General features: G+C 35.5%; 8 protein-coding genes across 10 annotated transcripts in view; 5 read left to right on the top strand and 3 right to left on the bottom strand.

Annotated features, from left to right (window-relative positions):
* The window catches only part of LOC145587778 (enolase 1, chloroplastic-like), a 5,137-nt gene extending 4,010 nt beyond the window's left edge, over positions 1 to 1,127 (top strand). The window contains exons 6-7 of the mRNA XM_081644458.1: positions 47 to 97; positions 679 to 1,127. Of these exons, the coding sequence (XP_081500584.1) occupies positions 47 to 97; positions 679 to 744 (117 nt within the window). The 3' untranslated portion in view covers positions 745 to 1,127. The remainder of the gene's footprint in view (positions 1 to 46; positions 98 to 678) is intronic.
* Positions 1,128 to 2,798: 1,671 nt separating this feature from the next.
* LOC145587766 (protein MIS12 homolog) lies at positions 2,799 to 11,537 on the top strand. The gene is made up of 7 exons (XM_081644448.1): positions 2,799 to 2,998; positions 3,088 to 3,145; positions 3,896 to 4,015; positions 9,297 to 9,392; positions 9,515 to 9,653; positions 10,911 to 11,048; positions 11,140 to 11,537. The coding sequence occupies exons 1-7, from the start codon at positions 2,877 to 2,879 to the stop codon at positions 11,202 to 11,204; spliced, it is 738 nt and encodes a 245-aa protein (XP_081500574.1). The 5' UTR covers positions 2,799 to 2,876; the 3' UTR covers positions 11,205 to 11,537.
* Positions 11,538 to 15,865: 4,328 nt separating this feature from the next.
* Positions 15,866 to 21,083, top strand: LOC145575685 (uncharacterized). The gene is made up of 5 exons (XM_081633509.1): positions 15,866 to 16,249; positions 19,117 to 19,188; positions 19,280 to 19,339; positions 19,433 to 19,549; positions 20,368 to 21,083. The coding sequence occupies exons 1-5, from the start codon at positions 15,866 to 15,868 to the stop codon at positions 20,863 to 20,865; spliced, it is 1,131 nt and encodes a 376-aa protein (XP_081489635.1). The 3' UTR covers positions 20,866 to 21,083.
* Positions 21,084 to 23,015: 1,932 nt separating this feature from the next.
* On the top strand, positions 23,016 to 30,275 carry LOC145600902 (uncharacterized). 2 transcript variants are annotated; one of them, XM_081656769.1, is made up of 13 exons: positions 23,016 to 23,217; positions 24,152 to 24,316; positions 25,128 to 25,242; positions 25,359 to 25,415; positions 25,511 to 25,573; positions 25,655 to 25,723; positions 25,870 to 25,962; positions 26,054 to 26,158; positions 26,233 to 26,310; positions 27,091 to 27,219; positions 29,132 to 29,234; positions 29,695 to 29,850; positions 29,967 to 30,275. In XM_081656769.1, the coding sequence occupies exons 3-13, from the start codon at positions 25,135 to 25,137 to the stop codon at positions 30,011 to 30,013; spliced, it is 1,008 nt and encodes a 335-aa protein (XP_081512895.1). In that variant the 5' UTR covers positions 23,016 to 23,217; positions 24,152 to 24,316; positions 25,128 to 25,134; the 3' UTR covers positions 30,014 to 30,275. The 2 variants fall into 2 exon arrangements, with proteins under 2 accessions (XP_081512895.1, XP_081512903.1); XM_081656777.1 differs by lacking the exons at positions 23,016 to 23,217; positions 24,152 to 24,316 and having other exon boundaries at positions 25,162 to 25,242; positions 25,511 to 25,562.
* A 5,404-nt stretch (positions 30,276 to 35,679) lies between these two features.
* LOC145600918 (protein CHAPERONE-LIKE PROTEIN OF POR1, chloroplastic-like) lies at positions 35,680 to 39,631 on the bottom strand. 2 transcript variants are annotated; one of them, XM_081656789.1, is made up of 4 exons: positions 39,423 to 39,631; positions 39,253 to 39,338; positions 38,255 to 38,637; positions 35,680 to 35,948 (listed from the first exon to the last, which is right to left on the bottom strand). In XM_081656789.1, exons 1-4 carry the CDS (start codon positions 39,479 to 39,481, stop codon positions 35,802 to 35,804), a joined length of 675 nt encoding a protein of 224 aa, XP_081512915.1. In that variant the 5' UTR covers positions 39,482 to 39,631; the 3' UTR covers positions 35,680 to 35,801. The 2 variants fall into 2 exon arrangements, with proteins under 2 accessions (XP_081512915.1, XP_081512923.1); XM_081656797.1 differs by lacking the exon at positions 35,680 to 35,948 and adding an exon at positions 37,062 to 37,121 and having other exon boundaries at positions 39,423 to 39,630.
* A 2,139-nt stretch (positions 39,632 to 41,770) lies between these two features.
* LOC145600894 (phosphatase IMPL1, chloroplastic-like) lies at positions 41,771 to 50,489 on the top strand. The gene is made up of 10 exons (XM_081656758.1): positions 41,771 to 42,162; positions 42,934 to 43,001; positions 43,760 to 43,893; positions 46,482 to 46,570; positions 46,970 to 47,027; positions 47,106 to 47,158; positions 47,509 to 47,607; positions 47,697 to 47,810; positions 50,003 to 50,104; positions 50,237 to 50,489. Exons 1-10 carry the CDS (start codon positions 41,827 to 41,829, stop codon positions 50,333 to 50,335), a joined length of 1,152 nt encoding a protein of 383 aa, XP_081512884.1. The 5' UTR covers positions 41,771 to 41,826; the 3' UTR covers positions 50,336 to 50,489.
* Positions 50,490 to 50,658: 169 nt separating this feature from the next.
* Positions 50,659 to 62,263, bottom strand: LOC145600885 (putative acyl-activating enzyme 17, peroxisomal). Its single transcript, XM_081656746.1, has 14 exons — positions 61,842 to 62,263; positions 60,705 to 60,834; positions 60,370 to 60,620; positions 59,085 to 59,289; positions 58,060 to 58,100; positions 57,857 to 57,976; positions 57,440 to 57,513; positions 56,576 to 56,796; positions 53,072 to 53,166; positions 52,561 to 52,777; positions 52,015 to 52,140; positions 51,663 to 51,761; positions 50,995 to 51,207; positions 50,659 to 50,908 (listed from the first exon to the last, which is right to left on the bottom strand). Exons 1-14 carry the CDS (start codon positions 62,093 to 62,095, stop codon positions 50,798 to 50,800), a joined length of 2,157 nt encoding a protein of 718 aa, XP_081512872.1. The 5' UTR covers positions 62,096 to 62,263; the 3' UTR covers positions 50,659 to 50,797.
* A 3,098-nt stretch (positions 62,264 to 65,361) lies between these two features.
* LOC145600877 (calcium sensing receptor, chloroplastic-like) lies at positions 65,362 to 69,131 on the bottom strand. Its single transcript, XM_081656737.1, has 6 exons — positions 68,798 to 69,131; positions 68,128 to 68,373; positions 67,097 to 67,289; positions 66,521 to 66,662; positions 65,976 to 66,107; positions 65,362 to 65,881 (listed from the first exon to the last, which is right to left on the bottom strand). The coding sequence occupies exons 1-6, from the start codon at positions 69,029 to 69,031 to the stop codon at positions 65,638 to 65,640; spliced, it is 1,191 nt and encodes a 396-aa protein (XP_081512863.1). The 5' UTR covers positions 69,032 to 69,131; the 3' UTR covers positions 65,362 to 65,637.
* Between the last annotated feature and the right edge of the window lie 333 nt (positions 69,132 to 69,464).

The following is a 69,464-nucleotide window of genomic DNA, read 5'->3' as shown; positions in this document are numbered from 1 at the left end:
CCTGTCCATAAAGTTAGAAATTAATTCTTTGTATTGTGATTTTCAGATCAAGACAGGTGCTCCTTGCCGCAGTGAGAGGTTAGCCAAATACAACCAGGTACTACCTCATTCTGTTGGGACCCCTGCTTTTCTTCTTCTGTTTTTCTGTATGGTTGACATAATAACCAATTAACCACCAGGTTTTCTGAAATGACTTGTTATTTGTAATTGTTACCAAGGTCTTCACATGTGTCATTCACTCATTCTGGGTTATGTTTGGCTTAAAGGAAACCATATTTTTAAGGATACAATTCCCCTTTTGTCTGCTGGGTTTGTAAAAGTAGTGATATTAAATTCTTTGGTTGAATTTATTTTTCACGAGGGTGGAAAAGATTTTCCTTGTTAATGTAAGGAATGCCACAGTTTCTTTTCTATCCCTCACTTCCCTTCCACCTCCCCTTTTCTCGTCTCCATTTTTCTTTTCCCATTTTCTTTTCTCTATATTTTGGTAAGCTAGTGAACAAAGGAAACTGTAGTTTGAAATCTGAAATCTTCAAAATGTTTTCCCTTTGTCCCAACTTTACATTAGCTCAGCGATTTAGTACAACACCCTGTACCTTTAAAATGTTATGAGGAGTATGCTAGCTTAATGTTTGAAATTTTACTATTGTTTGTTGATTGTATTGCATTTGTATGCAGCTTCTGCGCATTGAAGAGGAGCTTGGAAATGTACGCTATGCTGGTGAAGCTTTTAGGGCACCATAGAGATGGAGATTTCCGGCATTTCCACCCAAGAATTCTTTATTGAATAACCAGGTGTTCAACATGAAAACAAGAAGCTGTAGACTCGAGAATCCAATTGTATAATTCCGTATCAAGGATGTAAACTGCAAAGTCCAGAGCGGGCAAGCCAAGTATTACAGGATAGAGTTTACGATCTACAGTGTGTTACCAATTACCATGCTTCATGGTTACTCTACCACTGTAATATTTCCACTTTGGTAGAGTTTGATTTCAGTTGCGGAGACATTTATCCTATTGCATACAATTTTGTCTCACAAAGAGAGCAATGTTGCTGAGTATTGCATGTACTGTTATTGGCAAGATGGAGTTTATAATGCATCCTGGTTGATAAATTTCTAGATCTCCGACGCAGATGATTTCATTTTTTTTTTTTTTTTGGAAACCAGATGATTTCATTTTATGGTTGCTATTTTAATTCCTCACCTGAATTAAGGAGAAACTATTAAAAAACTTGAAACCTTGCATCCTATAAAATACTTTGTACTTGGTATGATTTTGATAAAAGACCTACTTACTCTGTTCTTTTTTACTAGACTTGTTTCTTTTATCACGCTTGCCAATGCAAAACTTTAACGATCAATAACTTTAATTCTTTATAAGTAAAAATTATAAAAGTTGTATTACGATAATACTTAGTGATACGAATTAAAAAAGATATCATATGAATATATTTTTCCTTACATATCATTCACAAAACACGGTCAAAGGAGAGGTGGTGAATAGTGTAAAAGTCAAAGCGGGTCAAGTAAAAAAGAACGGAGGAAGTATAAACTATTACGATTTGATGTAGAGTTGAGATTAATAAAAGGTAGAGTTGAGATAAATAAAAGATTAAAAAAAGATTAAAATGATGAGCTACAATTCTCTTTGATCTAGCTCGCAATTTAAAGAGATGAATCTAGCTTGTGACACTAATCATGAAAGGAGTACATACATTATTGAATAAATAAAATGTTAATTTATATTGAGTTTTAATCGAGGAAATACCTGGCTGTAAATGGTAAATCAGGTGGCATAGAAGACATTTCCTTTATTTATTTGGGGGCAAGGTTGTACTTTCTTCCTCCTCCATTAGTCCATCATAGCAACACCATCACCACGGCACCACCTAAGGTGGTAAAAATGCTTCCATGAAGATGCTACCCCTAAGAGGCCAAGGGGTTGATATGACCCTAATTTACACCCTTTTGCTACTAGGGTATCTTTTTTATTACTGCCGTGAAGTGGCGTTGGAGTGGTTGTTGAGGAAGGAAGAGGAAGAAGGGAAGAAGAAGAAGAGGGCGTGTGAAGAGGATGGTTGTGGTGGTTCGTGGTTGACCGGCGAGACGACAAGGGTAGACAGAGATGGTGGTGGTTCGTCATTTCTGAATCGTGATGCTAGATCTAAGTTTTTTTTTTTTTTTTTTTTTTTTTTTTTATTTTTTTTTTAAACTTTAAATTTACTATATTGCAAAGCTAGTCCACAATAGGAGTTGAATTATAATAATTTGTCAATCAGCATGATTTAAGTGAGGTACAGAGAAAGTATGGTTGTTTTATTAATAAAAAAAAAAAGGTCACTATAATTAAAAAAGAGGTCACTATGTTGAAATAAAAATCATTTTGGTAATATATAGGCCTAAGTGGTTATTTTTGTAATGAAATATTTTATATACCGATCAATATGAATCATAAAGGCCACTATGTTAAAATTAGGATAATAGCGTCGTATTTCAAGTTCACAATATTATTAAACGTTGTAGTAGTTTTAATAAAGGTTGTTGTGTTAAAAATAAGGTTACTATGTTAAAAATAATGGTCACTATGTTCAATATAATGTCAGTTGCGTGTGTATAGACCTCGGGTCCACAATAATATTATTGTGGACCAGGTCCACGCAAGTCTTTTTATAAGTGAGGTGGTCTCCCTTTAATCTACTATCTAGTTCTATTACAACAACATTTAATTTGGAACGTAAGAAATATAAAGTTTAATCTACCATGTAATTTGTTATTGTAATGACATTGGCGGGAAAAACATGAATATGCGAAGTTCAAACTCCATAACCATAACAGGTTTACAACTTCATTCAAATTTCAATACAGGTAGTATCAATGGAAGGTAGCGAAAGCGAGGCGATTTTCGAGTCATTCAACCTTAAACCTCAGCTTTTCATCAACGAATCCCTAAATATCGTCGATGAATTAGTTGATGGCGCTTTTCATCACTTTCATTTGTACCTCTTTCTCTCTCCTTCTAACCCTAATTTCGACGCATTTTTTTTTTAAAATTTTTCACTTTTTAATTCGTTTTTTTTTTTTTCAGGGAAGCATCGAGATTATTGAAGACTGGTGGCACTGACAGATCTGAAGATCTTCAAAAGGTACTCTCAATTTGAACTGTTTCCCCACTAATTTTGTCGTTTTTTCTGAATTTTTTTTATACATTTATGCATAAATTTATGGCAATTTTTACTGTAATTCGGTATTCTGGAACATATAGTTTGTTTGGGAGTTAGTTTGCAAGTAATTTGTAATTGTATATTGGGATTTTTAGTTTTATTTTTGTGATGGGAGAATTTAGGTTTTGGGTTATGGTACTTGGGGTAAATTATTGGAGTTTCGATGATGTGGATGGATTGATTGTGTGAAGATTGAGCAATTAGATGTGAATTGGGTTGGATATGGACAATGGCTGAATCGGGTTTGATTATATGACCTGAACCTGATTACCTCCTTGTTTTGTGGCTCTGAATACGGTGGGGCGTATTGGGTACTGAGAGATGATGTTATGAATTCTTATCGTTTGGAAAATAATTCTGAAAACAATTCCGGGATTTTTACTAGTATGCTGAAATTAAACTTTTCTTGGGTAACTTTGTGGACTACAAAGTAATTTATAGGGTAGCTTAGGAAATGAGATGAGTTATCATCCATTCTTATTGTTGTATTTGCTCAATTTTGCATCTCATAGTAATTGCTGACTTGCTGAGACCATGATAGATGGAAACGAAGGTTGTCTTGAAGGGATTCTTTGCTGACTCTTTGCTTCTCGTGTATTTCATGTGTATTTTTCATACATTCTGTTATCATGGGTTGCAATTTTGTTTATTTTTATTTCTTTGAAATCATAGGGTATTGATTATATTCAAAATACAATTCAAGCATCTTTGGACAAGAGGCTAGTTATGTGGGAGCAATACTGCCTTCGCCATTGTTTTACTGTTCCTTCTGGGTTTTCATTACCTTCTGGGGTAGGTTTCTTACTCAGAATTCTTTTATTGATGTTTTTAGTTTTTTATACAGTTTTATGGATTCCTCCCTCTTTTCATGCTTGATGCTAAAAGTATGTATTTGTTGTGATTTAGTTTATAGTTGATATTGCCAATTACTATCTTTCTTGTGTGACATGAATAATTATCAAACCATTATCGTTTTTTGGAGAACCAATGCATTAGCAAATCGCGTTATCTTCTCCCTTTCACTTGCCAATAACCTTTAAATTGTGAAATGAAATGCTTTTTAAGTAAGCCCATATTACATGGAGTGAAGAAGAGATACAACATGTGATGAGGAAAATACAAAGACACCACTTAGGCACTTACCTACCCACACCCCCCAAAAAAAAAAAAAAAAATCGTATTTAAAAAATTTAAACAGAACAAAAAGAAAGTGTTAATGAAATTGCAAACTGAGCAAGTTTTGATTATAACGGTACCACTTACACCCTTTGTATTATGTACCACTAATAATGTCACCTTTTCTTATTTCTTGTATTGTATCTTCCTCTCAGAAAATAAATCATTTGCATAACTGTCTAGGATAAGAGCATAAGAGACTGTGTTTCTAATACTGTACCAATGTAAATTCATTGAAGGCTCTTATTAATATCTAGTCTGAAGTATGCACATAATGTGATGATGGTGTTTTTCTTAGATTGCCTTAGCATTTGAATATAAGCATATGTATTATATTACAAGATTTTTAGAGTATAGACACACATCCGGACCAACCTGGATGAACTTTTGTGTTTTGACTGAAATTCTTTAGGTGCATCTTGGCACGTGGTGCTAATGTAGTAGTGTGAGATCTGTATTCTGTAGTCTCGAAAGGTCAAAACATCAAAGCATCGCTGTTATAGATTAACTCCGGCAACCGGTAATGATGACACTAATTATACTAATTTATAGAAGGAAGCTTGATAATTGATTAATAATGTTAGAGAGGGATTACAAGGACAATAGCTTTAGGCTATTACTCTTACCAAGTAGCTTGAGGCTGCAAATCTCACAAATGTGTTTTCACTCAATTTTTTGGATACCCTTCAAGTTTTACATACTACATTACTTATACTAAGATAGCTAATGGTCAAGGCTGACCTTAAGGGAGTACATGCGACTAATTAGCTAAAATAGAAAAACCATGAGCAAACATTGTTGAAGGCTTGAAGCTGGTTGCTTTCTTTCCTTACTTCCTTCTTAATTGACTTTGTCTTCTTGCATAGAAATGCTCCTTGGTTGCTAATCTTGCTGTTGACCTTTCTCAAGATGTTGTTGACCCATGTGCCTCCCTTTTCTACGTCTAGAGTACACCAACAAAGGTGTTTGACCTCACTGCCTTGGAACCCAGTCCATAACAATCACCCTAGAAGCAATTGCCTCATCCTCCTGTTAGCATTCTGTGAGGCAAAAACCATTATCCCAAACACTAAGGTTTCTGTGTTTTTGCTCTATTAGGTTAGCCTTTTTTCACATCCTATATGCCCCATTGCACAATTTTTGTAAATATAGAGTGGTGCAGATCTGAATGCATTTACTTTATTCCTTGGCATTCTGAAAGTGGACAAATTGGACTGAAGTTGAGGTGAAGATTTAGGAATAACAAGGGCTTACTCATGTGAATAACTTTGGTTTTAAGAGCCATTTTGAATTGGTTGCTTCTTATTGTTTAGGAAGTTTCAATCATATTAGGAAGTTGAGTCAATACTTTTTCTCTAAATGCGCCAAGGTTGAGAAATGTAGGCTCTCTTTAATTGTTTAGGTAGTAGTGAAGACTATAGAGAACTTTATTTTGATTGCAAGCGGGACACAATTGTGCTTATACACCTCTTACTCATTACTAATATTATTAAAGTCACTATAGTTGGAGATAGTGTATAAAAAGGCTTGTCTGAGGTGAAAGGCAACCTGGGTTATGTGCCTTTTTTTGTTCAAGCGAGGCTTTTTTGATGAGGCACACCGAATCGTACATTAGTTTCCAGATTTTGCTCCTCTCTTCAATAAGACGGCAAGGCGCATATAAAACACAGGGACATCCTATACATTTGTCGGATGGTGCTTGATAGTCAGTAGTAGGATAAGGTCAAAAGCTGTTAAAAGGAGATACTTCTGTCATACAGCAATAAAATTGCTTGTGATGTGGGTGGGTGTTGTGGAGCTTTTATTTTTGCGTACTCGTGTAGAATGAAACATGGTGGAATTCAGATAGCACTAGGACAAATTCTTATAACACTAATGAATTTTATTAAAATTAGGGTAGATAATGGGACTACTCCTTGTATAATGGTCATTCTCATACAGGGACCATCTGTGTTTTGTCAAAAATTGAAGTTGTAGTCTGACCAACATATCCTTTGTTTTATTAGGAATCTTTTCTATTAATGACTTATTGTTTTACCCTACTTCATGTATATAACAGAGTTAAACAAAGGGAACCATTGTGTATTCTGTCCAATCCCCTTGACTTTTGAGTGAGCACTGTGGCAAAATTTTGTTATTTGATTGTACTTTGTTAATAGTGCTCCAGTGCTACCCTTTAGTTTATGCTATGTACTTTAGCTGTTTGGATGACTTTTTAATTCATGTCATGAACAAGGAAACAACATAATTTATTCAAATTTAAAGGATCTTTGAGGATGAGGCATGGCTGGATCATTTTGGGGATGTGGTTACTTTTTGTCTTAGCTTCTCTCCTTTTGATCCTCACCTAGTTTTCTTTGCTCACATAGTAGTCTTAAGCAACTTCCTATGCTTCCTATCTTATGCATCGGGATTTTCTAAACATAAATTCTTCTAGGTTTAGGGTATGGATAGAGTTGTATAAGTGTGAATTGCCCGACCATATTTGATCAAAGTTCCTATCCAAGAAATTGGGTGATATCATGATTATTCTTCTTTCTTCCACAAGTCTTTCCGTTTACGCTATCAATATATCATTAGCAGGGTGTTTGGATATAAAATAAGAAAGGGAAGGGAGGGAAAGAGAGGGGAGAGGAAGGAGGAAGAAACTTAATTCCATTGTTTGGATAATGGAGAAGAGGAGAGATGGGGAGGGGAATCTAATAACAATACTCGAATGGATATAAAATAAGAAAGGGAAGGGAGGGAAAGAGAGGGGAGAGGAAGGAGGAAGAAACTTAATTTCATTGTTTGGATAATGGAGAAGAGGAGAGATGTGGAGGAGAATCTAATAACAATACTCGAATTTGGTGCAACCAATTACGAATAATAGGATATAGAAGCAAAGTAAATGAGGGTAGGAGGAGAGAGAAAGTAAAGAGTGGTGGACAAAGAAGTAGGGAGAAGGATGTGAGAGAAAGTAATGAGAGTGGGACAAAGAAGCAAAGGAAAGAGCAAAGAGGGAAGGTAGAAGCCGGAGAACATATGTGACTGGATTGTTACCATTTTCCAATTCTTTTCAATTTTTGAGATACTAATTTCTTAAATATTTAAGGAAACAATATCTTTCCATTCCTCTCCCCTCCTTTTCCCTCACCCTCACAAAGAACTAACCAAACAATAAGAAATTCCTCCCTCATTTCCTCTTCTCTTCTCTCCAATTCCTTCAATCCAAACACATTATAAGGGTGATTTAGACAAGCTTTAAGTTTTTAAAACTTGGACAATCCACAATTCAACATAAGATGTGGCTTATTATTAAGAATGGAGGGAGTACTACTTAAAGTAAGATTCATCGTTTGGCTTAAAAGGGAAATTGGATGAGATTTTGGACTTGTTATAGCTAGCTTATTTTAGCCAAAGCTTTGGTATGAACTAACCTTCACAAATGGTTTTATATTGACCTCAATAGGAATCAGTAGGTTGTGCCATACTAGGAAAGGTTACCTTTGGGACAACAATCTACCCTTGACAATGTAGGGTTCAAGGCTTCAAGCACATTAGTACTATATACAGGCTCAAGCTTTTAGTAGAAAACATTAGTGAATTGTGATAATCCTAACAAAATACCGAAGGTTAAGAAATATGTAATGATAAAAGGTCTTGATGTTCTATTTTTTTCTTCTTCTTGATGGTTAGCAGTAGGATTTAGTGTATGTTAACTAAATTGTTTTTGGTTGAAATAAGGAGAATTCACAGTTCTTGCATAATGCTTACATAATTGTTATTGGTCTCAACAAGATGATTTTCTTTGGGATAAGGTGATTTTCCTAGCTCTACTTTTGGGCTTGAGCTTCGATTAGGGAATTTGAGGATGTTTCTGTTTTTAAGAAATATGATGACGCTTGGGAACTTTGTCATAAATGAATGTAAAAGCTTTCTGGTGGTTGCTTACCCATTTTAAGCTGCACTTCATTATCAGTTGCTGGTGTATTTTATACCATAGAAAAAGAGGATATCCATTTTCCTAAGGATGGGACCTCAGTGAACTACTGTCTTAGCTTTGTTGACAGCTGTCTCGTACACTGAATGATGGTTACCCTTTCCAGTGGCGTGGATGTTGTACAAATTGTGTATTGGGTATCTGATGTCATCTGATGGCTTTTATTGAGAACCCATGACCTGAGTGCATCCAGGTCCTCAATGTCTGAAGTTGCTAATTTCTTTTCATCTTTCACACTATGGATATAGGCAGTAAGTCCGTGTTAGTCATAAAATGACTGAAGCTATCAACTTGACTACTATGATTATGAACCAGAGGCTAGCTATTAAGCTCAAAGTGAGTTTGCAGTTGGAGCATTAAAACTTTAAATGGTCAAAATTGGACACAATTCTTTTTTTACTGTTGTCCACTAGGAATGACACTGGAATGTCTGATAGTGGAGTTCAATTGATGACTTCTTGTTGGAATGGGTGTATCGGCACTATGCTATTATTTTGTGATCTTCTCTACAATGAAAATAGTCGCATAATGCCATTACTTCATGTATTTTGATGCCTAGATGCAATAATGCCGATCAATTGGAGCTATAGTTTTCGCACTGCTTCAGCCAATAGCTCACGATATTTGCAATAAAGCTTTGTAGGATGATGCCTATACCATTCAGTGAAGAACTATTTTTTTTTTGTATAATATGATGTGTGCTACTGAAATTTTTGTATCTGTGCGCACTACTTTCTCAGAGTCATAGTTGAACAATGATATTGACCAATTATTTATAGATGCTATCAAATAGTGTGGTTGATTTTAGCAAGTTAGCTACCGTGGTGTGGCAGATCTTGGAAGTGTTTAGTCCAATTTCTACTGCTTTTGATGTGATTGTCTTCTTCTGGAATGTTTACTGATATTCTTCTTCAGGATGAAGCTTCTGGTGATGATCTAATGGACCAAGATGATCCTAATGATGAGCAGGTAGTAGCACAACTTGATAATTTAAGGAATAAGCTTGCAGAGGTAAGTAAATGTTCTACAAATTGTTATACAGGAAAGCCTTTCATGGCCTGATATTTGTATATCTACTCTGTATGTATTGATGCCTAGTCTTATGTTTCTTTTATTTAAATATGTGATCCAAGGCTGGAAAAGAGTGCTCTGAGTTGAAACAAGAATCGCGAGAATTAGAAAGAAAATCTACCATGAGCAACCAGTATATCTCATCTGTGAATGAAGCATTACAGTTGTATGAGAAAAGTTCTGCACATGACATGTTCCAAGGTAATAAACCAAGCGTCTAGCTTTCAGGTCATTATGCATGTATTGGTTATCTTAAATTGAAGATGGACTCCTTTTCCTCTGTTTGACTGGAAATGTGGAGGTTGTTGTTCTGCTGTGTTCAGATGGTGGTGCTGTGCAAAAAAAAATGTTAGGCGGCTACAAATTGCCGAATTGTTCATACTTTGTTAAGCTGGACTTAAAAATTTAATGTCTTGATAGTTGAGAAGGGGCAAGGGTGGCATTTGCTCTACAAAGCAAAAGGATAGTTTCATCAACAGAGAAAAATGGAGGGGGGGGGGGGTGTTGACAGGTGAAACAAGATAGAGCATCTTTTTAGCTAGAAATAAAAACATATTGAACCTAATCACTAGTTGTATCAGAGAAAAAGGTATTTTTCAATGAAAGTACAAGAAATAAAGCCATTCATGTTTGACAACTGAAATTAGATATAGGAAAAGAATTTAAACAAACCATTCAATCCCTTGGCACCAATCCATTAGTCTTATTACGAAAGATACGGTCATTAAGCTTGAAGCAAAGCACTTTTGATGGTTTGTCCTATCAAAATCAGTATGGAATACATTTTATTTGTATATTACGACGCCACAAAGAACTAGGACATGTCCACTTTTCCAGACGCTTGTGGCTTGTTAAGCTTTCAGAACTAAAACATGGTCTGTCTTGATCATATTTTCCGTCCAGTGTTTATTGTGACCTATTGACGCTTTAATACTCTTATTGACTATAATTGTTGTGCTTTTGTTATGGGAGTGGTCTTCTAGTGGTGACTTGCGACTTTGCGAGCCTTCTGACTCCGAACTGCTGTATTATATTGCTGAATATTGAGACTGATATTTTTAAGATTGTTTTAGTTGGCCTGAAATAATAGTCCTGTCGGTTTTCAGATTCTACGTGAGGTCATTAATGAACTTGGGAGTCATCATGATGAGACTGTTACATTTTCCATGTTCTTTAGTAACGCTCCAATTTCTTTTAGGGAGAGGTTTTGCTTTTGTGGGTAACTATCCTCCTGTATATTCTTGTTGAGGGACCTCCTTGATGACGCCTTTATTAACCTAGCTCAGATAACATTTTGTGTTATATTAGAAGTCCAAAACTCTGTATCTGGTCTGTCTAAAGTCTATAAATACTATACAATAAAAGGCTCAGACAATGAAACTGAACACTGCTCTTTCTCCATATCTCTTTTCTCTTGCCAAGTAGAATGAAATATAAGAGAATAATTACTTTCTGCAGATCTGATGAACGTTGCATCTGAACTCCGTCACAAAATGGAGCAGCTAAAGAGCAAAGAGATGAAAGAGATTGAGCGCAGTAGGAAAGAGAGGGCAAATGATGCAAATGGAGATATTCCCGAACTCAGATACAGCAAGGGTACATTTACTTTACTTTTATAAATGAGGAATTGCAAATTTTTCAGTTCTATGTTCATATTGCCAAAGTGGATAATTCATCTCTATTGCAGGTCTTTCCAAGTTGGGGTTGGATGATCTTCAGGAGTTCATGACCAAGATGAACTCGATGACGTAGGCTCTTCTTTGTTGTTCTCCATGCCCCCTTTCCCCCCTCTTACTCTGAAATTACCAGGTGAAGTGATTTTAAATTTGTAATCTCTGTACATATGTGAAGATTAAGTCGTAGTAGCAGTTGTTTACCCTTGTTAAAATTAATACATCACAAACTTTATGGTGTATATTACTAGATAAGGGATGAGATCCAGAATTCTAATAGAGATTATAGCTTAGTTATTGTATTTGTATAACCTAATGAGAACTTAGATGACGACAAATTTCGTGCAACTTATGTGCTTTCTTGGTTCTGATTGTCTGTTTTTGGAATCTTAAAAACATCTTTAGCTGATCATGGGAAGTTTTTGCAGTAGTTAAATTGCACAGGTTGCATTGCACAATGCACGTATATATTGCCTACGATAGTATGCGTGTGACTGTTATTTGATAAGCCATGTCCTCTGGTCTTATAAGTTGGAATAGGCCTTAAAACACAGGGTCGAATGCTAGTTCCTTACGTAGTAATTCTCACCTGACACGATGTTAATCACAGTACTTTAGTTATAGAATTTTATTGTAGATTCGGTCTGCAGGATTATCATTGTACAAGAATGTTTTTTTATAATCCCACATGAAGCTTCTTGAAGAAAACGTGATGAAAACTACTTACTAATGACTCGACCAGGACTCTAATTTCTTTTTGCAGCAACAAGCAGCTTCACTAAGCTGAATTTCTTGGCATCAAAATCACAGGATAAACCGATAGAGAAAAGATGAGTTTCTCGGTTCAAATTAACATCAGGTTGGTATTAATAGCATCATATCACAGCAACACGGCATGCAATTCAATATGCAGCCCCTTCAACTACTCCATATTAGCTAATAATGAAATATTATACGAAAAGTAACAGTCTAGTATTCAGGAAAAAAAAAAGGTACTCTGTATAATCTAGCGAAAAGGGAAGAATGCATTTCAACTAACTATATGAGGGATTATGGTTAAACCACCTAGCTAAAATGGATGAATCTTGTTCCATATCCATCAGTGTCGCGGCTCAGATGTCAATTGTCAAATCTCCCCCATTGGTGTTGTTTGTGCAGTACTAAGGTCTCCACATAAGTATCAACAGATTTAGGTCTGCAATTATAAAAATCCAAATGCTGTATCTGATGACTTTTAAAATTATAAGAACACATTTCATAAAAGTAATCATTGACAGAATGCTGTACCAGAAGTGTATTATTTTCTTCATTGACAATCCCTGTAAGACCAATACTATAATTACTACCTGTAAGAAACTGAAGAGCTTCGAAATTTACATCTCCGGTATACCATAGCCGCCATGATTTATCCCCACCATCCTCGACCAAAACCCATATGCAGGTACGATCAGAAGACATACCGAAAACTGCTATAGACTCACCAAGGACAAAACACATTTTGGTGAGACCTGTTTGTTTAAGAGCACCAGGCAAATCCACTAAGTTGAATTCCTCGGAATCAAAATCAAACCATATAAGATGAGTTGCTGAGCCCTGATCAAATCCAAACCAGTACATAGCACCCTTAAAATAAATTTCACCGTCATCTTTATATAATAAAAGCCCTCGAATGTGGTCATCGAACCTACCTTTGATCCTCCAAAGGTTATCATTTAACGAATAAACTGCAATCGAAAACTCGGGAAACTTAAAACACCCTATAGTAAGCAACTTATAATCATTACTAGACGGAGCAAAACCTAGCCGATAAAGTATGGTTTGTTCATGAGAAAAAGGACTAGGGGGAATCACGAACGACTTTCGAATACAAGGATTATACAATGATACGAAAATATCATGAAATACATTTTTCAACAAATATAATCCGTAAGAGCTCCCTAATATAGCGTGTTCACCAAGAGCTTCGAAAAGTACATCGATTTTTGTGAATGTGTCGATGCTACGAATGTTAGATTCATAGCGTTCCACTTCTATCAAATACTTGCGTTTTTTGTTGTAAATGTGAAGATGTGTAACAAAGAAATCAGAGGAATCAATTAAAGAACACTAGCTTTTACAAACACATCTCAATCTCATTAGGCTTTTCGCCGGTAGCCTCGCTAAGATCTCCGTCCACGAATCCGTTGGTAAATCAGCCATTAATTTAGAATTTGAGGTACGAGGAAATCCGAAGGCTCATATATGTATTAGGTTTTTTTGTCAAATAACGATAAGTCAATATATTTAGTAGGGTTTTGCTGACGAGTGCTCAGGGCGTTATTAATAAAGTAACTAATCTAATCTAATCATATCATATAACTAATATATAAAGCAAACCTTTTAGTCAGGTCACGAAATAGCGACACTTGGCATTCCAACTTTTCGCCAACTGTCGCGCCACTTTGGATAGATTTAAATAGATTTCATAAGATAAAAAATAAAAAAAATAAAAAAGTTAGTTAAAAATTTTATTTTCAATCAAATTAGGATAGAATTTTAGAATAAGAGGGTTAGTTTAGAGTTTTATTTTCGATAAAATACCAAATAATAAATTTATAATTAGGCCACAAGGCATAATCATATAACGTTTTATCTTTTCACCAAGTGTCGTACCACGTTGGATAAATATAGATAGACTTTGTAGCAAAAAAAATTAATTTAGAATTCTATTTTCAATCCAATTAAATTACAATATCATTTTACCTTAAAAGTGCATAAACAACCCAGACATCGCACGGGGCACAAAACTAGTATATATATAAAGGGGAGTTTTTTCCCGAGTTTTTAGAGAGCCACATATGATCTAATTTTCTCAGCGCGCCATGTAGTTATTTTTTGTATCATAATATTTTTTTGGAGCGAAGGAATTAGTTCAAAATATACCACATCCATGGTTTATAATATATTCTAATCAATTAAAATAATATGCTTCACAATCTAATATAATTTTATTACTATGTGTAGACCTGTCAATCAGGTCGGGTCACGAGTCATTTCAGACAATGTAAAAAAAAAAAATTTCACCAATATTATTATTATTTGTCATTACATGTCTACAAGTTTAAATCGTCACAAAAACACGTCAATTCCTAACTAATTTTGTATCAATGATATGTTTTAAAATTTGACATATAGATTAAAATATATCTTTAAATTTAATAAACAACCCGGGCATCGCACGGGCACAAAACTAGTATATATATAAAGGGGAGTTTTTTCCCGAGTTTTTAGAGAGCCACATAAGATCTAATTTTCTCAGCGCGCCATGTAAGATTATACATCTTAATAGTAGCCAATTAAATAAGGGATTATTAATTTATTTTAGAATTAAATAATTCAAATGTCATGTAAGCAAAATTGGTGAATGAGATTTTTAAGTTTAAATTAATTAAATATTATATATTATCTTTTAATATTAGGAATTTTATCTAAATATACAAGTTAAGAGATACACGCTACGCGTGTACAATATAAGAAATTAGATGAAAAAAAATAATAAAGTGGTTTTATATTTTATGGGGAGTGAAAACAGTTAATATGTAAATTTATGTGGAAGAAAGAGAGCGGTTATTATTGGGTAGTTATGATAGGATTTGTTTTTTTTTTTTTGGTAATTTTGCAACTTGAGAAGGGTAATTTGGGAATAGTGAAATTTATCACCCAAAAGGCCCTTTCACTTTATTGATAGGATAACACATTTTAGGCTCATAAATACCAAAAAAAAAAAAAAAAAAAAAAAAAAAAAAAAAAAAAACATTATTTAAAAAAAATCAAACAAACCGTGTATCGCACGGTATATATATATTGGTGTTCCATTCAGTTCACCTTTTAGGCTAATTCAGATTCGGGGATTTGGGTGGTTAGGTTCCAATCCCCTTCCGATTGTTGTTGAGGGGATGGATCGAACACGAAGTAACTAATTATTTAATATATTATCTAAATTTTTTTTTTTTGATTCAAGAGAGGAAAAATTCCAAGCAAAGAGAAAAAATAAACATAAAGAAAATCAAACCAACGAAATAAACATAACCTACTACCTATGGAGGGACAAGGCGTGGAAAGGCCACGCTCCTAGATTATTATACTATGAAAATAAAATTCCTAAAATAACACGTAGTACGAGTATTAGATTTAAAATGCATGTCGATCGAAATCAATTATTTTATTTATTTTACTATGATAATAAAATGATTATTCCCAACCAATAACATTTTTTTTTACGAAACCCAACCAATAGAATTTTAAACCTGCATTGAATATTTGAATCTCTAAATTGTGATAGGTTATTATTGATAAACTAATAGGGTTAATTTCGTCATTTACAACAACATAACCTCTTAAAAAAAGATTAAATTTTTTTAAAAAATACTTATAAAAATAAACCGTTTTTTTCTTCCATAAACAGTTTTTTTCTTCCATAAACAGTTTTAGTCTAACCCATGACCCCCACATTCTCTACAACCAAAAACCCCTTAATTCTTTCCTTTGATCCATATTTATAGTACAAAATTCCACTCTCATAACTTTCATAATCACATTCATAATCATCATTAGCAACGTTAAACAACAACAATGGCAAAGTTAAGCAACATAGTAATCACAACCCTAAACATCCTAACAACAATCCTTTCATTATTAGCAATTTCCATATTTATTTACCTACATTTTTTCATCAATGGAAGTCCAACACATTGTCAACAAATGGTAGAATGGCCTATTCTTATAATAGGACTAATTCTTCTCACTATTTCTTTACTAGGAATGATTGGTTCATGGTGTCAAATCCCTTTCCTTCTTTGGATATATGTTCTTTCCGTGGTTGTTATCATGATTGGTTGGGTTATTTTTACGGGTTTCGTGTTTATGGTCACGAATAAGGGTGCTGGAAGAGCGGTGTCTGGTGTTGGGTTTGAGGAGTATAGGGTGGGTGATTTTAACCATTGGTTACAAAGGAATGTTGTTAATACTAAGAATTGGGTTCAAATTCGGAGTTGTTTGGTTGACACTAAAGTTTGTGCGTCGTTGGATCGTGTTTATACTAATCATGGTCTTGATTTTCTCAACAAAAACTTGTCTCCAATTCAGGTAATTTTACTTTTTAAGTTTTGTGAGTAATATTATCATTTTTTTTTGCTTAATTTTTTTCTTTTAAGGAATATATTATGAAAGTTGCGGTTTTATTTGTTTTTCATAAATTTAATACTTGTGGAATTAATAGTTTCTACTATTAGATTTATGCATATCTTTTTTTTGTTTGTAAATCTTGTGGTATTCTCTTGTTATCACTAAACATACATGATAACCAACAATATAATACTTTGTAAAAGATTATAATAAGATTTTTGACGATAAATTTGAAGTACATAAAGTTGAAGATATCCTCAGGAAAAAAAAAGGAGTTGAAAAATTTGTATTATGTATATTTCTTTCATCCTGAATTTGCGATAATAATTTTACCCTCAATTTTTTTGGTACAGTATGTATATGATAAAAAAAATTTATTAATTTTTTTTTGGTCATTTGATAATTTAATCTTTGCATTTTTTTAACTCTTGCTCTAGTAAAATGGGCGCTATAGTTAGTTTATGATACAATTTAATAATTTATTTTCATTAGTTGAATTTACTGTTTTTGCACAACTTGGATGTTACAATGTGTAACTAGATATTTTACGCACATCTAAGGTCACCTTTTTTTTAGTGCGTCACATTAATTCATTTCTTTAGTTACAACTATATATTTGTAATTGTGATACATCTTGAATATGTTATGTGTAGTCAAGCTGTTGCAAGCCACCAACGTCATGTGGGTTTACCCCTAAGAACGCAACCTATTGGGAGGTTCCGAAGACAGGGCCGGCCTCATCGGATTCCGACTGCAATGCATGGAGCAACAACAAGGACAAGTTGTGCTACGATTGCAAGTCTTGCAAGGCAGGTGTACTAGCCAATCTTAGGGAGGAGTGGCGCCATTTCTTGATCTTCAATATCACAATCTTTATCATTCTCTTTGTCATTTATATGTTTGGTTGTTGCGCAATCCGTAATAGTTATAATCGTTCTTCTTCCAACAAGCACCCTTAGTTTAATTTCATGTTATTTGTTCATGTTGTGTTTTCTAGCATATATAGTTTAGCTTGATTAAGTTTATAGGATAGAATTTCTTTTCTTATATTTTATAGGTTGGATTGTTGGATTATTGTGTTAATTAGTCAGTTTGTGTCTTAGGTTGTTAAGTTAATTTTATCTATGATTTGGAAAATGATATATTTGATGGATTTATTTAATTTAGGTCATAGTTTGTGCTATTACTGCTTTTCGTTGTTAACTTTTAAAGGTTTATTATGTGATTGGATTTATTATAGTCTATTTTTAAATTTCTAATACTAGCAATATTCTTTTACCTTCCAAGATATTGATTTGTGTTAGAGATATGAGATATCGGAAACAATTTGTCCAAACGCATTCAAGCATGCTCGGGTAAAGAACCAGTAGCAATATTAATTTGCTTATTTGTGCAAATAAATAATACAGGATACTTCATAAATTTTACCAGTATACAAACTAAGTAACCATTAATTTATACATGAAAAATTATGATGCGTATTTTTGACGGTTTTAATTTGATGGAAGGATTTGAGTGATTTTAATTGTGGAAATTCAAAGGATAGTCTTAGAGGCAACGACTTTTAAGTTTGATCTTACACTACAAGAAATAGGCCATTTTGCGACGGAAACCTTGCAACGGACTACAATTCCGTCGCAAAAAGGGTTAATTTGCGAGGGAATAAATTCCGTCGCAACTTTGCGACGGAAACAAACTTTTGCGACGGAATTTCCGTCGCAAAGTTTGCGACGGAATTTATTCCCTCGCAAAAGTTTGTTTGCGACGGAAATAATCGTCGCAAAACAATATTAAAAAAAAATAAAAAAAACATTTTGCGACGGATTCTGCGACGGAAATTCCGTCGCAAAAAGTTTTTAAATTTTTTTAAAAAAAACTGAAGTTTCGCTGAAGGAGAGAGAAAAAGAAAACGAAGAACAGAAAGAGGAAAGCGTAGAGAGAGATAGAGGAAAGCGTAGAGAGAGAAAGAAAATCCGGCCACTTCACCGCCGCTGTCGCCACCGGAACGACCGGAATCCGGCCACTCACACCTACTAACGCCCACCCCCTCCGTTCACTCCCACTCACGCGCACTCACGCCCACCCACGCCACCCCCTCCGTTCAAGCCCACTCACGCCCCTCCGTTCGCCGGCGGTGTGCAGCCACCACACCACCCTCCTTCCGGCAGCCGGATTTCCGCCACAACACCCTCAAATCCCGGTGAGTATTCCACTATCCCCCTTTGTTTTTGTTTTCAATTTAATTTTAATGTAAACCCTAACTTTTTCTAATTATGTTTTTTAATTTAATTTGTAACTAAATTTTATTATTTAATTACTTGTGTTTAGTGTAGTGTAGTTTAATTTATATTGCAATGTTAGAATTAGTTTAATTTTTAAGATATATTGCAATGTTAGAATTAGTTTAATGTATGTTAGTTTAGTTTAAAATATATGTTAGATTAGTTTATAATGTATGTTATTTTAGTTTAAAATATATGTTAGTTAGTTTATAATGTATGTTAGTTTAGTTTAAAATATATGTTAGATTAGTTTAAAATATATGTTAGATTAGTTTAAAATATATGTTAATTTAAAAATACATGTTAGTGTATGTATGTTTATTTGAATGTGGGTAATTGTGTGTTAATTATATGTGTTTCATCACTTGCTTTAAACTTGTTTAAATTAAACAATTATGGTATGTATGTTAATTATATATGTTCACTAAGATTTGAAAGCATTTGCATCTTCTTATTCCTAGATACCCGTTCAAGACATACACATTAGGAGTATGTCTTGAATAGTCCCCGGTTGGGACTGTCCTTTGACGTTTAATCTCACTTTAGGTGGTGAATGTATGCAATGTTTTTGATTCTATGGAATATCTTGGCGTCTCATTTCTCTACAATGTTCTCTGGGTACATATGTTGGTGTGTTTAATTACCTACATCGTGTACTTGGAGAACTGTAGGGATATGCTGTCGGATTTTCTATAGAATTGAAAACTAGGCATACATTCCGACCCATTTTCAAGGTTCCATCTCTGCGGTACAACATGCAAAAAAGCTGGTAAGTTGTTGTATAAAAAATTGAATGTACGTATTTATATGTGCTTAATTACATTTGTATCTAATAATACTGTTCACTTGTTCACATTGCAAGGCGGCAAAGAATCAAGGGAAGCTTCCATCAGCACCTGATCTCTTCTTGCATACACACTTCAAGGAGGTGCCCGGGAAAGGGAAGGTTCCTGCGAACAAAAGAGCGAAGGAAATTGCGGTAATAACTAGTTTTCGCCCATTTTCAAGCCACTTGTTTCCTATATTGCCACTTATGAACTATTTCAAGCCTCGAACTCAAGTAACTATGTTAGGTAGGTGTATTATGGTCAAAAATAAGCTCATTTGATAACAAATGTGAGAAATAGGCAAGTTAGAACCAAAAACGCCCCATTTTCGCCCATTTTTTCTAGTTTTAGGACCTAGTGAACCTATATTGCCACTTATAAACAATTTCAAGCCTCAAACTCAAGTAACTATGTTAGTTAGGTGTATTAAGGTCAAAAATAGGTTCATTAGATAACAAATGTGAGAAATAGGCAAGTTAGAACCAAAAACGCCCCATTTTCACCCAATTTTCCTAGTTTTAGGACCTAGTGAACCTATATTGCCACTTATGAACTATTTCAAGCCTCGAACTCAAGTAACTATGTTATTTGGGTGTATTATGGTCAAAAATAAGCTCATTTGATAACAAATGTGAGAAATAGGCAAGTTAGAACCAAAAACGCCCCATTTTCGCCCATTTTTTCTAGTTTTAGGACCTAGTGAACCTATATTGCCACTTATAAACAATTTCAAGCCTCAAACTCAAGTAACTATGTTAGTTAGGTGTATTAAGGTCAAAAATAGGTTCATTAGATAACAAATGTGAGAAATAGACAAGTTAGAACCAAAAACGCCCCATTTTCACCCAATTTTCCTAGTTTTAGGACCTAGTGAACCTATATTGCCACTTATGAACTATATCAAGCCTCAAACTATTGGTTCTCATTCTTTATTTTTATTTCTGCATTGTATATCCTTTGTTTGTTACAGGAGGCGTACCAACACAGACAGGAGGAATCAAGAACCCAGGGTTCCCAACTGTCTGAAAATGAAATTTTCTTTGAGGCGGCTGGTGGTCGTAATAAGAAGGGTCGTGTTAGAGGTCTTGGTGTTGGTGCTGACTTGTACTACGGCACATCTAGGGGACGAGGATCGGGTTCTTCCAGCCAATACGTACCGTCGGTCATAACTCAAATGCAGGAAAACTTCCACAAGGAGTTGAATGAGAGGGTGGAAGCAATTGAGAGCCAGATCGATAGCCGTGTGGCGGAACAGCTCGATGCTCGAGTGGAGGCTCGAGTGGCAGAACGGATGGCTGAAATCGAGAGGAAGAACAAGGAGTTCTTAGAGGAGTTAGCCAGTAGATTTACAGGATTGACCACTCCTTTCACTTGTTCTACGATTCAGCCTCAGATTCGAGACCCCAGGAACGACCCGGGTGGTGGTGGTGGTGGTGGTGCAGGCCAAGGACAGCCAGCTTGTGTTTAGTTAGGTGTCATTTTTCGATTTTTGTATATGGATGACATTGTAGTTTTAAAAATTATATCATGTACCGTACTTGGTAGTTACGGCTACGTGTTGTATATATTTGAATTATGTTAGGGCGTGGACTTTTTGACTGAAATTATTTTAAATGCACGTATTTTATTAAACAGGATTGCATGAATACAGGTTCCAGGAAAACAAAACAAAATACAAAAAAATTAAACAGGATTGCAGGAATACAGGTTCCAGGAAAAAAAAACAAAATACAAAAAAAAAAAAAATTAAAATTACAATAACTTTGCGACGGAATTTCTGTCGCAAAATGGAGTATTTTGCGACGGATTATTTTCCGTCGCACACATGCGACGGAAAATAATCCGTCGCAAAAAACTTCATTTTGCGACGGAATTAAATTCCGTCGCAAAATTTGTGACGGACTATTCCGTCGCAAAAGAATCCATTTTGCGACGGAAATACATTCCGTCGCAAAATTTGTGACGGAATATTCCGTCGCAAAATGATTCCTCTTGCTACGGAATTTTCGTCGCAAATGTTGTTTTCAGCTACAACTACCTTTCCGTCGCAAAATCCGTCGCAAAACGAATTGCGACGGATATTCCGTCACAAAAGGACTGTTTGCTACGAAAGTTCGAGCGACGCCATGCCTGTGACGGAAATCCGTCGCAAAGTCACTTTGCGACGGAATTTTGCCAGTTTGCGCGACGAATTATTTCCGTCGCAAAACGGCCCTTTTCTTGTAGTGTTAGGAGCAACGATCCCAAAACCCTAGTTAACAACTAGTATGAACCTTAACAAAGTTCTCTTCAAGCAAAAGCTCAATAAACTCAACTTTTTATTAAAAAATATCCTACCAAAATAATTGACATACAACTACTCCCTCTGTCCCCTTTTGATATTCCTTTATGGACATTTTTCACGGGAATTAATAATCACAAATAAGAATAGTTAATTTACATTGAAAAATAAATTGACATTGTGTATGCAAAAAAGTAAAGAGAGAAAGTAATAAAAGAAGGGAAAACAAAATTTACATGGGAAATTTAAATTTGCACAAGTATTGTTACAAATTGGATGGAATTTTGGTAAAAAATTAATATTAATGGTTGTTGGAAAAAACAAGGTGAACATTTTGGGACTAAAATTTGCCCATAAGGGACTATCAAAAGGGACGGGGGAGTAGTATATATAGGAAAAATAAATCTATCCTACTTGCTCCGCAAGCAAACTAGCTAGATAAAATTCCTAATAATTAATTAATGAATCAAGATAGCCCACTGACTAATTAACACAACTTTGGAAGCCCAAGACCCCATAACTACTACTAAGAAAATAATAAAAACATTATTAAAAACTTATTTATAAAACCCCACTTTAAAAGTAAGGTAAACCAAGATAATACCTAAATAAAGCAATAAAGATAGTTATAAGAAAGGGGATTCGATTCACATCAAATTATTACTTTCCCTAATTTATACTCCCTTCGTCCCCGAATGATAGTTACTATTTCCATTTTTAGACACCCAAAATGTTAGTCACATTTCACAATTTTAGGTCCCATACAATAACACAAAATGACCTATATACCCTCACTTTTTTTGGCTGTATTATATGTGCTTCCCAAAATACCCTCATATTTGTCTTTGTACTTGTGCCTTAATTGAATGAGTTGTCTCCCTTTTTAATGACAATCAGTTTCTCTCTCTTCTTTTTGTTTTGCACATGATTGGATTTTAGTTCCCATGTACTTTATTTATTTCTCCTTAATTCCCGTGATTTTCACCCAAAAGTGACTATCATTCGGGGACGGAGGGAGTATTTAATAATCCAATTTGATTTTTCCACTAACATTACTTTGACTAATATTTAAGCCTTATGCAAAGAACGAGTAAAGGTAAAATACAGTCCCTAAACTTTAGTATTTGTGCACTTTTAGTCCTTGTCAACTCTTTTGTGCACTTTTGGTCCCTCCTCCACTACTTTAGGTGTTTTCTAGGCAAAAGTTTGGGGACTATGCTTTAGGGACCTTAATTTATTAAAAAAAAATGGTACTCAAGTAATTATTAACTTAAAATTTGTTTTTAAGTTAAAGTAACCAAGGCTTCCTGCTCGTGATTCATTTCCTGCCTCTTTCATCTTCTCCCACGCAATTCGCCGCCCACTACGGTTCCTCCTCCATCTTCGTCCACGCTGCCTTGTTCAATTCGCCGCCTCTGTTGTCTCCTTCGACGATCGAAAACCACCACCAACTGGCAGTATCTACCTCCTCCATCACCGTAGACTTGCACATTCAAGTCAACTCCTTCTCTATCTCTTCAATTTTTAACAATAAGGAAGGTTAGGGTTTTTTTTTTTTAAAAAAAAAAATTCCCATTTTGTATCTTTATGTCTCTCTCCTATTTTGTTATGGCTAATTTTTCTGTTTAATTTACTTGGTTTGATTTTTGTGTTAGATTCAATTAATTGTGGGGATTTTGGATTTAGGTTTGTGTTTGGGGTTTGTAATTGTGGTTTCGGTGGGGCTGGGGGATCGTGGATGGGTTACAGTGGTTTTCGTCTGTGGGGGAGTGGGGTTGGGTTGTGGTGGGGTTGTGAGGGTACGGTGGTTGCTGGGTTTTGGGGTGGGTTTTTTTTTTTTTTTTTTTTAAAAAATTAATTTATTTATAAAATCATAGCTAAAAGTCTAAAAATTATTATCTTCTTTTTTTGTTTTTTTATTTGTAAGAAATCAGTATTGCTTTTTAATTACTTTTGTTTTTTAAATTAATGTTAATGAGAAAATTAATGTGTCAAAAAAAAAGGAAAATGACAAATAATAAATTTAGGTCCCTAAACCCAGCAAAAAAATGAAACGTGCTAAAGAAAATTGGTTGAAAAAATATTAAAATATAAAAATCAACATCCCTAAAATATTGATTACTCAAAGTCCCTAAACTATTTTGCTGACTCATAGTCCCTAAACTAATGCTTAGTCAGCATAGTCCCTAAACTTTTGCCTAGAAACACCTAAAGTGGTGGAGGAGGGACAAAAAATGCACAAAAAAATTGACAGGGACTAAAAGTGCACAAATACAAAAGTTTAGGGACTGTATTTTACCTTTACTCTGCAAAGAACTATCGAATATAGTCATATTAATACTTGTTAGAATTATCTATTGTAATACAATTACCAAATTTAACCTTTTGTGATTTACGTAATAATTAAAATAGAACACTTTATCACGAACTATTTACTCCGTATTTTTTTTAAGTGTTTTTTCTCGTGTCAAAGGGTTGAAGACTCAAGTGTCCAACACCTCCGAATCTCCATTACCGCCGCCGTCACCATCGCCGTCTGCCGCCTGCGCACCTCCCTAAGCAATCAGAAGTCATTCAACTCAAATTAACAACCAAATTCAAACACATTGCTAATTACACCCTCAAATTTGAGTTTGAGGTTAGCTCATTTCGATATATTCATTTTGTAATATCTGAATGTAAATTGTATTTTCATTTTCTATTTTCTATTGAATTTGTTTCAGTTCAATTGCTAATTAAAGCCATTTTCATACTTCTCTCATTACAATTGCTGCTGTCTTTAGTTACTAATTTAGGTATTGTTATCTATGGTTATTCTTTAGGGGTTTTGCATGAAATGATTGAAATCATATTTGAGAATTGAATTTAATGTTTGTCAACTATGAAAATTAGAATATATGGTTTATTGGGTTTAATTTACCTAGTCATTTTAATTTATGCAACCCGAATTCGAAGTGGGAATGAACATTTTGCAATCATGATTGATTCAGTATTATAAAAAAAATTGTGATTGAAACAGTTTGCTGGACAATTGGGTAACAAGATGAAAGTATTTGTAATATGGAATTCAGTGATTATTTATAAAATGGTTTGAATGCAAAGGCGTAAGAAGCCTCAATTGTATCTAGTACTTTTCGAAGTTGAAGACAAAATCACGTGTTGATCGTTATCACTTAAGCTTTATATTATGCTAATCATCCTTGATACATTATGGCTTAAGTTACACTAAAATTGTTATGTTGTATCTATGAGGAGGCTTTCTATGCATCCTTCGCCGTCTTCCTTCGAAGCTTGTGAGCTGTTGCTCTTAGCTTAGACTTTGCAATTTAGAAATTTCTTTGCTTTTCAGTATTCATGACCTTCTTGGTGATTGTGAAGTATGACATTACATGTTTCTGTGTTTATGTTGATGTTAGCAACTTGTTATATCACGAGTGATGTGTTTTCAGGTAACCAATGGATGAGAAGAAAAGGGAAGAGCTCAGTGGTTTACTCACTGTACTCCCTCCGGTGGAGTTTTGTTGTGTTTATGGCTCAACTCTTCATCCAAATAATCATGATCAGGTTCACTTAGATGCTGTCTGAATTATAATGATATCTGCAAGTAAAGTTATGTTTCATTGCTATTGTAGGATGACTAACTTTTATTTATCCTCTTGTCTTAATGCCTAATTTAATAGTCTCGGATGATTGATAACATTCTTGGTGTTCGAGATCCTGTTGAATGGCACTTGCAGGTAGGCTTAATGCATGCTTTTCTCGGTAGATTATCTGTTGAATAATTGTGCTTGAGTGCCAAATTCTGAAATCATTAACATCTTTTGGGATGAAGAACTTGAAGATGAATAGGAATCATTATGCCTCATGGATGGCGAACCTTGGTGGTGCGAAACTGGTGCTTCCTTTAACTTTATCCATCGGTCACAAAATTTCACCTCCTATGGTGGACTAAAATTGCTAAATATTGCTTCATCAGATTACTGGAGTTGCAGACAAAGTTGGTGTAGGGGTGCACTTCAACCCTTTTGTTTCTTGGAATAACAAGGTATTGTACTATTGGTCAGTTGTTGTAACATGGCTAAGTTAATTTAGGAGTGTTAGCTTTGTAACAAGTGAAAATGAGATATGGTGTTTCCATATAGCACAGGTGTCTTAGTAACTCATACACACGTCTTCTTTTAACAATGGCAGACATTTAAGTATGGTGTAGTCAGAATGCATGACTTGGTTGAAGACATACTGAACTGGGAAACATTTTACTTGAGTGGTCGTCTACAAAAGCCTGTATGTTTATAATTAAAATGTACATTTTTAATATGTTGTGTGTACTTTCCTCATAATAAAATTGAAATGGAAAAGTGTTCATCGTTTACAGGTCCATGTTCTTGTAGATAGCTTGGATGTTGAGAATCTAAACTCTTTTAATTTAAGAGCTGCAACCTCAGCTGCTTTACTTCTTTTACCTTCCAAGTTCACTCAGGTATGATATTGTGGAATCTGGTTCTGCTTCCCAGTACTTGTGTATGAATATATTCTTATTTTGAATTGACACAGGAAGACCTTTATGCAAAAATCTGCAGTCTATCTTACAACGGTGATTTGCGCATGCTTTTTGCAGAGGACAGGCATAAGGTATGCCCAATGCTTTGCTCTTTTCATGAACATAACTCTATGCATCAATTTTATTCCAAGGTTTCCGTTAATTGGGTGATACAAATATCCAGTATATTTGATCTTGATGTGTGCGTTAAAGCTTGTAACAAAGGTGGATATTATCTAAAAATAACTCTTTCTGATCTTGTTTTAATGGTCTATCTTTGTTACTCCATTTAAATAGAGTAAATTACTTCTTCATGTTTAATCTTGTTTGTTACTTTGGTAGCATTTCTGGTTCTTTATTTATTCCTTATATTCTGTATTGTAAATATAAATTTATAAACTCTTTACATATCTATTGGAAGACTAGATTATTTGAGCTTTCTTGAAGATTCGTTAAAGTGAAAATTTTCTTGTGAACGTCTGAAATTTGGAAAATATCTATTTTTCTTACATATTAATGGAATTTGCTATACCGTTAAACAACATTGTTGGTATAGTTCCAATGTGATTAATTTCAACAGTTGTTTGCTGAAAACAGTTTATCTGCAGGGTACCTTGTTTCTGTGTAATTAGTTGGCAAAAGCTTCTGGGCATACAGCATGGATTTTCTGTTGTACTCTTTGCTTTTAAAATCATAAATATCTGCCTCAAAGTATCTTTGTTAATACTTACCTTGTCATTAGCCTTAACTTCTTGATAGTGTGTGCCTCCTAGTACCATGTTATAAACTTATAACTAGTTCCTCTTTTATTACTACAGAACAATATTCTTATTTACTCATCCACATAGTGTTTCAACTCTCCATTTGCTCAGGTGAGAAAGATTGTGCAAGGACAGTTTGATTTATTCAGGGGAATTTATAAGCCAGTTTTGGAAGAATTTGCTACCAAAGACTTGTTAAGGTTTTCATCATCTGGTGTTCACCAGAATAATATCGCTCAGGTACAGTAAACCTGCCAAAATTTTCAACTAAAACAATCTTCCTTTTATATCTGTAATTTGGAAAACATGTGAATATTGTTATTACAATAGTAGTGCGCTGCTGCCTTAATGAACATGTATAAATTTCTGGTCAACATATAGAATATTCTTTTGGTCACGTCTATGGTAACAGAATGCTGAATGGAAACATTGCAGGATGGAGGGAGGTTACAGACAAATTAATGTGGTCACTGCATGGAATCTCATTATGCATGTTAGAATAGGATACTACATTAGCCACTAGGTGAAAGTGCTGTTGCTTGAGTATGAAGGTTTTCCTTTTACAGTCCCAGGTTTAGACCTAACAAAAATTGACTTGACCCTAAAACCTGATTATAAGCCGTTTGGAAATGTAGGGTCTTGAACATAAAATTTCATCCTACTTATAAGCCGTTTGAAAAATCTGATTTGGGTATTGAACATAAAATTATGACCCTAAAATCTGAATATAAGCCGTTTGAAACATAACCTCGTTGAAACCTGAACTTACCCTACTCAAAACAGACCTGACTGTTGACAGTTCTACCCAGGTTAGTCTCCAAGGTTTTACATGTACTGATCTTGTTAGCAGTGTTGATATATTTTGGGAGAAAATATTAATAGGGAATTTGTTCAAATTTGTTCCAAATTTTGTTTTAGTTTAAAAACCTGCTCAAGAACAAGCCTTCATACCAAGAAATGGCAATTCCTTAGAAAATATTTATAGGGCATATGTTCAAATTTGTACCAAATTTTATTTTGTTTTGTTTTAGAAACCTGCTTAAGAACAAGCCTTCATATCAAGAAATGGCAATTCCTTAGAAAATATTTATAGGGCGTATGTTCAAATTTTTGTACCAAATTTTATTTTGTTTTGTTTTAGAAACCTGCTTAAGAACAAGCCTTCAAGTCTAGGTGTCAGTTACTCTTCTAAAATATGAAATGGGTTGCTTTTATGCAGTCATACTTTCTGAAAGAGATAAACTTGCAGTGTCCTTTGGAGGCTAATGATAACTGATGCTACTCTGTTAAAGATTTTGGGCTTCATGCCAGTGGTCAGTAGCATTCTTATTCTACTTATCAGTGATTTCTTATTGCTTGAGAAAGTAGCCAAATGTTGTCATGATCAAATCACAGATGATTAGTGTAAGTGAAGGATAGTAGATAAGCAGAGAACAGTTATTGATAACAACTGTTATCAGCTAGTAGTATTAATCCTGTATCAGTGAAAAGATAACAATTGCTTTCGGCTAAAGGTATTAATCCTGTATCAGTGATTGATTGTACGCAAGCACCATTGTCATCAAGCGTCTTAGTCCATGAGATGGCCCTTCCTTTGTTTTCTCTCGGAGCTTCTAATTTGGTTGACATTGTTGAAATTATGGTTGCTTCTTTTAAATAAAGCTGTGATTTTTCTGCATGACATTGACTGTCCATCAGCCATTTGGCCAACCACCTGGTGTATGTTTCGAAGGGATTCACTTAAACATTCTGATTTGCTTGCTTTCCCTTCTGATGCATTTTCGTTTGCCAATCTTTTTCAAATATATAGGAAAATAAATACTTTTCTGGTCTAGGACAGTGTTTAAGCATTACTGTGGTGGTATCAGATCTTTTTCTTTCTTCTTTGGGGAGGGGGAGAAGAGGTGCTTGAAGATTAATAGAGGAATTCTAAATGTTTTTTTTTTTTTTTTTTTATTTTTTTTTTTATTTATTTATTTTTTTTTAAAAAAAAAAAACAAAAATCTCTGCACTCTGCTGTTGTTATTGTTTGATGGTAGATATCTCATACTAGCTATGACTTTAAGGGGAGAGAGCATATGGACACTGCTTTCTTTATGATGGCCAAGTATACTAAATAGTTCTGTTTCTAATTGGTTGTTCTGAATCTCAGGATTGTGATTTACCTGCAGTTCAGTCCCTTGTCTCTCGTCTTCCTAAAGCAGTGAGAAACCATATGAGCATGAGTCTCGGGGACCTGCAAAAGTTGAAATCTGGTAAGAAGCCAATGATTAATTGTTTGTTGGTTCATGCAATTAACATATATTTGCAACAGAGACTTTTTTTTTTTTTTTTTTTTTTTTACCCTTCACATATTTTCTCTCTCGGTATATTTTATATTACCAAGGCTTATTTGATGGCAATGCAATATATTTATCCAATTAGAATGCTTTTATGCTGCTTGGTACTCCGTATAAATTTTCATTACTAATTATTGTAGTAGAAAACAAGTGCAGAAAAGTAAATTACTAAATCACCCTTAATCCAACACCAACCCCTGTTCTTCTCCTGTAGAATTCTGGCCTGTAATTTTTGGTTTTGCTCGGGCCGGGTAAAACTTCACCTTCGCCTGAACCAGGGGAAGAAGCTTATTTTCGTTTTTTTTGGGTATTTTTTGTCTTTTACTCTTCTGCGTCTGTCCTTAACTGCTGACTCTTATTTTTCGTATATCCACAGGTCAAGATGCTTATAAAGCTGTAATAAAATCTAGAGCCGAGGCAGCAAATTGCCTGGAAAAGATTTTAAGACGCAAAGTCATGGTTTCCAGCATCCGGCAGGCTGTTGCTGGTGTTTTGACAGTAGGTGCTGTCAGAGCTACTAGGTATCTTTCAAGTAAGATGAACAAGGCTTGGAAGTCCTGGCTTTAAGATTGATCAGCTACTGTAATGTAATGATTGTAATCTGACCATTTTGGCTTCTATGAATTTGTGACCGGCAACATACCGAAGTTGGTCTTCAACACCACTACACCAGCACTCTTTACAAGTCAAATTGAGGCTGATTGGAACTATACAAGTATACGATCATGGATTCATGGTGCTTGCCTAGATGGGATCTTTGAGAAACTAAGATTAATGTGCATAGGTTAAGATTATAGAAAAACCTTTCCATCTTTGATAGAATATAGGAAATTTTGCTATACAGTATCTAGAAGGCTTAACACTGTTTGTAGCAGTTTTTAACTGATTAAAACTTAGCTTCGTTCTTTGGCTCTTTACATCGCTGCAATTGTAAGCTAAGTCTAATTTTGTTGATAATTGGTGACTGGATGAGTTATTATATAGCTCTTTTTAGCCAAAAGCTGATTGCATTACAAGTTTGTGCTCTACACTTTTTAGCCCATTTGATGTTAGTTTTACATAAACATTTTATATGTAAAGTAATGCTTATTGTTTTTCATGATTAGATTTAACTAATCAAATGAGGTGCAAAATTTTGAAGGGTCAGTACATAAATTAGGTCTATGTATGACTCTTGAAAATTCCTGATAAATACGATGATGTGAGCAAACACATTGAGAATGACAAACACATACAAACAAAGATTTTTGAATCAGGGTTTTGTTTCTAGAGAGAGAAACTCTTGCTTCTCTCTAACCCAATGGAGAATGATTCGGTGGTTGCCTTCATCGGATTTGTTCTCCAAAAGGTTAGATTGTAGAAGTAGGTTTCTTTGTTCTTCAATTTCTTAAAAATAAACAATCCCTAATAGCTTTTTGGAATTCTCGGATTTTTCTTCGACCTTTTGGGTTCCTCGCCCAAGGCTGAAGAAGGGTCAGAGTTCGTTGTTCCGGCAACGGTATTGGTAGATTCGGCTGCTGGATGGTGTTTCGGGGTTAATCGAGTTCCCAGCAGTCGGAAATTGCTGAAGGTTTGTTTTATCAATTGTTGGGCTGATTCCGGGTATTTTGGGGCTTCGATTTTTTAAATCAAACCCCCGATTTTCTGGGTTTTTTCCCTCAAGGTTGATGGTGTGTGGGGTGCGTTCGGCGAGTTTCGACTGTTGATTTTTGGGCGAATCGGCCGCTGGAAGGTGGTTCAGGTCTATCCGGGTTCCTTCTTCGATTCTGCTCAAGATTGAAGAAGGGTCTGAGTGTGTTGTTCCGGTGGTGTTTTGGTTGAATCGGTGGCTGGGTGGTGTTTCGGGTCAATTCTTTTTCCCAGCAGCTGGTTATTGTAAGTGTTGATTTTCCTTCGTTTAGCTATTTCGGGTTTTTGGGGCTTTGGATTTCCAATTCAAATCCTCGATTTTCTGGGTTTTCGTTCATCGATTGGTGTCGGTTTCTGAGCTAGCCCGCCGGTGGTTGGTTTTCTTTTTTGCTGGTGGTGGCCTAATTCAGTGGGTTTTGGGGCGCGTTTTGAGGTGGTATGCGAGTTTGCAGGCTCGTTGTTCGGCGAGTTTGCAGGTTCGTCGGCCGTCTCTCTCTCCCCTGTTTGGTGTTGTTGTCGGGGCTTTGCTCTGATTTCTGGGTTCAACCTTTCTCCGGAGCTTTTCTGGTTGCGGGATTGCTGCTTGGAGGTTGACTTTGAGGTTGGTGGCAGCTCCCATTAATTGCAGGCCCTGGTGTTCTTCAATTGTAAAAGGATGGTTGAATAGTTATTATTTACCTCCCTTTTACTATCTTTGTTAAAATGGAATTTGCTTATTTGAGTGTTTCTACTGTCTAGATGTATTGTGTTACATTTTTCAGCTTAGGCTTCCTAGTGATTAGTGGTGTTGGGTGATGGTTCATGGTAACGATTCTTTATCCTGTTTTGTATTGTATGCTTGCCGTGCTGTCGTCCTAGCAGGATAGTTTCTGGGTTGTTATTTAGCTGTGATATTATGATTATGTCGATTGATGGTGGACAGTGGAGGTTGGTTGTCATGATTAAGTCTGGGTCTTGTTAGCTTGCTTGGTGTGTAGTGGGTTGAGGCCCGTTTTTAGTGCTGTCACCTAGCATGAGGTGCTAGTTGATGGCCTGGTTTGTATGGTGGGTGTTTCTCCTATTGCTACCTTGTTTCTTGCTTCTGTCTGGACTTCTTTTTATGCCTCTTCTTTTGTGGTAGTTGCTGGCCTATCTTTTCCTCGGCATCTTATGCTTTTCTTCTTTGCTTGAGGCCCTTGTGTTTGTGATGTTGGTTGATGGTTCATGGCTACGATCCTTTGTCCTGTTTTGTATTGCATGTATGCTATTGTTCTGTCCTGGCATGCTGACTACGGGTTTATTACCAAGTTGTTTTTATGGTGATGCTGTTGGAAGGTGTTTTTCTTTGTTTTTTTTTGTGGAGGGTGGCTCATGGTTGAAGCTTGGTCATTTTAGCTTCCCTGGTATGTAGTGGGATGAAGCCTGTTTTTAGTGTTGTCTCCTAGCATGAGGTGCTAGTTGATGGCTTGGATTGTGACAAGGTAAAGTCGTATCCCCTAATAAAAAATAATTACCTAAATCACTAACTAAGGTAGATAGGGAAGTAGGGTCGATCTCCACAGGGAAACTAGTCTTTTTACTCCTAATTTATTAATATAATCTAAACTATTTAAGTAACCAATATTTAACGTTGAATAAGAAACTAAACTAAAAAGAGTAGGAATAGGAAGAAAATAATATATAAAGGATCTAGGGTATAGGTTCACCAATAAATAATATTCCAGGGTAAAACATAGTAATCAATCATTGACATTGCATAAATAACATGATTAACAGGCTCTCGCAATTTATTAATCAACGTAGATCTAACAGGCTCTCACAATTTACTAGATCTAAGTCCTTATTGAAAATAGCCTTTAATATCAAATTAACATCTGCTCGATTCATCAATTTAATATTGCTATACTTTTACAAGCCGCAATTGTAAAACATTAAAACAATCCAATAAGAAATTATCATGCAATACCAATAATCAATAATAGTCAATCATCAATGCATCAATTAACCAGATTGTAAAGGGCTCTCGCTACGTATTACAATCACACAATTAATTTACCGGTATTAAATCTCATCTCTCGAATCTTGACTTAACCATTTATAAATTAACTTGCCTATTGAAACTAGACCTAAACATTAATTCTCATCTCTCGATTCTTGAATCAATATTGTCAAACTCATGCATAAAAGATAGGCCTAATCCAGTCACAGAGCATTAATTCAATCAATAGGAAATTAATCTAGCATTGATAATCAACAACAATAAATTACCCCTTCATATTATTTATTAGATCCCCATAAACCCTAGAAATTAAACTACTCACACATATTAAAAACTAAACTAATCAAAGTAATAAAATAAATCATGATCAAAGGAATAAAATAAATAACTAAGATTAAGGGAAGAGAAATCGTTACCAAAATAAATCTGGAATTAATGAAAGAATTAAGAACAAAAGTTTAGAAAGAGTTTAAGAGAGAGAAAACTAAGTAGAGAGAGAAAGTCTAAGAGTGAAGGATTAAGAGAAGAAGAAGAAGTAGAAGAAGTAATTATTCCGTACAAAAACGTATTTAAAACCAAAACTAAAAAACTCCTAATTAGAAACTAATTGCTCGACAAAAGTGCTTCCCCAGAAACACGCGCCCGATCGGGCTAGAGGCCGCCCGATCAGGCGCGCCTTTTTCTCGCACAACTCTTCTCACTGCCGCGCCCGATCGAGCTAGCAGCTCACCCGATCGGGCGCGCCTTGGGCCACGCACCAGCACGCTGCGCATCTTGCCCGATCGAGCTAAGCTTGCCCGATCGGGCCCTTGTGGCTCCTCGAGGCTTTGGACTTCCGATTGGGCTCGAATCCTCGGCCCAATCCGGATCTCCTCTTCGGGTCTTGAATACTCGGTCCAAACCTCGGTATTCCAAATACCGAGCCCTTAATCACCGGCTCGATGGCTCTAGCCGGCCTTGGGCTCCAAAAGTGGTCGTGTTCCTCCAACGCTCGTAGTTGCTTCATAAAAATCCCGGGAAAATGCTCCAAAGGTGCAATTCCCTGCAAAACTCAACCAAAACTACGAAAACACTAGAAACACATATTAGTAATAAAAGTGGCCCTAAAGAGCCAAAAACACTACTAATTATGACCAAGGGACGGGGGGTAAAACACTATATAAAATAGACATATCAGATTGTATGGTGGGTGGTATCCTTCTTTCTACCTTGGCTCTTGCTTTTGTCCAAGTCTCCTTCTTTGCCTCCTTTGTTGTGGTGGTTGTTGATCTACCTCTATCCAGGCATCTTGTGCTATTATGTTTTTCTTGAGCCTCCTTGTGTTTGTGCTGCTGGCTGATGGTTCATGGCTGCGATCTTTTGTTCTGGTTTGTACTGCATGTATGCTATTGTTCTATCCTGGCAGGATGACTATGGGGTGTTATCAAGCTGTTTTATGGTGATGCTGGTGGTGGTCTATTCTTTGTTATTGTTTTGGTGTGGTGGAAGTTAGTTGTCATGGGTGAGTCATGGTTATTCTAGCTTGCTTGGTGTGTAGTAGGTTGAGGCCCTATTTTTAGTGATGTCTCCTAGTATGAGGTACTAGTTGATGGCTTGGATTGTATGGTGGGTGATATTCCTATTGCTACCTTGTTTGCTGGTTCTTCCAGGACTCCTTCTTTTGCCTCTTCCGCTGTGGTATCTGTTGATTTTCTTTATCGTGACATCTTGTGCTTCTCTGTCTTGCTTGGGCTTCCTTATGTTTGTGCTGCTGGTTGATGGTTCATGGCTGCGATCTTTTGTCCTGGATTGTACTGCATGCATGCTGTTGTTCTGTCCTGGTAGGCTGACTGTGGGATTGTTATCAAGCTGCGTTTTATGATGATGCAGGTGGATGGTGTATGCTTTCAAGCTAAGCCAATGCTTTTATACTCACCTTTTTTGTTATCTTTGGTTGTTTGGGTTTTTTACCCACTTTTGGTTGTAGCTTCGGTTTCCTCTCCCTTTGTTAGTTAGAGGTTCCGTAGTTGTCATCTTTGTTTGCCTTCGGGCTTTGGTTTTGTTGCTTCTTTGGCCCAAAGGGCATATACTGAACTTTCATTTCTTGTAGTTGCTACTTTTATGGGTAGTAACTCTTTACTTTTGGTAATAAAATTCTTTATTTACCAAAAAAAAAAATGAGAAGGACAATGGTGACGCTTAAGGGCTATCAAGATCTTATTGGTGTTGATGTTGGAGTCATTAGCGTTGGAATCCCTCTTTTGGTCTGTTACTTTGTACTTGTTTTAAGTAACATCCCGGTAACTACAATTAGCCTGTTAGCTTATGTGGTGGTTTTAAGTGTTTGAACTACCTTCATCCCCAATTAGCTTGTATTCTTATGTCAGATGTATCATGCATACATTTTAGTTTTGCAAGTATGAAATCATTTCTGAAAAAATGGCATACTTCAATTAGTTAATATCTGCACACCTAAGAACTGGGTTAGCATAATATTTTTAATAATGAGAATTCAGGAAAGTTAAAAGAGCTATGTGTTTGAATGTCCAGTTTGATGCCACCTACTGATAACTCACAATTGTACTCATCGCAGTTTTACAGGAGATCAGCAATTGAATATAAATCATTTAGGAGGGGTTTTAAATATGACGGAACTATCCTCTGCACGATTGCACCAACCCAGCCACCCCATCTCATTATCCCTACACCTTGCTCATAATATGAAATCAAAGCTTGAATGCACTGATATGATAACTTTCAAGAAATGAGACAAAATAGGGCAACAAATTCTAGATTGATAGACCTGTAACTTGTCAAACAAATGAATAGCACTATTTATGAAACATGACTTACATCAGCTCTCGTGAAAATTTGAGGAACAAACTAATATGTTTTACTTAAGAAAGGTACAACCAAGGAACAAAGAAAGAAACACTGGCAAAGAAGTAAGGAGTTCTAGAGACCAAGTTGGCGGTAATATAGCTGCTGGTACCATCGGACCCACACAAGAACCACAAATCCAACCAGCCACAAGGGATCCAAATCTGCCAGAAAGAAGAATAGTGGGTCATCTAAAGAAAAAGGAGGCTGAAAACGACTATTAGCTTATTTATCCAAAAAGTAAAAAAGAAAAGAAAAAGAAGATGAGGGTATGTTATACAGAATTCATGAAATGGTCAACTGAACAGAGAGCTTCAAGCAGGTTACTTTGAAGAGTGATTTAAAATTATTTGAGTCACTGGTAATAAGGGGGCATAAGAAGGCAAGAAAACTTCACCAGCAGGAACTAGAGTTGATAAAATATTGTGTGAACCATTTAAATCCTGTAATCCTCTAGGGAAGAGTTGGATGGAGTACTTAATAAGATAGGAGGGATGACATTATAGAGAAGCAAATAAAAAGGCAAGCCTGTTTTATCCATGACATTGCAAAGCAAAGGCCTCTAAACTAAGTCGGCTGTAAACCTTAGGGGATATTGGATAGTAAAAAGTTTGAGATGGAAAACAAAAGGCATGAATCGCATTATTCATGAGCATGAATTTCCATTTCAAGATCATTTAAAATAAGTCCATTATGTAGATGAGAAGGCTGTTAAAGAGTAAATTGGTGAGAAACTTTCACTCCAACCAGTGGGGTATTCAGAAATTACACATGTACCCATCTATGACAACAAAATGTATGCCTCTACAAGTTGCAACTAGCCCTTTTGACAAACAAAGCTATCACTATACCTTGTGAGTCTTACTAATTGCATTACAATCCACTTTAGGAGAGATGTATACAAGTTTAGAGCCGAGGGTCTATGTACCCATCATGCAAGGACATGATAAAACATCTCAAAGTGCTGATATATATGGTAGTACTTTTCTTAGTGAATTGCCCATTTCTTAATTGCCTTCAACCTCCACCCTTCTTTGCCAAAGTGCATCATATATAGATATCACTAAGAGTGAAAAAGTATAGAGATTTCAGGATAAGATTGTCAGATGGTTACACTGTTACACAGTATAACTGCCTGATACCTGTATCAATGCACTGTTTCCTCAATTCAAAATTCTTCAACTTACATAATTCCTAGGGGATAGTAGGCTATCCCCCTATGGTAACAATTAAGTGAATTAACATTATAACATATCTGAAAGAGTTCAAGCTGTCAAAAGTTTCTTGAGAGCCTATGTTCTCCACATGTAATTGACACAGATTATCATTGGTTGAGTCTGTACATAATTCAAGACAATATAAACAGAGCATTGATAGCTCAATGAGTTCAGACAGAAAAGGCAAATGTGGGTAATCAATTAAGTTGATGTAAAGTAGCAAGAAAGTAAAGAATTAAGAGCTAACACAATATTAAATAATTGTCACTTTGAGATAAAAGAGCTGAAGGGCACAAGGTAGTAAATCAGGTGTGTGTGTTATTACCAGACTGAATCCATGCATATTACTAATCTAATTGAATGAGCACAGTTTTCTTGATTAATGTTTGGAGTTTACATTGATGGTTTTTAATCTGATTGTTGTTTCAAGTTTAAGTCCATTAATTTGTTCTGGTCCTTGTTTAATCTTAGTCAAAACATCAAAACTATGGCTCAGCATCTTCTGGTTTTTAGATTCCTTTTTTCTACTCCTTGTGCAAAATCAATGGATGAAATACATCACTTGATGAAATGTTGTCTGCTATTAGATATTCATGTAAACTTATTGCAAAGAGGCTATACATTTCAGTATGTTAGCACCTCTCGTCAAAAAAAAAAAAAAAAGTATGTTAGCACCTATTTCTCTTTTAAGTAGTACAAAGTACATCCTAACGTCTAAAGGACTCCTAATCTCCAGGCCATTATATATTCTTCAATCTTCTAATTCACAAATCGTTGAATATTCAACATACAACCCATTCTCCCCAACAAAATCGGAAAAAAAAAGGGGAAGAAAAGGGCCACTACTCCTTAAAAGATGCTTATCTATACCAAATAGCATGAAAATCACATACTTAAACCAACATAAGAGCTTTCACAAAAGCCTCATTCACATAGCTTGAAGTCTTGAACCAAAGCCCAAAATAAAATAATATCATCAAATATTCAAATTAGATTGATGAGATTAGATCAATTTCATAAGCCGGTTAATTCCTACAACTAGAACGGATTTTGATGCCGGATAGACATTCCACCAAAGAATCTTATCATTGTTATCTCAACCAGAACCAACAAATTTCCTACATCTATAAAATCAAGGTCCCATAAAACAACCTGACTCTTCCAGACCAATGAAATTCCAGTTCAAACAAGGTCCCTGGGTACAATAAAGAAAAAGAAGTCACAAAAATAATAAAATCAGATGCATGACATACCTGAAAAGCTGGTCCACCTTCAGCAGAATTCATTATACTCCAGCCAGCCATGAATGCAAACAAAAACAATCTTCTAAGAATAATGACAGTTGCGGGAAGCTCAACAAAATTGAGCAAACTCTTCACCCAAGGAGGAGACTCCTCGACTTTCTTCTTCAACCTTGTCTTCAAGTTGATCTTTGTTTTCTTTCTCTCCCAAAAGCTTCTCATAAGAAGCTTCTCAAAGGCAGCTTCAATAGACTCCACACTTCTCTCATCTCCAGAGTATTGCTGCGTAAGAAAATTGCGAGAGCTCCAGATTTCATCCTCAGCAGCATATGGACTTATCCCAAGGCGCTTGTAAGGATCCCAGACATTCAGCCTTGGAAACTTTGGGGCATTTCCTTGAATAAATGAAAGAAATTACTTAAACAATCAAAGCAACAAAAGCTGTGATACAAAGTACACAACGAAACACGCCCTGTCCACACACGCTTAATTCAATAAGACACAACCATCAACTCAACAAAACTAGAGTAACATATATGTCTATGTTATGGCATCATTTGGATAAAATTATGTATTCACTCTTCCTAAGATAAAATGGCTACCATATACTCAATTCTTCTAAATTCAAGCTCTTATATTTCATCTTTCAGCTTGTTCTATAAACAGCCATGAACTCCCATCTCATGATACTAGGTTAAAATCACTAATTTTAAAACCCAAAACTTGGGTATCAACTATCAAACCAACTATACAAAACAAGAAATTCAAGATTTCACAAAAGCATATCAGCAAACAATGTATTCTCACTAAAAACATTTATCGAATTCAATCTCCAACCCTTTTACACGGAATAATTATCTTTCCCTTGAAGCATCATCAATTCTACAAGTAACCAACAATTCCTTTCACACTCAATTACGCTTCAAATGAATAATCACACCACAATAAAAAAAAATCAACAAAATTCACCAAAATTTAATAAAAATCAAACTCCAATGTAGAATTAGTACCTCCATAAGGTGTATCAACAGCACATCTAGGCAACCTTAAATTTACTCCATGCGTCGCTAAATTCGTTGTATTCTGGCGCAAAGAACTGCACAAAAATCACATAAAAAACGTCGGTAATAATATCAAGGCAAAGAATTGAAATTCAATTCGTAAAGGATAAGAGATTTACAGTTTGTGGCCGAGGAAAGGGGTGGACAAATTAGGGTTAGCGAGCAAAGCAGCAACCATGTTTGAATTGAAAAATGGAAGTTGCCGAGAAGAAGAAGGTGGGTCAGAAAAACACCATGGAAGAGGCTGCTCAGAGCTGATAGCTGATGAGAGAGAAAGCGTTTTGGGTGGTTGTGTTGGAGAAGAGAGAAAGAAAGAAAATGGATTGTGTAATCTTTGAGTATATACTGCCTTCCGTTACATGTCATGTGCAACGATTGCACGTAACCTTTGTACTACGACTAGTATTTTCTTGGAGTGCAATTAGGCGCACAACTCGGGCAAAATTATAAATTTGACAATCTTTTGAAAAAAGTTGACTTTATAGTGGTACATTATAATGTATCATTATGCATTTATAATGTACTATTAAAATATAAATTGTATGAATAGTACTTTTTGTGTAATATTATGAATGTAGTGGTACTTTCTACCATTATATATGTGAAATATTTTTCCCTAAAATATTTACCACCTATTACCTATTATACATTAATGATACATTTTTCGTCCGATATGTTTACTAAACTCATATGAGCTATGCACTAAGGGTTAATTATTTTCTTGTAATCTCTTGGTCTACGAAATACAAAGTACACTGTAGTGGTTATGGGACGGATTAGTGGACTTGTCATTAAGTGACTGGTTCAATCTTTGATCTAAGGGTCTGTTCTAATTGGTTGAACTGAACTTATTGGAGTTGAACTGAACTAAATATTTTATGAGAAGGAAATTAAGAATTGAACTGAACTGAAAATAAGCCGAAGAGAACAGACCCTAAGACCAATCATGGGAAAAAAAATCGTCTACAACTATAGTACAAGTTATGTGGTACAACAGTCTCCCTTTCTAGTTTCTACCACTTAAAAGTGCAAAACAATTTTAATTTTCAAATATAAATTCCAAAAGACCTTATTTTTCCTCTTTGTGTGCTACATCACATTTCAAAGCTATATCCGTCATAAATTGTGGAGTATATAAACTTGTATTTTTTCATAATCTCTTAGACTTACAAAGTAGCGTGTTTTGGGGCGGGTTACTAGATTAGTCACCAAGTGAATGGTTCAATCTTCAATTTTCAATATGAGAGCAATCACCGAAAAAAAAATCACTTACAACAGTTGTACAAGTCATGTGGTACAATACCCTTCGTTTCTACCACTTAAAAGTGCAAATCGGTTTGGGTTTTTATTTTTAGAAATAAAATTCAAAAAACCCTCTTATTTTATTCTTTCTTGAGAGGATATTGTACCACTTGGTAAACAGTTGTACCAAATTATTTCAAAATGTTAAGCTATGTCACATTTCAAAGCTACATCCGTTTCAAATTATAATCTTTAAGATGAAATGGGGTTGAGGAGATGAACGATTACTATTATTGGAATTGATGATCGATAACTAGTACGGAGTAACTCAAAAAAATGTCATCCTATAAGACCATGAATCAAATCTATTGACTATTACTAAAACAAAATATACTGACATCATTAAAGAACACTTGTCAATTTCTTATAAAATATTTTCCCGCTAAAACTATTTATGACATTATCATTTTTTTTTCTATTTTTTTTTTCTCCTAAGTTTTAAAATAAACAATTACAATATTTCTTTCAAAATTAATAAATAAGATTATGATTACACTTTTTCGAATAAAGAATATTGACAATATTTTTAAGCAAAAAATTTTTATTTAAACCGTGCAACGCATGGGATTAATCTAGTTATTAAGGGCTTGTTTGGCATCATTTTTGGTTTTCAGTTTTCTGTTTTTTTGAAAACCAAAAACCAAAAACAGGAAACAAGAAAAAGGTGTTTCCACTTTTCTGTTGTCAGTTTTCAAAATTATCATGATTTTAATAAGTCCATATATTTTTTGAGTCATTATGTGACATATATATAATACACTTTTAAAAAACAAAAAACCAAAAAACAGAAAACCACAGCGATGCCAAACGAACCCTAAGATAACGAATTATCAAGTTAGATAATCAAACTAAAATTAAATTTAACTATATTTTTCAAAGAATGGTTGAACCCACTTTAGATCCGCCCCTAATTCAAATGTGAACCATAAGGCAAAAAATTAAACAACACAAATAGACAAATAGTGAATGTAGTAACCAAACACTGAAAAAGAAAACTTTGACTATCTAATAAATAATAATACAAAGATTAAAATAGACCCGATCTACAATAACTTGTTGAATAATACAATAATAATCGGTGAAAATTGGTAAATTTTGATTTTAAACTTAACTCCAGTATTGATCATAATATTACTGCTTTCTAAATGAATGGCCAACAAAGAGATGTTACATTGATATACAAAACCCAGGCATTCTTGCGTTTCTTCATCATCCAAAAAGATGGGGAAGTGCTTAATCTCATCTTCTCCAACCCCCTTAAAATTTTGTCAACTACCCTCTTCAATTCGAACTTTTAATCACAAAACCCATCAATCTTCTGCATTGTCTGGTTGTTTTCTGGGAAATTCAAAATCTGTAAAACATGGGATTCTTGGCAAGGAAATTTCATTGAAGCTAATACCATCATTTTCTTCATGTTCATCAAGAATATCACTTAATACCAGTGCTGTTTTGTCTGGGACCCAATATCCTAAAGTGGGTGCTCAATCAATTGGTCCAATTCCTGCTAATCAACTTCTTGGGGTTGTTGAAAAAGCTGCCAAAACTGGCGCTGAGGTTCTTACTCTAAACCCACAATTCTTAATTTCTTTTGATTTTCTGTTTATTTATGTTGCTTGATGAGTTCTGTTTGTTGCAAATTGTGAGATATTAGCTTTGAACATTTTGTGTTTTGCTCATTTGCTCTCATAGAATATCCAGGTTAAAATTTTCCAATGTGCAGTTTCTGTGCTTGTTAGTTAGTCCCTCCGTCACTAAATTATAGGACACATATTATTCGAGTCCATTTTTGGATGAAATACTGTCCTCTACTGATTTATACAAGTACCTAGTAGGTTGCATTTGATTAGGAACTGAATTTAAGCAGGGTGCATTAGAATGAGTAGATGAGGTTTATGTCTTTGAGTGAGGGACTCCTCAAAACAACACCTTTATTCTAATAATACCCATTGTACAAGTGCCTTGTCTTCTAATCAATCAGCACTATATTGAAGTTTGTGGTTGTTTGAGAGACTTCTGTAAATGATGAGAGCTAGAACTTTTGTGTGTTATGGAATTGTACCGCGCCTTGAGTATTGGTATTGGTAATGGTGCTCTTTATCTATCACAAGGAAAACAAATTCAAGTTTTGTGTAAACTAAGCAAAATATCCAATATTTTGTTTCTTCACTTGGTTGCGCTTACACTTTTCTGCATTAATGAATTATCAAGCCTTCCTTAATTGATAGCTTTTTTTGTGTATATAGCTCTCAAGCTGCTAATGACCTTGGTAGCAGGTAGCCTTTAGTTCTCAACTTATTAAGGTATATGTTCTTTTTTATCTTTCAGGTAGTCATGGAAGCCGTTAACAAGCCGCGGAAAATTTCCTATAAAGGACTTACTGACCTGGTGACTGAGTAATGGATCCCTAATTATTATTATATTCTTTGATGATCTGTATTTGCTACTCATTGTATTCATCATCCATTCTTTTCATGTGTAACCAAGTAACTTTGTAAAAATCTGTCAACTAATGGAGACCTTACAGATTTAGGGTTTGATACCAGAAACTTGTCGCCAATGTATGCATGCTATGTGCTGCTGGTATTCAGGAGGAGCTTGCTTGAATGCTATGTAGACCGGGTATAGACTAAAAGGAAATATAGTCATTAAATGACGTAGAAATTTCTTGGAACCAAGAGAAGATTGGCTTTCACTTGTAAAATACAAGTAGATTATTTTATATTTTGAATTAATTTTCCCTGTTCGTTTGGGAGTATTCGATCCCCTTCTCACTTCACTTTTTACATTGCCCCATTCAATAGTATCTTGTCCTGTCCGGGAAAGTCTTTGTGCATGATTTGCTTGATTAAATATTTAAATGGCGCCTGTCTATATATTGACTAATCATACCTCTCCTTTTTCTAGACCTTCATGTACACTAGTTTCTTTAACAAATATTCAATTTTGTTCAGCTTAATTTTGTCAAGTTTTAATTTGGAAGAACGTACCCTAAAGAGATGTTTTTTGGAGTTTAATCATTCTTCGTGTATATGTAGTCTTGAATACGTGCTCATTTAAATTCCGGATCTTCTTGGCACTCCATTATTTTACTTTTTTTTTTTTTTGTAATTTAAAGGACTAGAAATTTATCATCATATGGTTTTCTGTACAGAACAGACAAAATGAGTGAGGCTGCTATTTTGGAAGTTGTGAAGGAAAACTTCAATGATCACCTAATTCTTGGTGAAGAGGGAGGAATTATTGGAGATACTTCTTCCGATTACCTTTGGTGCATTGATCCTCTAGGTTCTTTCTCCCTTTTTTGCTATTGCAATTTATGTTCATGTCCTGTGTCATATTCTCTGCTGTCCTTTGCACGCATGGTCTTATAGTTCCCTGTCAGATCCATAGAAACTTGTGTTATTTTATTTTAACCAGGGTGTTCAGAACTTCAGATTACTGCTACTTGTCAAAGTAGTCTGTTTATGCTTGCTATTCTAGATGCCAAAAGAATTTCCATCATACTATTCCTTCCCTCCTTTAATTTTCCATTCTCTCCTCCTCTACATGAAACCCTGCCATACACTTCAACTTTAATTTTTTGCTTACAGGCATTTAGTCTCTATTGTACCTTTTATTATTCTAGTTATTGTACAAGTAATATTAAAATATCATAAAACACACACCAATAGGGTGTACCCATGTACAGAAGGAGGGAAAAGGACAAAAAACTAATAATAATAATAATAATAAAAAACTCACATGTTTCTAGTACAAGTAGGATTATTCAAAGTTTATGTAATCTGTTAAAAGGTGTCAAGTTTGCATTAAAAATTGTAGATGGCCTGTTGAGGCAATTTCCCTTGATTTTGGTGGCTGAAGATGCAACATATTGGTTGAGGTTCAAATAAGTTGCTTTTGATGGACAAATGTTAGAGTTGGGATTATTTGATGGCTATTAGGATTTGAGGTTTTTGTTAAAATACTGAGTCAGATGTTTTCATTAAGCCTTATTTAGTTTCTCTTTGTTTTTCCTTTCAGTTTCTTTTTTGCTTCAGCTTTTCTGTTAATGTACTTGGAATGGTACAACCCGTACAAGAATGTAGCATTACACTCTTTTAACCAATGTTATTAAAATCGCGATTTGGAATTCACCTAAGCGATGTAAATCGTAGGTAGAATCGCTATGCCGTAGAATCGCTCGTAGAATCGGTCACCGATTCTATACCGATTCTAACGATTCCACTCTTGTAAAAAGTCTAATTTCCCGAAACCCATAACTTTTGATTGCAAAGTCAAAATTAGGCTTATAATATATTGTTGGAAAGCTCTTGAGGTTTACTTTCTAATAGAATTGGTCCCGTACTCATATCATTTATACATTTTGTGTCATAGCCTAAAAAGTGTAAGGGTGTCATAGTTGAGCCTAACTTTAGTCAATAACTTATATATTATTCATTATAAATCATAATAAAGCTTATGAAACATCAATTTAAATACTCTCTTCGTCCCATAATTTCGTGCCTGTATTCCTTTTTGGGTGTCCCAAAATGTTGTGTCTGTTTCTAAAAATAACATATAATCATACTTTTTATCTTTCCTATACAAAATACACATATACCTAAAAAATCATTACTTGCTTTTTCTCTTTTTCATACAAGAGTCTCTACTTTTTATTATTCCCATACAATATTTACTACTTTTTATCTTTCCAATAGCATACGCCCTACTTCCACCATTCTCCTTAATTACCGTGTTTTTTTGAGAAATAGACACCAAATTATGGGACGGAGAGAGTAACTTTTAAAATTCTATCCAACCATTAAATTTTGTGGGCATGAGAATGTATTCACGAGTCTTATTACTCAACTGTGGACATAAAAAATACTTTTTTAACATGAGTTTGTTGTAGTTGTTATTCTTTAGTTATCACGCTAAAATAAACTAACTTGACACTTTATTTTCATTGGATTTTTTATTAGGAGAAACAATTTTACGAGTCAACAACGTTTCTTTTTTCATAATTTTAACAACAATTGTCTCGTACTCTCATGGTTAAGAATGTGTACCAACAATCATCCTTTATAGTGTACTGTTTGAGTAATGCGCGTGCAATATTACTTCTAAAACTATATTATTTTTGTATTGTCGATATTATGTCATGAACAATATATATTATTATACCAACAATCATCCTTTATAGTGTACTGTTTGAGTAATGCGCGTGCAATATTACTTCTAAAACTATATTATTTTTGTATTGTCGATATTATATCATGAACAATATATATTATTATCATTCTCGTTGCTTGAAAATTATGTTTGTAGAATCGTACGATTCTACGATTTTGATTTTACTAATTCGATTTTAGTATCCCACTCACCCATGTTTTAGATTTTGGAGGAGCCCAAGGAAGCTGTTTGCTTTGCATGTAGAATCTTGTATCAAATTATCAATCACACTGTGAAGTTGCACACCCTGCAGTGGGTAAGGGTCGACTATGTAAGGTTCCACCCTTATGGCAATAGGAGGGGTAGCTCACAACCCTTTTTAACTAGTCATCTTCCTATCACTCTTCTGATGTGGGACAATTGTTCTCCACAGACACATGGGAAATTTTCAAACACCTTTAGCGTCAATGGTACCTTGGATAATTATTTGGTCCAATGCAACTCATGAGTCATGCTAGGCTTGCCTCTTACATGTGCATCTGCCTTGTTTTCTATTCACTTGTTTGATCTTGTAAAGGGTTATTCTTCCATGTGTCTGCCTCTGAGTCTTGATGAAACATGCAGTTTTTAGTCTACTTTATAGTTGGCGTTTCTGAATTTAAGCAGCGTCCACAGCTCCCCCTATTATTTTGTTACTAATGTAAATTCGATCTCATCTGCAGATGGAACCACAAATTTTGCTCATGGTTATCCTAGCTTTGCAGTTTCTGTGGGTGTTTTGTTCCGAGGAAAACCAGCAGCTGCTGCTGTGGTAAGTAAATCCTTTTTTGATATTGCTTTTAACTAATTAGATTTTGATTGGCTTATGCATATAGTTATGGAAGTGTTTTTGGTAGGAAGGGGGATTTTAATCAAAACCAAAGATTGCAAGTGTTACATATCAGATTTTGTTATTGAAGATGGGGATTGCCTGATGATTAGGTACTCTTTTTGGTAAAAATAAGAATAAGATAAGCAATATACATAAAATTTCTATTGGATATAAGGTGCTTAACTCTGGCTCCTTCTCTTTTTTCAGCTTTTTATCTTGAATTTCAAAATAATAAAGAAAGTGTCATTGATCAACCTACTTGGTAGAAATTGACCTGCTTAGAAAGAATAGTCTAATGTTTTCTTTGGCATTTAATAAATATTGGTTTCTATTTTGCAGGTTGAATTTGTTGGTGGAGCTTTTTGTTGGAATACTCGCACATTTACAGCTACTGCTGGTCAGAAGTCTTACTGAATGGATTTCCTACAGCTCCCTTCTTTTTGCATAATTACCACATCTATAATTTATCTGTTAGGTGGGGGAGCATTTTGCAATGGGCAACAAATTCAAGTTAGTGCAACTGATCTGGTAGGTGGTGATTCATAGTTGGATTTCTGTTAGTATAGATATACTCGTCAACTGGAGTGTATAATTTGGAAAGTGATTACAGTACATACTTAAATCATTTAGCTGAATTAACTTGTTTAGGGATTAGATGCAAAAGGCTGAAGTGTTAATGTCCTTTTTCCTGCTGTAGTCCTAGGCTTAAGTATTGAAGCTGTATGCAGAATAGTTCACTACTCTGTATCATGTCTAGATGCGTTCATCTCTTTATGTCTATTAATTGAAACTATAATTGAGATTCTCTCGTCATCTTCAAGTCTTATAAATCTCGTTTAAAACTCTGAAATGAGCTTGCAACATTTGCATTTGTGTAGGTGGAGCGATCTCTTCTTGTGACTGGATTTGGCTATGAACATGATGATGCATGGACTACAAACATTAATTTATTCAAGGAATTTACAGATGTTAGTCGGGTATGATGACTTGTTTGTTATTGTGATGATGGACTATCACTATCCTCTTTGATATGAACTATGACTAAGGTTTCCTCTTTAACGGGTAGGGTGTGAGGAGGCTTGGTGCTGCAGCAGTGGACATGTGCCATGTAGCTATAGGAATTGCTGATGCATATTGGGAGTACCGTTTAAAGCCATGGGATATGGCTGCTGGTGTTTTGGTAATATAGCTCTACTTCTTTATGCTCTTTCATTTGCTCAGAAGCTTGCATCTAAGATAGCAATAATGTATTGGTGGGACTATGATTCCTTTTTTATTTTTATTTTTATTATGATTAAAAAGATATTAAACCTTAGCTTGGTATGAACTATGATGCCTGAATTTTTCTAGATCCTTTCTTTTTCAATCATTGATGATGCTTAAGACTTAAACTGCCTGATGGTGCCATGATAGACAAGGAACTCAGTTATCCAAAAGTTTCAAAAAATGGAAAAGATTTAGATTGCAGATGCACTGTAAGCTTACCAAGTAGGAATAAATTAGCAAAACTATATCCATATGTTTTCAAATTGACATCTTTTCAAAACAAGATTGATTTCCGTGATCTTGTTCAGAGGAATGGTGAAAGCAGCTTAAATAAGATCTTGTAATTAATCCTAGTTCAGGCACTGTTGTGCTTTGCCGATACTATGACTATCTTATCCCACTTCGTAGTTACTAGTAGGTATATTGACTCATATTTTCAAATTTAGTTCTGTATGATGTTCAAACTGGTTTTTAATATTCCATTCTTCTGGCCATTAAATTTACCTTAGCATTACAGATCTAATTGCTTTCTCACTTATGTTAGATGACAGCATAAATGTGGGCCTGACGTGTTTACTATTATGTAAAATACAAGCTTTATAGAGCGTTATATGGCGCTCATTTTGAAATTCTTCCTGTCCAAATAGGTATCTCAAAACTTTAGGATGTTTAGTCACTCTTAAATTGCCGATAACGAGCTTGTCAAGTGTTTATTCCAAGGTTTTTCCATGTACATTTCCTGTAACTAGTAGAACTTTTTGCTGAGTTCTTTTTGAGTAGAATAATAATGTACATAGTGTGCTACATGGATCTCTAACCCCACCCCACCCCGACCCCTCTTAAGCAAGGTTTTCAATAATCATTTCATACGTGATGTATTGGGGAGATGTAGTTTCCCAGTTAGTAATTTTTATCTTCTTGTACCAAATGGATGTGAAGCTGGGTTATTCCGGCTTGTTTTATTTGCCTTCTCATATGATGATTTTCCCTTTTTCCTCTGTAAGATCAGGTTCCTGAAGCTCCAAAAAACTTCATTATAGTTGTAGTCTTTTAATTATAAAGTTTGCATTAATACTTGAAATTCTAACAATATCCCTAGTTTAAGTGTGGATAAGGAGACGTGATCGGTTGATAGGGTGGATGATTGTCAAGGTAACTGGTAAGTAATAAAAAAACTTTGGTAAAAGAAAAACAGTTTAAAAGGAATATTGTGAAATATGCCTTGAAACGGTGACCGAGTAGGTACACGATCATGTAGTTTATTGTACATGATCATGTAGTCAGTGTTATTATGTACTCTTCAATATACACGGCAATGTGGTTCATGGTACATGGTCGTGACATGTCACACGGTCGTGTTGGTCAAGATACACGGTCATGTGGTTATTAATTGGGCTTTGGCCCAAATCAGTTTCTGTTTTGGAGAATTCTATATATACCCCTTAGGGCTACTCCTAGCCAAATAAGTTGATTAATTAATCAGAAATCTGAGAGTCTTTTGTGTATTTCTCATCTATGAGATCTAAGAGAGATAACATTAGACATCTGAGAGACAATCAATTTGTTTTCTGTGATTGGTCTCAAATCTGTAACCTGTATTCCCCAAGATCAATAAAACTATTTCTCTCGCCTGCCCATGGACGTAGCCAGCACACTGTTGGTGAACCACTTAAATTTGTGTGTGTTATTTATTTGTATTGCATTCATTAACTTGTTCTTTCTCACATCTGTTATAACAAGGAAAATGCCAAAATTATATAGTATACAATTTGGAGATTGATCTGTCTGCTCAAACCCTTGCATGTGTGTGCATGCATTTGTGCAATTATGTCTATATTTAAGTCAAATCTTGGTGAATGTGGTGTCAAGCTGTTTTTGTAATGCTATAGAATGTTATTCTTGTGTTATCGTGTCCTCCAGTTACATGTACTTTGAATTGCCTCAAATTAGATAGCTTAGAAATCTTATTTATGCCTTGTTTCTAACTTGATTATATTTTTCATGGCATGTCTATTCGTATGAAGAAAGCAAGTATGCTTATAAACGAAGTTGTGATTTTCTTGAATGGAGAATTCTATTTCATCTTACAGTTATCTTTCTATGCAGATTGTTGAGGAAGCTGGTGGTGCTGTTACACGCATGGATGGGGGGAAATTTTGCGTTTATGATAGATCTGTTATTGTTTCCAATGGCTTGCTACATTCAAAGGTTGGTTATTATTAGCATAACAGAAGTGTGCCTAAAGTATTTAATAGATTTTTATTTTTCTGAGGCAGTATATACTGTATACCCGTAGTTGGGGTGCACGTATTGATTAGTTGGATTTTTGTGCAAGTGCAGCTTTTGGAGAGGATCGGCCCAGCAACAGAGACTCTAAAGGAGAAAGGCATTGACTTCTCTTGGTGGTTTAAGCCTGAGAATTACAGCACAGATCTTTGATCATCTGCATACTTCTATTTTGGTTTTTCCCTCTCATTAAAGCACACAAAATTTGATGCATCTTTTGTTCTGTTGTACTAGGTTATAGGTTTGCCAATTCTTGTATTTGGATATTTTAAGCTGATATCGTTCTTAAACTAAGATATTGGACACATACTGATCTGAGTAATTAATTTGAGTTTTCCTTTTTGTAAAACAGCACTTTAAAGTTCAGGCTTGTTAATTTTCCTTTTTTTTAATCACTCTTGATCAATAAGAGTTGGAACAATTTATTTGGAGATCCCAAACTTTACTCTTAGGAAATTGCAATTCATTTACAACTCTGATAAAAGTGAACAGATTATTCCTGCATTGAGTGGCAAATAAATCTTTACGCTGGCTTGGTAGTGTTTTACAGTACAAATCCATATAATTTTTGTGTATAAATTACGGAGTATAAATGTCCATATTGTAATTCACAAATCACAACTTGGAAGCTGTAGCAGGCTGTGTGAATTGCTGCCGTAGTACCCTTCTCATTACCTTGTTGGTTGCTGTCCTAGGAAGAGAGGGTAGAGAAACAACCTGAGAGACCTGCAAATTTCGAAAAATTGTCATGGAAAAACGATATTATGTAGCCATAAGAGGGAAAAAGCCAAGAGGCCAGGAAGAAGGTTCACCCTAAACAAAGGATTTAGCTGTTTTTGGAGTGCGGAATTGAAAGATATCTTCAGCTGGTTCAAGTCGGGTGTGGATTTACTAGCATCTTTAAAAACAACAGCAATTACCAGCTGCTCAGGTCCTCCTTCCAAAGGTGGGACACCGACAGCAGCTGTCTCAAGGATGCTGCTATCGGCCCCATTGCAGATACGCTCGATCTCGATGGAACTTACCTGATGTAAACATTAGATAAGCTAAGGAATTTCTCATGGTAAGAATTTAGAGGTTAGATAATTCATTTCCACGTGTTCATCGCAGAGTATAATCATAAGCATGCTGGGGCAAAATTTAATGTTATGAATTTAACTCCCTTCAGGTCAAGGTCATGATAATTCATTAATTTTGATGCTGCTGACCAAAGCTGTCATGTAAATAGCAGGAGCTACCTCCATCTTCTTTTGCAACATCCATCAATGTTCAATCCACAGATTTATGTAAAAGCGAAAAGCAAGAATGTTGTTCCAACTCCCAGTCCCAGCATAATGAATATGGCACCTAAGACAGTATTTTCTTAAACCTCCCAACAATATCGTCCAACTAAGCATTCACATTCCAATTTATTTACCAGTAAGAAAATTTTGCGAAATTAAGGGAATTCCAGAAATCTCAAGGGTAAAAGTATCCGAACCTTGATACCACCTAGGTTCATAGTATCATCAGCACGGCCATGAGCTCGATAATACCCAGTAGAAGTACGCTCAAATACATCTCCATGTCTCCGCAAAAGCTGAGTGAAAAAAAAATAAAAATAAAAATACAATGTCAAAATATGCAATGGAAGATAAGAGTCCAAATCTTAATTAAGGAAATATGAAGAATATCTTCCTTTTATCTCTTGGATTTTGATTTGTTTGGAGACCATTTTGATTTTCATTTAACCATAGAGCTAAAGAATAGATTTTGTGTTTCAAACAGTTAAGGGAATGGAAATTAGTTAAGGGTGCCAGCCAAATTTGAAGTTATCAAAGAGATGATTCTACCTTTCCTTTCCATGTTGGCATTCCTTTGAAGTAGACTTTATAATGGTCACCGTTAAGGAGTGTATGTGAAGCTCCAAACATTAAAGGACCAAGAGCCAATTCTCCAAAGCCTGGCGTGTTTTGTGGCTGCAGATAAAAATTGAAAATGAAAACTTCTTCATATAAAGTCCCACTGAGGCAAGAATTTCCCATGCTATATCAAGAACTCGGTAAAGCAGCTAGTGAAAACTAATATATCACAGGATTAATGAAGCCAGAATGAATGTGAGATATCAGTATGGTAAACAGATCAAAACCAACCAATACTATGTCAAAAAACAATATATAATGCAATTGGCAATTCTAAATATTTGCTTGGACATACGTAGAAAATCATGAGCATTCATTTATGACGAAGTGTTTTTTTTATTTTTTATTTTTATTGGAAACATAAGTATATTTATATTTTATATATATATCAACATACAACATATTGCAAGGTCTTGAAATGAATAAAAGATGAGGAAAAAAAAAGTGCTGTAGAGATGCAAAGTTAACTGAGCTTACAATGGGAATTCCATTTTTGTCAAGTAAAAAGAGGCTGCAGCCCATGGCTGGTGTGCTAAAAGCAGCTAATACTTGAGGCTGCAATAATGATCCAGTTATAAACCCACCCCCAATCTCTGTACCACCACAATACTCGATCACAGGCTTATAACATGCTCTTCCCATAAGCCACAAATATTCATCTACACTTGAAGCCTCCCCAGTAGAGCCAAAGCAGCTAGAAGGAATAAAAAAGACAATAGATGATCAACTTGGTTTCCATCACAAATACCCCCCCCCCCCCCCAAAAAAAAAAAAAAAAAAAAAAACCCTATAAAAGAATTCAGACCTTAAGCTGACTATAAATTATACTTATTTTGGTAAAACATGATATAAACATCTACAGGAAGAAAAAGTAAATGTATGAAACTTTGGAAAAAAGGATATGAAAGTGCACAGAAATCAATTGAAAAGTTCAATTGATGTTAGAAACATACTTACAGAAACTAACATCATACAGTAGGTAACTTACCGGATGGCTGACCAATCATATCCAGCAGTACAATTTGTACTTCTCCAAGCCCGGACGATACTTGGAACAACTCCGAGCATTGTTACATTAGCATCCTGTGGAGAAAGTGAGAAACTATATTTTTAAGTCTACTAGCAACTAGGAAGAACACACTTCAATGTGAATGTAAGAGTTTGAGGAGGGAAATTTGACAAAATAAAACAACCCTTGGGTCATGGAAGCTCCTTCAGTGGCTACCTTTGGCCCATTTCTATCCTTCCATTTGCAAGTGACAGGGAGATTAAGATAAGTTATTAAATGTAAAACTACAAAAAATATTATAGTGCATAGAGCAAAAAGGCAATGGAGAGCGAATGTTACTGAAACTTGGGGGAAAAAATTGAATAGATGGAAGAAATGGGAATATTATTTTAGGACACCCTAAAATACATATTAGGAAGATAGACTTGAAAAAAATTGGCTTTCCGAAATCATGTACATCACTAGTTACATATTTTTATCATCAGTAAACATGGACCAAATGGGTGGAGCTAGGAACGGAGTTGGTGTGGTTCTCGATGAGAGGTTGGCAAAAGAGGTGATCGAGGTCTATCGGAAGAACGATAGGTTGATAAGGCTGAAGTTGCTATGTGGCAAGGAGATTGTGAATGTTATCAGTGCTTATGCTCCCCAAGTGGGTTTAGATGCAGAAGAGAAACGACAATTTTGGGAGGACCTAGACGAGGTGGTGCAGGGTGTCCACCACTCAGAGAAGTTATATATTGGAGGGGATCTAAATGGGCACGTTGGGGCGAGCCGAGATGGCTATGAGAGTGTCCATGGAGGCTTTGGGTATGGGCAGAGGGACGCCGGTGGTGAAGCTATTATGGATTTTGCCCAATCATATGATTTAATTTTGGCTAATACTTGGTTTAAGAAGAGGGATTCACACTTGATAACTTTTCGGAATGGAGCAAATGCAACTCAAATAGACTTCCTGCTCACAAGGAGCATAGATAGACAAAGTTGCATAAACTGTAAGGTTATCCCAGGGGAGAGTGTGGTCACCCAACACCGGCTATTGGTAATGACTATTCGTCTGAAAGAGAAGGCGAAGAAAAAAGTTAGACAAGAAGAACCAAGGATAAGATGGTGGACCCTAAGGGATGCAAAAGCTAAGGTTTTTACAGAAAAGGTAATTGAAGAAGCGGATTGGGATGGAGAGGTGGATCCGGACATGACTTGGTTACGAATGAAGAACTGTTTCCTAAGAGTGGCCAAAGAGGTCTTAGGGGAAGTAAGGGGAAGAACTTCGGTACAGAGAGATACTTCGTGGTGGAATGAAGAGGTGAAAGCAGTAATTAAGCAAAAAAGAGAATGCTATCAAGCCTTAGGAAAATGTAGGAGTGATGAAACCTTTGCAGCGTATAAGGAGGCTAAGAGTAAGGCAAAGGCAGCTGTTCGCCAAGCAAAAGAAAAGGCATATCAGGAGGTTTATGAAAAGCTTGATTCCAAGGAGGGAGAAAGGATCATTTATAAGATGGCAAAGAGAAGACAAGAGGCAAGGAAGGATATTGGCATGGTGAAGTGTGTCAAAGATAAGAACCAAATGGTCCTAGTGCAAGAGGAGGGCATCAAGGACAGGTGGAAGGGGTACTTCGATGAATTATTTAATGGAAGTAATGGAGTTGTGATAGGAGATACCTCTATGAGTGATGAAGAAATCAACATGGAGTATGTGCGAAGGATTAGGAGAGTAGAGGTGGAGATTGCACTGAGGAAGATGAAACCTAAGAAGGCGGTTGGCCCTGATGGGGTACCGATAGAGGTGTGGAGGTGTTTGGGTAAGATTGGTATTGATTGGTTAACAAACCTTTTCAACAAGATATGGACGGCTACAAGGATCCCACAAGATTGGAGGAAGAGCACCTTGGTCCCGGTTTATAAAAACAAAGGAGACGCTCAAGATTGTTCTAACTATCGAGGAATTAAGCTTATGAGCCATACTATGAAGTTGTGGGAAAGGGTGATTGAACAAAGGTTGAGGGCATGCACAAGCATTTCAGATAACCAATTTGGTTTTATGCCTGGGAGATCTACTATGGAGGCAATCCATTTGATAAGACAAATGATGGAGTTTTATAGGGTAAAGAAGAAAGATCTTCATATGGTCTTTATTGATTTAGAGAAGGCATATGACAAGGTGCCAAGAGAGATACTTTGGTGGGCAATGTTGAAGAAAGGTATCCCACGAAGGTATGTAGACCTAGTTAAGGATATGTATCGGGATGTGTCAACAAATGTGAGGACATGCGGAGGGTTGACAAAAGATTTCCCTATTACAATCGGATTGCATCAAGGGTCTGCATTAAGCCCTTTTCTTTTTGCAACGGTTCTAGATGAATTAACTAGACCAATTCAAGATGAGGTTCCATGGTGTATGCTGTTCGCAGATGATATCGTTTTGGTGGATGAGACTAAGGATGGGGTTAATGTCAAGTTGGAGCAATGGAGGCAAAGGTTGGAATCTAGAGGGTTTAAGCTAAGTCGGAGTAAGACTGAATATTTGGTATGTCGTTTTGGCACTCAGAGGGGGACAAGCAATGAAGTGGTGAGTTTGGATGGAAAGGATTTGACCATGAGTGAATGTTTTAAGTACCTAGGGTCGATCATCCAGAAGAATGGTGACATTGATCAAGACGTGACCCACAGGATTAAGTCAGGGTGGCTTAAATGGAGAGCGGCCACGGGAGTGTTATGCGACCGCAGCATTCCCTTAAAGTTGAAGGGAAAATTCTACAGGACTGCCATAAGACCAGTGTTGCTCTATGGTACAGAATGTTGGGCTTCTAAGAAAGAGCATATTAAAAAGATGGAGGTTACGGAAATGCGCATGTTAAGGTGGATGTGTGGAAACACTTTAAGAGATAGAATCAGAAATGAGGTTATTCGCAAGAAAGTAGGTGTGGCGGGCATTGTAGATAAATTAAGGGAAAATCGTCTGCGTTGGTTTGGACATGTAAGACGGAGACCCGAGGGTGCACCGGTGCGAAGAGTGGAAGAGTGGGACCATGGAGGGATTAAACGAGGAAGAGGGAGACCAAAGATGACTTGGTTGGAAGGAGTGAGGAAGGATATGAAGTGCATGGATTTACGTGAGGATGAAGTTTTGGATCGTAAGGGATGGAGGAGAAAGATTTATGTTGATGACTACACGGAATAATCAAATTTGGTTCATGTTAGCCGACCCCACTTTTGGGATTAAGGCTTTGATTGATTGATTGATTGATTGATTAAACATGGACCAAATGAAACATAAACGAATCCAAAGCAATATGATAGCTGCAGTAGTGATAGAAACTAATTGGTTTTAATTTGGATCCACAAATTATTAATGTCAATTTATTTATTTATTTAGCTAGCATAGCAATTGAAATGAAGAGCTGATGCAAAAGAGGAACCAACATCATAGGCATACAGAACATGCAGACTTATATATCAAGATTATTAGCACCAAACTTTTACCTGTACAAACTTTGAAAATCCAGAACTGAGAGGAGATCCGTTGTACAAAGCAATGGAAGCATTATTTAGCAGAGATGCATAAACTAGCCAAGGACCCATCATCCAACCAAGATTAGTAGGCCAAGCAACGACATCACCTTTACGAATATCCATATGACACCAAGCGTCTGCAGCTGCCTTGAGAGGAGTTGCATGGGTCCAAGGTATAGCCTTTGGTTCTCCTGCAAGAGAAAGGAACCCAGTGAATTATATATAGGTACACACATTCTTGTCTTTCTTGTTGATCAACCATGTCAACATGCTTTCCTAGGATAATGAGCAAGACAGTAAGGAAAGTGACAATAAGCAATATTTGAGAAACTAGTAAGCTCAACAATGTTGACAAAGCTCAATGAGAAGGTTTGCTATTTGTTGATCTTTCACTTGAACCAATTCATAAATTTTGAGCAGCTAGTTAACCATTCCAATCAATCATCCATTACTTCAAACATAATTGAGCTCAGATAGACTTGAAAAAAATTGGCTTTGTATAGTTCAGATTTCTGGCTTTCATAACAGGGCATAGGTCCTCACCTTCCAAATAAAGAATAATAAATTTCAATGATATTCCACACAAGCTATAGAGGCTAAGAACTTTAATCCTAACTCCTGAGGACACTTTGCTAATAGAAATTTCGTTTCTGTAACAAAGTCATACTTTCTTATTGTAGAAAAACTTCAAGCACGAGTTCAGGCTGAATAGCTGAATTTTTAGCAAGAAATCCACAATCTTGTAACATCAAACTTGAACAGATGCATAGATGCAGATTGCAGAAAATAAGCCTGCTCACAAATAAAACACAGAAGTCAAATCCTGTTGAGTACCTGTCGTTCCAGATGAGAAAAGAATGTTTGTGAATGCTTCAACGGGTTGCCCTACAGCTTTATACTCCTCAGCCCTGCATATCAGTGTTTCGGTTCTATGAAGCTCATATATCAGGCTCTTGAGGGAAACATGTTTAGTTGAAAATATTTAGGGTTACAACAATAAAGAGCTCAAACACCCCCCTCCCCCCAAAACACACACAATATTTAGGGTTACAACAATAAAGAGCTCGAACACCCCCCTCCCCCCCAAAACACACACAATATTTAGGGTTACAACAATAAAGAGCTCGAACACCCCCCCCCCCCCACACACACACACACAAATAGTACTCCCACTTGCCACTGCAACAGTAGGAAGGAAGGACAGATGTTGGGAGGAGAACAAATAAAGATGAGGAAGTTCAAGGAACATACTTTTTAACACCTTCTCGAAAGACATGCCAAGACATGTCACCATTGCGTAAGCTAATGCTAAAATGGGATCCTCTTGTAGGAATAACTATTGCCATCGGTGATTGAGCATCAATAACTCTCCTGCAGAAATAAAATAATGTGATGACAAAACAAAGTAAAAGTATAAAGAGAAATTATTTTCCAAAACCTATTGGAAATCACACCTATAGAGGGGTATACTTTTACCACCACGGAAAATGATATCCTGAAAAATATTGAGGAGAAAACTCAGCGATAGCCATTATCAAAATAACAGGCCAAAAATAACCAAGAATAATGTTAGATTAATTCTAAAATTGAATTAAATTATTAAATAATAACAGGTCATATCATATCAATCTAAGTAGTAATGTCAAGTAGTATACAGAAAGATCTTCATCAATATGGGTACATATTAAGTACCAAACAAACAGAAGACGGGTGTATGATTATCTCAACAATGAAAATATGAGGCACGACATAGGGAAAGAATATGATAGTTCTGAAACTAGCAGCTTTAGTGTCTTAGCACGTTGCTTGAGTATTATTTTTTGTCATAATATCTCATTTTTTAACAAATAATACACAGATAAGTCATTTAGTATTTCCACTTCCCAAAATCCTAATTAATCATTTCACAGTAAGTCATAAGAGAATTACAATCAAAGCTTCATAAATTTGTGAAACATTAAGTCAGCTATGATAGATTAGCTTAAATCATGAGAGAATATACTTTGGTAGATTATTTATTTATTTATTTATTTTATTTTATTTATTTTATTATTATTTTTTATTTTTTTTACAATGAAGGGGATAATGCTTAAAATTAAATATCTCTGTTCTACTTCCTTTTCTTTTTCCAAAATTCAAATTCCTTTTCCTCTTAAATGATCACCAGCATCACCCAATCTCTTCTTGTCTTTCACTGCAATTTTTACATGGCGTGGGTGCCCAGTGCAAGGAAATTCACTGCCAATCTCTTCACTTTGTCTTTTTTGTTCATGTTTCAGGTTAGGATGTAAGAGTGATAGTTTTCAGGTGCTCATTTAATAGGATGATTAAAGCTAAACCATTATAATCTTTTAAAAGCAAATGTCCTTTGAAGGAAGGGTTCAATGACGTAATATATACAACAGTCTAGAAGAATCAAGCTGTACGAGGTAGGAGTTTGAGATTTTCATGGCCTTTAGAACGCGGGGGGCAGAAATACCTGTGTAAATATGGCTTTTGCTTTTGCTATCCTTAGCCTTGTTGCTATTTCACTTGGTGCAAAACTATCAGCAATGGAGACAACAATATTGCCTGTAAGAACAATGGCAAGATAGATAATCACAGAATCAACATTCATTGGCATATCTATAGCTATTGCTGATCCTCGAGGAAGACCCAATGCATCAAGTGCATGTGCAACCAACCTGCAGATTCAGGAGTTCAAAAAAAAAAATCAGATGGCGAAAAAATGGGAATACAATTAGATAATATTACAAACAAAAGTAATAGAAGAAGACATTATCTACTCCAGAATCTATTTTTAAAAATGTCATAAAATTAACAGCCATCCTCTGATATTCGTTATTCTTGAGAACTCCAGTCAGCTAAGAATGATAGAATGTCCACCTTTGTGCACAGTCATCTCATTACCAATTTCAAAGCTATGAGCTCAAAACAGACCATAGACCATTACACTAAGATGGCTTGTATGACTGTTTACTGCAAGTGTTCGTGGTTGTCTAGGTTAGATGATTATCTTATACAAGTGTTCGTGGATGTCTACTTGCTCCAGAAAGCAATGTGCTTCAACAGACGACCGCAAGAGACTTTCAGAGGTCATGAATGTACCAACATCACAGAGGTCATCACAATTCAATATAGCAAATGCATCGCGGAATATACCGGACTACCATTTCTTCTAAAATATCAAATTCTAAAATTTGATTACTTAATGCTTTAATGGCAGTAATGATCCACAGAAGCAAGTAGCAGTGATGTTAGCAGATAGATCTCACAATAATCCCTCCCCTCCAGTACAAGTGTACATCAAATTAAACAAATCCTGATGATAAATTGATTTCAGGATTCGCAACAAATGCAGAATATTTAATGTTTCTGATGAGAATAGAAGTGTTTTTTTCATTCTGATGGCAGCAATACATTAACAAGGGATCCATATTACACAAACAACTCCTTTTAAATACTTCAAAAAGATCAACATCAAATAAACATCCATTGACATAACTAATAATTTGGTATACATTTTTCTTTGTATTATATTCTTTCTTGCATTAATTATCTCTCTCTTTTGCATAGGAGCACAAATAGACCCAAGAAATGAAACTAATATAAATTCTTTTTATGATAGTACCCCAAGCCTCAAGCCTCAGGCCTCAGGGCATATTCTTTTCCAAATCTTCATAAACTATCAAACGCAATTATACCAAACTTTTCTTAAGTTAGTGAGAATAGCAAGTACATAAGAGCAAAACAAGGAAACATACCACACCTCTCTGCGCAGCTCCTGAAGTGTCATTTTCTTTACAGGCATATTTTCCTCTCCTTCATCACGCCACAAAACAGCAATGCTATCTAAATTCCTCTTAGCATTTAAACTCAAACACATTTCTGCTGGATTTAAATAACATCCTGGAAGCCATTGGCCACCAGGATAAGATGAGCTATCATTCAGAATACAGAGAGGTGGTTTGGCAAATGATATACCCATCTCTTCCAGTATGCATTTCCAGTAAACCTGAGAAATAAATGGTCGTGATATAGTTACAAAGAAGTTTGCTCTAATTACATGGAAATTCAGAGCTAATCTGTGATAACATACCTCAGGGTTAGAGACAGAAAAATCCTGGAGCTCAGAAAAGCTAGACATGGGATCCTTATATTTCAAACCTAATAATTCTTTTCCTCGTCTTTCCAGAAGCTGGCCAATATTAGTCAGCCTTACACTTTCCCTATAAAAAATGCAACAGGGCTTCAGCATTAATTTGGGTATCACAGATAAAATCAAATGCTAGAGCTGAAAAAAGGAGCTTGCATAATCTCATTGCCTTATATAACCAATGATCACCCTTTGCAGGGGTTTGTTCTAAGTCTATATTATTAGATTCAACACCAGATATAATATTAGCACACACTACCATTTTACAGTCAAATTCTTGTCATATGCCCAAACTGTTCTGTGTAGAGTAAAATTTTGTAACTGATCAGGCAGGCATCATCATCCCTACTCAACCCCGGCATAATAGAAAGATTGAGGTACCCTCTTACTTTCTATTGTTTTAAATCCAAAAGTGGCCACTGGTCTGAGGTAAAAGTTTCAGAAATGCTTCCTAGCTATATGCTCTGTACTTTTTGGTAGGATTACTAGCATTACAAGGATGTCACTAACGTTGAATCGTTGACGCCCCATTATGCAGGGGTTAATGGTTATGAGTAAATATGTAATTGTGCATGGAAAGTCTCGTGTCAATGACAACAGTAATGCAAATCCTTTCCCTTGGTAGTGCAGCCTATGTAAAAGCATTACCATGGACACTGACATGAAACGTCCTTACAAAAGTACATATCAATAATCAATAGTACTCAACTCCAAGAAAGAAAATTTTGTAATCAGTCAACAAAACCTCCATTACACATTTACACACCCAATTTAGCTAAGTCAACTTATTTCGGATTGATGATTCGGGTAAAGACCCTTTTGCCCATCTTGACAAACACGCGCAATATTTTAACCGACTAAACTAGTTGACATCTCTCCGTCTATATTTCCTAATCATTAGTTCATTACTCATACCAAACATCACAAAACAGCACTAACAGAAAAAAATAAATAAATAAATAAATAAATAACAAATACATAAAAAAAAATAAACTACTTTGAACATTTAATAAATTAATAGAGTAAAATCCAATTAAAAATTAAAATCAATAAGATAGGAAGAAGAAGTAGGTAGCTCACCAGTGGGGCAACCAAGCTGGAGGGTCAGAACCGTAATTTTTGTAACACCCATAATACAACATCTGATGAAATGAAAAGGGTAGTTGAGGATTCAGGATTTGAGTACTGATATTCTGCCATGTTTGTGAGGTTGAAGCTCCAAACTCAGAGATAATCTGAGCAAGTTTTTGGTGAATTTGTTGAGCGATTTTAGAGGGTATGCCATGAAATTCAATATCAGAAATTGTGATCAAATCAAGGGTTTTGTATGACATTTTCTCTTGATTTGATTTGGTGATTGATCATTAAGAATTCACAAGTGTTTTTGGCGGGGTGTTTACAGTAGATGGTGATGATCATCAAGTTTAATACGCATTTAATTTATGGATAGTGATGAACTGATGATGACTATGATGTGTTTGAAAGAGGAGAGAGAATTTTGATAAATATACATTCTTGTACAGTTGTAGTGTTGTACCTTAAATTCGTACTTAAATTAATTAATGGAAATTGATTATTCTCTTTAGGAAAATTTGTCAGAAACAACCTTTTAAAGTGTCCACTTTACTAAAAACAACCTTTTAAATTTTTTTTTGCAACTTCAGACCACATTATAAAATTTTTTTATCAAAGACAACCAAATGCTACTTTCCGGCGTTGACTCTATTTTTCCCGATGTTGACCATTAGTGTGCAACGCACATGACCTCGTATATTGCTTAATACACCAATTTTCCCTCCAATTCACTCGTACAAAAAGAGGGATGAAAGAGAAGCAGGGGTTTTAATAGGAGTTAATTGGAGGGGAAAATGGGTGTATTAAGCAATATAGGAGGTCACGTGACTCGCACACTCGTGGTCAACATCGGGAAAAATAGAGTCAACGCCGAAAAGTAACATTTGGTTGTCTTTGATAAAAAAAATTTATCATGTGGTCTGAAATTGCAAAAAAAATTTTAAAAGGTTGTTTTAAATAAAGTGGACACTTTAAAAGGTTGTTTCTGACAAATTTTCCTTCTCTTTATTCTCTATTATTGCCTTATTGGTTCAAATTAATTAAGGGGGTTTAAGAAGAAAAATGGGGAAGAATTAAAACGAGAGGGTTGAGAGGGAAATTAGGGGGAAATTAGAATAAAAGGGGTGGGATTAGTAAAAAAAAAAGGTCACGTGACCTGGACGTGGGGTCAAAAAAGGTCACGTGACCTGGACGTGGGGTCAGGAAAAAACCCAGTTAATGCCGGAATGCAAGCTATGGTCGTCTTTTAACAAAACAAAATTTACAATTTGGTTTTTAGTTGCCAAATAAATTTTATAAGGTTTCCCGATAATAAATTTTTATAATTTATAATTGGTTTTTTCTAACAAAATTTCCTAGTATTTATAAGTAGAGCTGTAGAGAGATTATATGACAACTTTTTAGTTAAGAAATGCATTAACTTTGTGAACTAGCTTGGATTGCTAAATATTATGGAGTACTTTTTATATATTTCAAATAATTTGGACTTTTAAGGGTTGTAAGTTTAACCAATCCCTTTATTAATTGGGTTGGTGGCCCTACTAGTAGCCTTGTCAGGGTGTGAATGTATTCCCCTACTAATTAAAACAGTTCTTCAAGGGGTGAAGTCATTTGCGCAGGTGGATGGTTTTCCCTGCATACGAAGTTTGCAGGAGGAGTGTGGTTTTGAGGGAAGAGTTTGGTTTGCAAGTCTTGTTATGGGATGATACGGGCAGTCACACAATTGCTATCATCCCTGTGGTAGTGTGGGTGATGACAAAGTCAGTCATCGCTGTTAATATAATCAATATCTTGAAGGAGGTTAAACAAAGTCCTCCATTTTCTTGCATTCTATGTTGATAGAGTTACAAGAAGAAAATTTGCATTTGGATGCACGGTTTCGCATAGAGTGGTTAAGGTATATGACTCTATAGGCTTTGTTCCTAGACTCCTAAGATACAGATATGCTTTTCAATATCTAGGAGTGGAATGGTGTCACAGGTCCGTTCTTCAGCAACAGGGTGCATATTTCGGGTTCTTTCCTTCACTATCCAGCCAGTTCGAGTTCTCTTCAATGTTTATGTTCTGCGCTCTTGGTCCATCTCGACCATGTCAGTTACTTCAGCTTCTCTTGGTCCACAGTATGGATGTGGTTGGGTTTCCTTAGTTGTCCGGGCTCCGTTGGTTTGCTGTATGACCCTTTTAGTATTTGTTCTCTTCACTCTTCTTGTAATGGTTCTTTGCGTCTATCGTTTAGGTTGTTAGGTATTCTTGTATTAGTTTGTGTTTAGGCTATAATTCTCTTTTTCTTTAATAGAATCCTTTGCCAAAAAAATAAAAAAAATAAAAAACAAAAATAAATTGGACTTTTACATTATTTATTCATATAATATACTATCGGTGGTTTATATTCATTAAAATATTACTATTTTGAAATCATCTGAATTTATTTAATTGTAAAAATGTGAATAACCTTTCATATCTTTTTGTCTAAACTTAGGTTATATTTTGTTCACTTAAGTCACCAACTGGACTCCTCCAAGGGAAGGTTTCATGAAACTAAATGTTGATGGTGCATGGAAGAACTCAGAGATGGCCGCTGGTGGTGGGGTTATCAGAAGAAGCAATGGCACATGGTTCTTTGGATTTTCAAGTAAATACAATGCGGTTACTCCACTGGCTGCTGAGTTATTTGCTATGCGTGAGAGCCTTAATGTTGCAATTGAATTTAAAGTGAAGAAAACAGAATTGGAAATTGATTCAGAATATCTTGGGAAGCTATTCAATTCTGTTGATCATGTCCCTCATCACGAGTTGTTTGCTGTAATCAATGATGTTGCAGGGATTCTCCAAGCCAATGGCAATATCCTCATTAGGCATGTTCCCAGAGAGAAAAATATCTTAGCTCATAGTCTTGCTGCATATGGTATGGAAATGAACATTGGTCACAAGGATCACTTCCTTGTTCCTCCTTCTGCTAAACACATATATGATGCGGATTTGGGAGTTTGCTCTTCTTCATCTGGATAGCTACATATGGACCTGGTTTTCGTCTATGTGGATGTCCCCTTCTTATATCAAATCTGCATAATTTCAACTTAACTTTTGTTAATATAATTTTAGAGTTTAATTGTTGAAATTATGCATTGAAGAATTATTACATGTGCGGAGCTTTAAATATTGAAAACTGAGGAAGTACAAGAGCTTATACGCATTAGTACTTAGTAGTACATGCTGAAAGTAAGGTAATCTCTGAATTTTGAGGCTTTTTTGAACAAATTGATTTTTCTCCTTCCCTTTTTCCCCTATTCTCAGAAGAGAACTAAATGAAAGGTCGTGTTGGAAGTTGTATGCTTTGTTTTACTTCAAAGTGCACAAACTATATTTGTACTCAAAGATATAGAGGTACGATCCTATAGAACATATCCTCTTCTAGTAAGGTCGCTTCAAAGTGCACTATGTCATTGTAAGAATGGCTAGGTGGTAAAAAAAAAAAAGAGGAAACACTTTCTTCTTAAACGACAGAGTTCAGAAGTTACGACATAGGGGCACCAAGAAAGGCTCAGCATAAAATTTCAGTATAATTGCCTCTTTTCCTAGACTTGGAATGAGACACTTCTGTATGAGATTATCATGCTGAAAATTTTTTATATCTACAAACATCTAACGTCCCATACATACAGCGTGATCAATTGCACACACAACACCGTAAATACGAGAGCTTAAGTTGATGCATCACAAAATCGGCCTTGCACTTTCAAGAATTAGAGGCTTTTTACATAGGACTCAAAATCAAAGTACAGAAACTAACACTGTTTTTGCTTCACTCAGGAAGCAATTTTCTACCAATTTGAACAGTAGAGCTTGTAGTGCCAAAACGTCCTGTGCCACCAGGGATAATACGCGATGGTGAAAATATCTGGCCCAAAGATAAATTGTATGACTCAGTACCCAAGCGGCTTTGCAACCATCCTTTGCCTCCAGAGAAACCATCTGCCATGATCCAACTGTTTCTAAATCCCAAACCTGTCAAAGTCCTTGCAACTATTTTTGCAGAGTCTGAGTACCTGTTTTCCATAATAAGATTAAACATCAATTTCAGCTAGTTACTGACTAAGTAGACAAGAAGCAATAATTACAGTAACGATCTGTAAGGCTTACGAGTCCATTATAACGATGTTGGTGCTCTTTGATAGACGTTTGAGATATGATATCTTCAAAGCGACTATTTCAGCTTCTACCTTCTTTGAGTTTCTCACAAGACTTCTCAACTTGCTTGGTAATTCTTCAAGCCTATATAAATTCAAAAGGGCATCTCAGAATAAGAAAATTTCCCAGCACATTAGAGCTTATATTAACTCAACATCACTTCTTCAGCATAATTGGACATAAGAATAAAATCACAGCATTTTGCTTTCATATTCAGGCAGAAGCATAACATGATAAGGCAAATAATTTTTCCTACATAATTATGCATATGAGGCTACATGCATTTACCTATTTGCTCCTAATATTGCAATAACAACAACAAAAACCCTAGTCCCAAAATGATTTGGGGTCGGCTAACATGAATCACCGTAAGGAACCGTCTGAAAAGGGTAAAGAGCATAGCAAAGTAGCATTACAATGGCCCTATTTTATACAAACAAATTGATCATCTTGGTATCAGAAGTGGAAATTAGGTGAAAAAGAAAAGTGGTACTTACGGAATTGCAATCATCCGACTTTTAGCACTTGGAGGAAGCTGGGGAATGCCAGCCTTGTTCTTGTCCTTCTCTGATCTTATATCAATCAAGTAATAGTTCTGAGAGCACATCATGTCTAAGGTTTGAGCAGGAGTAAGTCCACCTGAATTGTGGCAGTGTATAGATCAGCAGTGAGAAACTCAAACTGGTTTCATATAGATAGAAAAGAAAGGAAAAGGCTATGAAATTGGCAGTCTAGATCACGATAAGGAAGAAAATGCAAACAAGGATATACGGCCATTCAAAAAGTTAGAAAGATATTATGTATACAGTTCAGCTGGAACAGATGTATCATACAGGCGTGCATAAACAGAAACCTTAAAAAATTGGCTAAGAACAATGCATTTTCAAACATGACTACATCTCCCGATTTAGTTAACACCATGAAGTAGAAATATATTCTCTTTTGCTTTTAATTCTTGATTCTTCATATAGAGTTCACGAGTTCAATCAAAAATTTCTGGCACTCTCCTGTAGCAGTATAGTTCTAGTACAATTTTAGTATGCTAAGAGATCTTGTTTAGAAACATTGTTTACCTTTGTATCCACGAAAATTATATGAGATGATAGACCAGACTCGAGGAAGGAGGAGGTATGCAAGAAACAACGCAGCACCACCTTCTAATATTAGAGCAGGGTCTGAGTTTGAGATGGTCTCAACTGTCGACGATGCAATGGGCTTTGCATCTTCTATCACTCTTGTTGTCTGTTCTGCAGCACTTGTTACAGTCTGTCATTACAAAAGCAATATATTATTTTGGATTCAGCTCGAACAGCTAAATGACCAAAGCGTATTTCTACATTAAAGCATAGAATTAATCTGGATGATATATTAAACTGATTGATCAAACCCTGAAACAGCCTATTTACCAATATTGGTAAAACGAAGGTTACAAATGGTGAGAGATGAATCGTAAATTAAAACTTGTGAGTTGTGAACATCCACATTTGAATGGTCTGTTTTAGGCTTTAAGCCACTACAAAAGGAACAAAATCATCACAGGGTAGATTTCTCTTTGAAAACTCTAGTTTTATAAAAAGGTGTAAGATGAATGTACCATTAGCATCACTTAGTGACAGACTGACAGTTTCAAGCTCAGATTTACTGACTATGATAATTTATAATTTTATATGGAAGTGGCATCAAAATAATAAAAAAATGAAACAATTTTAGCACCTTCATTGGAACTCTCTTGAATAACCTTTAAAGTGTTAACTGTGATGCCTACATATGATACTCAAACTCTTCATCCAACTCAAGTACTCGAGTAAGATCCTTGACAGTCAGTCAGCACTCTGACAAGTCCACATTGGTATGGACACTTCATAAGTTCATATTATATGAAATTGGAGTAGAAGTAAGCAAGTCTCAATAACATAGATTAGTTTCTTGTTCATAAAACCATACTCATCATACTTAACATTTACTAGACAAAACAAAACCTGTAACAAACTTTAATCTCCATGAAGCAACCATGTTATCTATGCTTAAGCAGGTATTGTAGGTCTACGAAGTGGTATTATCTTCCAAACAATTCAACTCAACAAAACAGAAGAATATTCGAAACCTTAGCAGCAGAAGACATGGTTTCAGAACTGATGCCAGAGTTCTGCATTGCTTCCTGAGCTTTCTTGGACGCCTCAGAAATCAATGGAGAAGCAGCTTTCAATGCCTCTTGTCCAGCCTGCTGCACAACCGGCGCGGCTGCATCAATGCCAGGCTTCAAAGCGTCAGCCACAACCTGGAAAACTTTCTGTGCAGAATCCAGAACATTCGAACCCACTTCCTGAACCTGATCAATTGTTTGCTCCACCTAAAAAATTTCATTCACCAAAATACACAAATGCTTTTGAGATGGGTGCGTATCAATTTCCAAAATTAGCAACTGGGTATCACTCACATTCAAATTTCGGCAAATGGGTCAATCAAATTACACATTTTACCAAGTAGGGTTTTTTTTTTTTTTTTTTTTTTTTTTTTTTTTTTTTTTTTTTTTTTGAAAAAACCAAGTGGGTTTTAATCAAATTCCTCCAAAACACAATTTTTATCTTCAATTTAAACAAATTAACAAATGGGTATCAATCAAATTGAACAATTCTCAAATGGGTTTCAATCAAAATAAAAAATCAGCAAATGGGTCAATCAAATTTCAACATTTTTCAATCAAATTCCACAATTAATTCCACTAAAATCCCTAAAAAAAACAAATGGGAGTAGAATTGGGTATAGATTCATACTTGAGTAAGAGAAGTGACTAATTGTTCTTTGGGGAGGGCCACAGCTTTAGCATCAAAGGGAGTAGTAAAAAGAGTCAAAAGAGAAAGAGAAGTTGAGGTAGGAAAGAAGAGATTTTGAGCTTGTTTTAGTTGAACTTTTGAATTTTGCTTAGAAATTAGGGTTTTATGGGAAGAAGAAGATGGAGAAATTGTAGGTTTAGTTGATGCTGAAGCTCTAATGGCCATCATCTCCATTGCCAACTCTCAACTCTCAACTCTCACAGTGATGAAGAGAGAGAAAAGGGTTGGAACTTGGAAGTGTAAAATGTTGGTGATTTGAGAATTTTTGTGAATCATATTTCACAGATGAAATTTGAATGGCTCCAAATTTAAAAAGTAGTTTAGGCATTGGTTGATATAATGCCACGTGGCAGGGAAGATTTTATACGTAGTAGTTAAAGATAAAATAATATTTTTTATTTTATTTTATTTGAGAGGGTTTGGAAATTGGAATTTTGTGTTATGTGGTTTTTAGTTTAGTTTAGGCCTTTAGGGAAGCCAACTTGGATTTTGGGTTCAATCATACCAACTACCAAGACTCCAAGAGTTCTATTTTGTTTGGACCATGTCATTTGCATTGTGGCCGTTGAAATTTGGCATCCCCAAATACAAGGAGTATATTCATATT

Source organism: Chenopodium album, chromosome 2 (genome assembly GCF_948465745.1).
Source record: "Chenopodium album chromosome 2, dcCheAlbu1.1, whole genome shotgun sequence".
NCBI lineage: Eukaryota > Viridiplantae > Streptophyta > Magnoliopsida > Caryophyllales > Amaranthaceae > Chenopodium > Chenopodium album.
Note: the sequence above shows the minus strand (reverse complement) of the source record. Positions and strands in the feature narration are given on the sequence as shown.

Coding starts and splice junctions, on each gene's coding strand:
- LOC145587766 (XM_081644448.1), top strand. CDS start 2,877: ATGGAAGGTAGCGAAAGCGAGGCGATTTTCGAGTCATTCAACCTTAAA. Junction 3,146..3,895: donor GATCTGAAGATCTTCAAAAG/GTACTCTCAATT, acceptor TTGAAATCATAG/GGTATTGATTATATTCAAAA. Junction 11,049..11,139: donor CGAACTCAGATACAGCAAGG/GTACATTTACTT, acceptor TCTCTATTGCAG/GTCTTTCCAAGTTGGGGTTG.
- LOC145575685 (XM_081633509.1), top strand. CDS start 15,866: ATGGTAGAATGGCCTATTCTTATAATAGGACTAATTCTTCTCACTATT. Junction 19,189..19,279: donor TTCTCTACAATGTTCTCTGG/GTACATATGTTG, acceptor ATTGAAAACTAG/GCATACATTCCGACCCATTT. Junction 19,340..19,432: donor TACAACATGCAAAAAAGCTG/GTAAGTTGTTGT, acceptor TCACATTGCAAG/GCGGCAAAGAATCAAGGGAA.
- LOC145600902 (XM_081656769.1), top strand. CDS start 25,135: ATGGATGAGAAGAAAAGGGAAGAGCTCAGTGGTTTACTCACTGTACTC. Junction 26,159..26,232: donor TACCTTCCAAGTTCACTCAG/GTATGATATTGT, acceptor GAATTGACACAG/GAAGACCTTTATGCAAAAAT. Junction 27,220..29,131: donor ACCAGAATAATATCGCTCAG/GTACAGTAAACC, acceptor TCTGAATCTCAG/GATTGTGATTTACCTGCAGT.
- LOC145600918 (XM_081656789.1), bottom strand. CDS start 39,481: ATGGTTGCTGCTTTGCTCGCTAACCCTAATTTGTCCACCCCTTTCCTC. Junction 38,638..39,252: donor TGTTGATACACCTTATGGAG/GTACTAATTCTA, acceptor CATTTATTCAAG/GAAATGCCCCAAAGTTTCCA. Junction 35,949..38,254: donor AAGGTGGACCAGCTTTTCAG/GTATGTCATGCA, acceptor TCTTTCTGGCAG/ATTTGGATCCCTTGTGGCTG.
- LOC145600894 (XM_081656758.1), top strand. CDS start 41,827: ATGGGGAAGTGCTTAATCTCATCTTCTCCAACCCCCTTAAAATTTTGT. Junction 46,571..46,969: donor AACCAGCAGCTGCTGCTGTG/GTAAGTAAATCC, acceptor TCTATTTTGCAG/GTTGAATTTGTTGGTGGAGC. Junction 47,811..50,002: donor ATATGGCTGCTGGTGTTTTG/GTAATATAGCTC, acceptor CTTTCTATGCAG/ATTGTTGAGGAAGCTGGTGG.
- LOC145600885 (XM_081656746.1), bottom strand. CDS start 62,095: ATGTCATACAAAACCCTTGATTTGATCACAATTTCTGATATTGAATTT. Junction 57,977..58,059: donor AAAAGTATACCCCTCTATAG/GTGTGATTTCCA, acceptor TTATTTCTGCAG/GAGAGTTATTGATGCTCAAT. Junction 52,141..52,560: donor ACAAAAATGGAATTCCCATT/GTAAGCTCAGTT, acceptor TTTTATCTGCAG/CCACAAAACACGCCAGGCTT.
- LOC145600877 (XM_081656737.1), bottom strand. CDS start 69,031: ATGGAGATGATGGCCATTAGAGCTTCAGCATCAACTAAACCTACAATT. Junction 68,374..68,797: donor TAGTCACTTCTCTTACTCAA/GTATGAATCTAT, acceptor GAAATTTTTTAG/GTGGAGCAAACAATTGATCA. Junction 66,108..66,520: donor AGTCGGATGATTGCAATTCC/GTAAGTACCACT, acceptor GAATTTATATAG/GCTTGAAGAATTACCAAGCA.